Here is a 72,089-nt window from a genome sequence, read left to right on the forward strand (position 1 = left end):
TCTATATCCACTACCTATACACTAAAAAATTTCATTTATTTTTTATAAATTGACAAAGACTCTTACAACTCAATACAATTGTATTTAGACAAAATAATTCTAACTATCTCATTGTGTTTTTGATATAATAGCTACTAAATTCTACATTGACTCATTCAATTAATTCTAAAATTTATATGAATTCACCAAATCACTAGCCAAACGTGTCTCTTGTTTATTTTAAATAAGTCCTGGATATTATTGATTGCAAATCATTGTTCTTTTGTCCATTTTTATAAATCTATTAAACTACAAATATAGGTATCATAGATTGTAAATTATGTTTTTGACTTTACTTGAGTGTAATTACTTTTATTGATGCATTTAATGTGTTTTTTTTTTGTTATTGATGAAAATGATTATTGTACTTAGTCAAATGTTTAATGATTAAATAATCAATCATAATTTTATATATCATTTAACTTAAAATTGATAAATAATTATTCTTTTATATAACCAAAAGTTACTAACTAATAAATTATTTAATATTTTAAAATAATAAAGAACACTATTTAACTAATAAATTTATCTAAAAAATAAATACCAATGTGTATTTATTTTCAATTAATTACAATAATCTTATGTTACAAACCTCTACATACCTGTTATAACTTAAAGTATAATTGCAAATAATAATGCATTTCAATCTAAATTCCTTTCATTTAGGGTTTGAGTGATGAATTCTACTTTAAATATGTAGATTAGAATAGAAGGCTATAAATGATAATGAAATAGTATATTTTGTTGTATTTTGCTTTGCAAATTTTCTATTCAATTTGATAATGAAATGATGTTGATGTTAAATTATTTATGTATATTTATATACTTGATCTAGATATTTTTATATGTCTTGAAATTTCAACTAAAGATATTTTGATTTCTACTATGTAGAGTAGAATAGAAGGCTCTAGATGATAACAAAATAGTATATTTTGTTGTATTTTGCTTTGCAGATCTTCTATTCAATTTGATAATGAAATGATGTTGATTAAAGATAATCTGATTTCCATTATGTAGAGTAGAATAGAAGGCTCTAGATGATAACAAAATAGTATATTTTGTTGTATTTTGCTTTGCAGATCTTCTATTCAATTTGATAATGAAATGTTGTTGATTAAAGATATTTTGATTTCCACTATGTGGAGTAGAATAGAAGGCTGTAGATGATAACGAAATAGTATATTTTGTTGTATTTTGCTTTGCAGATCTTCTATTCTGAATTCTATTTTAAATATGTAGAGTAGAATAGAAGGTTGTAGATGATAACGAAATAGTATATTTTGTTGTATTTTGCTTTGCAGATCTTCTATTCAATTTGATTATGAAATGATGTTGATGTTAAATTATTTATGTATATTTATATACTTGATCTAGATATTTTTATGTGTCTTGAAATTTCAACTAAAGATATTCTGATTTCCACTATAAATAGACTATTCAAAAGACATATACCTCTCTTTTGAGGCTTACTACTTTTATTATGTCTTCCTTATTTGAACCAAAGCGAGATCACTCGAGTGATCAACAATTGATAGTCTTTGAGAAGCATGCAAGACAATTGAAACCTTGCTCACCATTCAATTTTGCCACCAATTTTTTCTTCAAATTGTTTTCTTCTTATGTTGGTCGGACGTGTCTTGCTAAATCAATTGTATTTGTCTTTTTCCTAAAGATGTTGGCAATAGATAGATTTTGAATACTCGTCTCTCTCTTTATCTCTTCATCTCCTTTTCTTTATATCCCTTTCCATCCCATCTCTACTTCTATCTTCCTCTTCATCTCTATCTTCTTATCCATCTGTGTGTGCTCTTCCACACCTCTTCAACATACCCATTAGACACCAAAATGTGATTGCTAGTAAATATATACCTATTCTTGAGCGATGAAGCCATACTAACTTTTATAGATATATTAAAAAAATAGTTGATCCCTAATAGCGAGCAGACCAGTCTAAGACAGTGTGTGAAACGTGATGGGAAAGGAATCTGCGCATAGCGTTCAAGAAATCAGTGGTTTGACCACTAGTGTAGAATTAATTTAAAAATAATGAAGCACACAATTTTAAAAAACATTCTTCTACAGTTTAGACTGACTAAAATGGCTTTTGAAGAGCAAAAGAGTCATATTCAAAGACTGAATTCAATGGATTAGAAGAGCGTGTGTTGCACCAACTAGATTGATATTGACCAATGGCCAATAGCCACGTGTCATGAAGATTTGGGATAAAATAAGGAGCGACCTTCCACTGAAGCGAAGAAATCCAGAGAGAGAAGGCATTGCTGCAGCACCAACACAAGAAAAGAGAAGGGATGGCTTCTGCATTCGCATCACATTCCTTCATTGCTCCTCTCCACTCACACAAGACTGCCTCCACTGCCCATTCTCACAAATTTCCTACCTCCATAAGCTTTTGCAACAAGGTATGTAATCTCAAACACCAATTTTCATGAAACAAACCCAGCTCTATCCATTAGTTTCTGTTCAGTATCTTCTTAAGTTATTGGGTAAGCTTTTAGGCTGCTTCAGGTAAGCTTGGAACACAATTTTAAGGTATGTAAGCATAAGTAATGCTTGAATTGTGCCACTTAATCCTCATTTTAAAATTCTGAGCTGTGGAATTTAGTCAATGCACGGTAGAGACATTCCACTATTGCCCATGTCTATTATTTTTTCAGACACTCCCACTCTACTCAATGGGTTCTAATGAGATTGAAGCAAACATGATTATGCTAGATGCCATTTCTTAAGTTTTCTTGGATATCTCATATTCTATTTAACTCAAATAAAGTGCAACCAGAAAATTCATCAACGCCTATGTTTTTTTACTTTTTCAAACACACCATAATCCTTACACTACAACACTGCAACGAAAGTACAGTAGAGATCATTTTACCAATGCCCATGTTAAATGTTTTCCTAAAATCCCACATTTCTTATACCACATACATACCCAGTGAAATTGAATCAAACGACAGTAGATAATTTTATCAATGCAATTGTTTTTTTTTTCAAGTACCGCAACTCCACTCGGTGAATTTTAAATGGAAGTGCAGTAGAGATAATTTTACCAATGCTTATGTTTTTTCTTCAGATAATTAGAGGCAGGGGCAGGGGCAGCGGCAGGGGCACAAATAGGGGGGGTTCTTTTTTCACTGTTTGTTTGGCATCAGATCCACAGCAGCTGAAACAGGCAGGCCAAGACATCCGCAATCTCATAAAATCTACTCGCTGTAATCCAATTCTTGTAAGTATGAATCTTATTTCTCTCTATCTCTATATTCAATGATCTTGGAATCTAAACATCAGGATGATTATTTTTCTAGTAGAAAATAAAAGCTTCAATTGAGCATTATTCAGATTCAGGATTTACTCAGCAAACCAAATGTCTAGATAGAATTCAATTAGTCTGAATTTAATTGGAAGAAACTTGGAATTTTTTTCTTTTTTATGTAATCTATGCTAGGGCAAAACAATTTTTACTTTTTGTTCTTCAAAACTAGAGTGGGGTCTAGGAGCAGCAGCCCCGAGAAGGGTCGAGGGGCAGCCCCTTAAGAAGGTGTGGGGGCAGCTGGCGCGTTACCTTCACACCAAATCCAAGTGAAAGCCTTTGAGACCATAGTGATCTTTATGCTGCATACCATTTTCTATAATTTTATTGATTTCAAACAAGCTCCAAATTCTTCAATAAGTGCACTTTTAGGGTTGGTTAGTTTTTCAAATTTCAATATTTACTAAATGGTACCTTTTTTTTTGGAGCTCTTGAGTTAACCTAGGATCTGGGTGCAATTGGCACGTTACCCTCACACCAAACCCAAACTAAAGCCATTGAGGCCATAGCAACCTTCATGTTGCATACCATTTTTTATAAGTTTTAAACTAATAAACAGAATCAATAATTATATTTATACTTATTTTATTTTAAACTTAATTAAATATTCCCTATTTCCATTTTAATAGCATGCAGCAGAAATGGTAAAAATGGATGGAATGTCATGAAAAACAGTACAAAGATGACTATTATAGAATAGGAAAAAGGCTATGTTCCACGGCGTTTTGGGGACGGGGATAAAGGGATGGCAATGGATGTGTTTCAGTGATGACAATTCAAGGGCCATTTTTTTGGGATGGTGGGAGGATGGCAATATATATGAATTTTCCAATATATATAGTAAGAGAGAGATACTCAAATTTCTACAATTATAACAACCTTAGGTTTATAGTAGTATAACGTAATAACAACAATGACAACATTATAACAATAGAGATAGAGGGGAGATACTCAAATTTAATAATGACAACAATATACCAGTAGTATCTCAGCAGTATAATAATAGTTTAGTGATTAGTCATGACAATAGTATAAGGGCATTATAATAGTGGTATATTATATAACAACAATATTTGATTGTTTAAAAAATTAAATGTTAAAGTTTAGAAATTAAATTAAAATTTAAAGTTTAAGATCAAGTCTCAAACATCAAAATACAACTACTCGTCATTTGGGCTATCAATATCAAGAGACTTAGGGTTTGTGTCACTCTCTCACTGAAGTAGTGGTTCGTTCAATGGAATCTTGACCAATCCTGATTGCACCTCCTCCTCGTCAATCTGCTTAACATCATTAGGATCAACATCCCAATGTGCTGTTGGAGTCTATTGATACCCAATAGTTTGTTAATCTTGGGTTCTCAAGTAACTATGAATTGCAACTAGCTTTTCTACCCATTTAGAGTTAAGTATGTTCCTCTTGATTGAGTGGATAAAGCCATAGGTGGACTAATTTGTCGCCGCAGCAGAGGAACCAGTTAACAAGATGTTTCAACTTTGACATGTCCTTCCCATGAAATTTCCACCATCTAATGGGTTTTTATTGTGCAATGGTGGCTCTATCCTTTGGTTCGCTGAATGTAGGAACTTGAAGATCAAAAAATTGAAGCCACTGCTCTCAAAGTATGGTTGCCTCCTCACTACTATACATATAACAAAGAGCCTTCATAAAATCCTCCATTACCTCATTATTTTCAGAAAGAAAAGTTTGGCTAGCTCTAGGTGCATACCACTTGGGATTAAGAACATAGGAAATGATATGAAGAGGGGTGTTTACCTTTTTGTGACAGTAGCGTTAATATGCACCTCATAGAATTACAATCTAAGATCCTTGTCATGAATTGCTTGTTTCATTTGATCAAGCATGCTATCAAAAGTCTCATAAATCTCTCCAAGGCTAAGAGAGCATACATTTGCATACTTAATTACCCCCAAAACAAAAAATATGATAGAGAAAATATATTTACAAGCAATATTTAAATATTATGACATTAACATTATTAATAAATAAATTAAGATTTGAAAAAAAAAAAAAGTACAAAGTTAAACATATTAATTTAAATTATTAAATAAAAATTTCTTATCTGATATTGGATCACCAAGTGTCATTAAGCACCCTTTCTCTTGCCTTCTTCCCTTCTTTTGTCTTTGATTGAAACCACTTTTTCCTCTCCACAAACCACCACGGATTGTAGAGCATCCTGCACCTCCAACATCCTCTTCAACAAAATAAAATAACTAAAATAGCTAGCATATCTAGTCTCAATTGGTTTGAAGAATTTTCTTTGAATAAACTGGAAGTGTAAGTGAAGTTTGATGGTTACATACAAACATTTATATTTCTCTAGCTTTGACCATTGCTATTTCACCTAATCTATTTTACAATGTCTTTCAAAGCATGCACAACAAATAGAGATAAAAAAAATATGTTTGTAATCACTCTCAACCAACAAATTAACTAACTTGCAAACAAAAGTTGAATTTGGCACAACTTGCACAACAGTAGAAGACCCAACTTCCTCTATGGCCTTTTTCAGTATGGAAAACTGGTAATTAGTATCATTACGTTTCCTAGAGCAATCAATATCTTTAAGAAAGTATGAACCAACATGGCATGTAACAATAGTATTAATGAGTGGCCAATGTCAAATATTAGTTCACCCATCCATGACAACCGAACAACCAGTCCTCATTCATGTATGTCTCACCCCTCCATCAATATTTTCACCTTTGAATATTGTTTGTTGAGGAAGGAGGTATGCAATCTATGTTCTCTAGGGGAAACATACGAGGGTCCAATTTCCATTGTATCTCTCAACATACCTTTGAAATAAGGAGACATTGTCAAATGAAATGGGATGGCATAGGCATAAAAAAATTTGGCCACCAAATCATCGACTTGCTCAAGTTTTTGCAAATTCATTTACCCTACCATTGTATTTTTCTCATTTGTAATAGAAGTGGCCTTCCTCTTCCCTCTATCACAACTCTCTTAACTAATGCATTAGAATAATCATCAATAGATTGCAATATTTTGGATGAACGTTTCTTACTCTTAGTAGTTGTTGTAATCTTTTCCTCACTTTCTCCAATCAAGCTTGCAATTTCAACTTGGTGTTCTAATGTTATATCTTTACAGACTTCATCCCCATGTCCACTCTCACCCAACAAATGGTGTGTGACCCTACTATAGCTCCCATGATAACCAATTTTGCAAATATGACAACCAATTCTTCTTGTCCCTTGTATTTATACTCTTATTAATGGTTAAATTGGCGGCAAATTGAAGCAAGGGTTTTCTGGGGTTGAAAGGGCATTTTGCAAAAAAAATCAGAGAGGGTGAAGGGGAGGCAAAATGGTCTTGTGGAGTCTAATAGAACTGGTTTGGATTTTCCAGAATGAGAAGAAAAGTCTATTCTATTTACTTCAACTTCTTCATTGCCCTCATTCACATTGTTATCACTGCTGCCAGTGCTTTTTTTTTGGTGCTTTTGTGTGACAACAAATTGAAAGTCTGAAACCAAAATATTTTAAAACTAATTACAAACCCTTTCGAACAAGCTAGAAAATAAAAAAACATACCTTGATGCAATGGTTGTAGCTGCACCAATGAATATCTTCTTTGAATATTTTAGCTGTAAGTCTCTAACTTGTTTATAGTCACTAATAAATTATCTTGAGTCTTCCAAGGCGATTTCTGTATATATACTTTCTTGATTGTTTCAAGTTTCAATCTATGAGAGCGTCGCAAATGAGGCCCTATGTAAATTGTTAAACCTGTGTTTATAATATATATTAGGAATTTAGGAGGCATTCCCACCCCTCAAACCCTTGTCTTTGTAGGTGTAAACACTGAATGGTGATATCAGATTCTGTAATGGTCTCTACTAGCAATGGCGCAACCTCCAACACAGTCAATAAAATTATAAAACATAATGTTTCTTTTGCATATTAGGGCAATTCATGGGCATGAGAGGGTTTGTGGGACCACGTAACCCTTTAAAACTGTAATGTCCCCACTCTGAAATAGAATTTAATGGTAAATATTAATAATAAAATTAAAATTTAAAAGAATACAAATGAAAATCAAATGAAAATATAAAAGAATATAATAAATAAAATAAAAAATTTAATTAAGTTAATGAATGGACAAAAGGTATGAAATGATAAGTTGTGACTCTCCCAAATATGAGGTATAAAAGGGAGAAGAGAGTCTCATTTGAGAGGGGGTAATTTGTGAATCAGAAATGCAGATCTGATTTAAATAAGAAGTGCAGTTCTAATCTTGAGAGGTTGTGTCCCTTTCAGAGGGCAGATATAATGAAGAGTTGCACTCTTTCAAAGGCTGCTAATTGTGAAAGGTTGTGTCTCTTTCAAAGGACATAAATTATGAAGGGTTGTACTATTTCAAAGGGTGGTAATTGTGAAAGGTTGTGTCTTTTGCAAAAAGACATACATGATGAAGAGGTGTGACCTCTCCCTCATATTGGAGATATAAAAGGGAAGAGGGATCAAATGGCAAGAGGGAAAGGAAGTGGAATTGGAGGAGATCTAGAGCAGATTCAGAGCATAAACATACAGAGGAAAATTCTAAAGACTGCCAGCAAGGATAGGAAAGAGAAAGAAGCTCAGTGACAGGTACTATATAAAGGATTTCTGATTTAATAATTGAATATAACAGCCAGTATTCTATATATTAAAATCTTTAATCATATATGATTTTAATTAAATTAGTGGCATTGATATGATATTACGTTGAGAAGCAAATAATATATAATTATTCAAACAACATTGAAATGATTATACATAACGACACTGTTAGACATTTTATATATATGTATATATATCAATGGATCCAGAAGGAATAAGGCAATCAAATTCAGTTTGTGTAATTTGTTGTAGTACTGTACAGTGCTAATAATATAAGATGCAGCAATGACAAATAATGAACAGTTCTGATATAAAGTAGTACTAACAGAAAGCACTGATGACAATCTGATATAAGACACTAAGGCAATATAATGTAATGGAAGTATAATAACTATGTCAAGTATAATTGATTATCATAATTATTTGAATTGAAATAACAAATATAACTTCTTAGAATATCACAATTGGTTCATTGAATATGAGGGACTCTCTCTTAAGTACACCACTCCATAGTGGATGCCTAACACCTGCCACATGGATCCAAGAGGGGTGTAGCATCTGCTCTTAGGCTTAAGAGGGAAGGTGGTTGTGATGAGGGGGAATGGCGATAGGACACCTCATTGGGTACGCCACTCCATGATGGATGCTTAACACCTGCCACATGGAGCCAAGAGGGATGTAGCATCTGCTCTTAGACCTAGGGTGGAGGGTCTCTTGGACACCCTATCCAACCAGCCTACCCTAGTTCACTAAGAAATTGGATAATAAAGAGTGGCAACTAACCTACAGTCTGATTTTATCTAACAAATATAATACTAATGGTAATTAATACATTAAAAATTTATATCACTCAATCTAATTCATTAGCATATGTTTCAGTTTATAAGTATTACTTCATATATGTTCTCTAATTTTGTATTGCAAGAAAGCAATATACAAAGGTACTCCCATAAACTTAATTACCTATTTTAGATTTGGGCAAATTTAGGTTAAATTAAAGTATAACTAATTAGGGGACATTACAAAAGCCCAATAAAAATTCACCTTATTTCTTCCTTGAAAAAAATGTTGAAATATTTGTTCTTTTTGTAGAGGACGCTTGGATGTCCTTGGGATGGTTGGGGGACGTTTGAGACATCCTCGGTTGCCTCGGGGTTGACCAAGCACCCACTATAAGTTTCCTCTTGTCTTTGACTTCAGGGAGTCATTTTGAGACATTTCCTATGTTTTTAACTTGTGTAGGGATGGCTAGGGGATGTTCCCTAACATCTTGCTGTCCCCAAAATGCCTTAGGGGATGGGGACGAATGTTTGAGGGGTGAAGACACACCCCTGCGTAACACAAGAAAAGGTTATAAGTATGGAAGAAATGTATACATATTCTACTTTCATCACTTGCTTCATGGAAACATATATAGTCCGATATGCTATGATGGAATGATCCTTATGCCAATGGAGGTGATGGCATAATGGAAATGGCCCTTCTACTAACATAATAGTTGATTGGTTGCAAATAAGCGTGTTTTCTTGCGTGGCCTCTCCTCTTTTGTGGTTGAAAATTTTAGCAAAAAAGTTCCCAATCCAAATCCTTGTATCTCGGCTTCTCTTCTCTTCTATGGCTGAAAAATCCAAAAAATCCCCCTTCCCACTAGCTTAAAAAATACTCTTTGGAATTAAAAAATACTCTTTGGAATTGCTTCGACAACTAAAATATCATCCTCATATCTTGGCTTCTCCTATCCTCATTTGTGGCTGAAAAAAACTTAAAATGTCCTTTTCCACAAGCCTAACAAATCTCTTCTCAAGTTGGATATGCCTAAAATTGTGCATCATGGAATTGCTAATATATCATGGTGGTTGCAAAAATTAATCCCAAATTGATTGGAAGCCTTTGTGCGTGACAACATATATAGTCCAATAAACCATGATGGTTGATTGGTTGCTGATGAGTATATTTACTTGTTTCGTCTCCTACCAAAAAAATCCTCTTCATAGAAACTTCGAAGACTAAAAATCTCATATATCATTGTCATAGTTTATGATAACTGATGTGGTCATATTTCTCCTACACAAAGAACAAAGTGTGCAAATGCTGTCACATACACATGTAAATAAACAAACCATAATAAAATTAAATCTCAACAGTTACTCAAATCAACATTTGCAATGATCATACATGCTACAATGTCATAATATTAAAGATGTGATGAATTATAAGATCAGCGAGATGAATTATTGAAGTACAAGTTACCCGTACATTTTTATAGGTGTGCTATACAATGACACTGGGATTTCTTACAGATAAGATTGGGATGGCATGATTCTGGCACATATGACAAGAGCATTCAAGAATGGCCCAAGTGTGGTGGGGCCAATGGAAGCTTGCGATTTGAGATAGAACTAAACTACACAGCAAATGCTGGTAAATTCTTACCTTTGTAAATTTTTAATTCTCTCCAATCTTAAACTTAATATTTTGAACAATTCTGATGCCTTTTAATGTAATTACAGGTCTCATAAATGCTTTAAAGCTCTTGCAGCCCATCAAGGACAAATATACAAATATTACATATGCAGATTTGTTCCAGTTAGCGAGTGCCACAGCCATTGAGGTCTTTCTCTCTCTCAGGCATGCAAATGTCTTTTGCATTAGTTCTGCAAGAACCATGCACTATTTAGTCAATCAATTTTTATGCTTTTTATTCCATAACCTCTGACTGAAAGTTGAAACATATTCGAATTTCAGGATGCTGGAGGCCCTGAAATTCCTATGAAATATGGGCGAGTAGATGCACCACGACCTGAAGATTGTCCACCAGAAGGGAAACTTCCAGGTATACTATGTTCCAACATTTTATTTATGATGTAGTTTACCTAGGGTTTAGGGTTTAGGGTTTAGGGTTTAGGGTTTAGGGTTAGTTTCCAGGTAAACTATATGTATCATACAAATGTCCTCCTATTGTACTTTTTAGCTCAATGTCATAACTGAATTTCTTGTTTATAGCAGTATAATGCAAGGTATTGTATTTTCTAGTCGATGCCCTTTTTTTGAACAGCTAACTTGGCAAATGTAGAGAAATGTTCCAGCCTCTGGACATCTTGACGCTTGGAACGTTTTTGAATTAATTGAAGTTATTGCCTAAGGGAAGATTGTTGAGGGTTGCTTTGTCTTCTTTCAGTTCATAGCTTAGATACTCTTCAGAAGAATTATTTTAAATTTGTTTTGAGAATTCATTCTTTCCTTTGAGTTTTACAAAGATTCACCTTGCTTACAAGAAGCTGTAGTAAGGTTCTTTTGCATTTTGAATTCATTGTGTTATTGCTCATTTTAGCCCGAGTTTTATTTATTTTACAGCCCAGTCCAAGGTGCCAGCAAAGAATTTCTGTTCTAATCCAACTGTCTAAAGCTCCATGCTAGTGAGGACATTTGACAATTAACATTTTTTTTTTCCAACAACATATAGTTCTAACTTTTAACTAAAACAAACCTTCCTAATTTCTCAACTAGACTAACACTACAGGAGTGAGACACTGAGTTAATCACTGATTCAGTGATGCATCATTTGCCCTATGTCTTTAAAATTCTGAACCTTATGCTGAACCTTTTGGTTCAGAGTTGATTTTACCGAAAATGCTCCATGGAAACCAAAAAAATGTCAATAAACCTCAAGAACCAGATTGCCAAGATATTTTTTCTTTTTGGGGATGCAGAATTGTTTTTACCCCAGGATGCTACTGCATCAAATGTCTAGGGAAGAATTTGTGAGCATAATATTCATAAATCTAGGCTTGATGGTAGAACCATCCTTTTGACCTGAAGAATCAGGCCATGACATTCCCTTCCATGTTAGGTACTTAGTAGCTTTTTACCAATTCCTTCCTCTGTTTCCAACCACCCATTGAATATCTCATCAATTTCTTCCTCTGTTTCCAACCACCTATTGAATTAGAAGCCATCCTTCTCTGCCTAGTTTTCCCACTTCTTGCAGGTGTAGACCTACCTCTGCTTGTCCTCCTCCAGTGGAAGCTATTCTGGCTTATCTCATTTCTTGTCTAACTTTAGTTAGACTTCTAGATCAGCCACTTAAGCTAAATTGTAGTGCCTTTCCTCTCCTTTCATCAAATGCAGGATTTTAAAGACATCGATCTAGCTTATCCTTGTCTGTTGTGTCCCCAAATGTCAATATGAATTCATCTTCTCCCTCATTAAATTTAGGGCCTCCAAGGATCTCCATCTTTGCTTTGAAAATTATGTGGGCTTTCCTCAATTCTTTGTTTTGCAAGATATTGTCTTACTGAAAGAATCAATCACAGCATGTAGGAGAAGAATATATAAGAACATACAACAAACGATATCCTTTAATAAGCCAAATAGAAGCCTCATTGAATTCCTTCTTATTTTATAAAACAAATGAGCAGTTACATATCTTAGTTCCCCTCTAATTCAGAAATAAGAATTCATATATATCCTAACTCTAATATTAGTTCTAACAAATGTGCTCCTATTTACAGCTCAGTCCGCGGTGCCAACAAAGAATTCCTATTCTAGTTGAACTGTCTAAAGCTCCATGCTAGCAAGCACATATGTTTCCTTTATGCCAGCCACCCCCTCCTTACCCAAACAGGCAGCTCTAATTTAAACAAGGCCCCTCTAATTTTTCAATCAAACTAACACTATGGGAATGAGGTGTTCAGTTAGTACCTTATTCAGTGGTGCATCCATTAACCAAGGAGATCATTGCCAACAATGTAGGTTGAAGCCAAGATACCAAAGAGCGCAAGAGAAAGATAAGACACCACAAAGTGTAACAGCAAGGCAATGCAACAAATAGTGCAAGAGCAAGTCAGTATATAGAAAATTACTTGTAGTGTTCATGGACTCTAAAACATTCTGATTTTGCAGATTAATTGGCTGGAATGAGAGAAGATCAGTCACTTTAAAAAGAAATAAGAAAGAAATGTATCTTGTTTGAGAAGTTTGCAAGTAAATCTTCATCTTTTATTTAAAGGCTTTTGGAAATCAAATCCTTCATATAAGGAAGATGTATATTGAATTGGATTTTGGAAAAAGATTATAATTCAGTTGATTGAGACAATCAGCTTTACTTTTTACATCATGTGATTAATGAAGTGCTTTAAGACATGTTACATTCACCCTAGGAAGCAAAATAAAGTGCAGAAACAAGACAAAGGCAAAGAGAAATTGTATGATGACTTAGGGATCATACATACATTTTGATGCCCACATGAATTCAAGAAACTGTCATAAGCAACGAGTTTGGCTTAAAACCAATCAGCATGGCAGGTTTGGCTTGGCATGAACCTATACAACATGGTTCAAGTTTCCTTAGACGAGTTTAACTTTAGCCAAACTAGTTATATATGAGACACAATTGTAGAACCATGTGACCAAATAATTACTCTTCCATCTATTTTTGTGAGAGGCATTAATAATCCTCTACTATTCATTTGCTCACTTGTAAGCATAAATATATCCCTTGGAAACATGTATGGGGTCTTTTGTTAAATTCTAGAAGTAGAAGATGATTGAATAGTTGGTGCAACCAGTTCAAACATGTTGAATAGGCAAGTGAAGCACAAGGAAAGCTAGTCAAGCATTGCAGAATTTCCAAAGGAAGCGCACAATGTTCCATGAGCATTGTAGAAATTCTAGAGAAGACCTTCAATGCATTTGAGGGATCAAATTGAGCAATTGGCTTGTAAATGTTGCAATATGAAAGTGGAGATGAGAAGATATAACCATACTCTTTTGAAGTTTTCCCACATTGTGTATTTCATATGTGCTTGATTTATTAGTTGCTTAATTTCATTCTACTCAACTACTTCACATACTGAAGCACTTAAGAAAGCATATAATTGACATGCTTAGCTGATTAAAAGCACATTGTTTGCTCACAAGGGAAAATACAAGTAGATTTTGATCATTTAAAATCCAGAAAAATCAACCTACTTCTCTACTCCACTATTGACTTGTGGTTTGGAAGGTTCACAGGCTGGTAACAACACCAAAGGGTGTGAAATCTGATGTATAAGCATTGTGAAACATGCGTATAGGTATACTCAATCACATATTGAATATAAGGTGTTGATGACAGCTATAATTCTTTCAATTTTCAAATTGCAGCCTTATGTGTGTTGATTTCAATAGCATATGGCATTAGACTAGCACATATGTAGAAGTAAATATATGTTGGTGAATCATTATTGGAATGTTCAAGTTGTTTATGGATCAAAGGTGATCTGAGCATAGTATTGTGCATTGCTCACTATATTGAAGTTTATGCATCATTCTCTTGCACAATTGTACATCTAGCAATTTTGTGCAATTGCACAAATCAATGAAACTCCATGGTGCACTTCACAATTGCATCATGCAATCTCATAGCTGCATGCACTTCATAGTCATGTCATGCCATCCTAGGAGCTCTTTGCACCCAAGGTTTATCAGCTTTCCCCTCAAGCATCATGCTTCTCATATACTTTATACTTATTCGCATTGTGCACTATTGCACATGCTATCCCTTTGTGACTTTGCATTGGACCATACATATGCGACACATGGAATGACATCGTCCACATGTTATGCATGTGACACTTGCTAGGCCCTGCACCATAGGAACTAGCCCTATACTAGTCTTGACAATTGGCTCTACATGTTTATGGCACTTGCCATAATTCCCATCGTATGTTCATGTATAAATACCTGTATTATACATTTTGTAAATAGATAGAAATTGTTAGAAGAACATGACAGTCCCTCTAGAGTCTTCTGGCAAAGCAAATGGATCAGGCAGAGAACATGTTTGCCATAGTTGATGTCAGATCAGGCAGAGAACACACTTAACAAAAGTACATTGAGTCTTCAATGATGGTCAGCACAAGTGCCAAAGAAACATAATCAGGAATACATTCACAAGATCACCGTGTGTGGGAGTAACTGTTTAAGACCAGAAGGCAAATGCCATTATAAAATTGCAGGCAAGGTATACAAAAAACAAAGCAATCCCAAGAGAAACTCTATCTTTGTGTGCAAAATGGCTTATCAAGCCTAGATTATTCTTTTGCAGTGTGTATTTAGACTTCCCCAGCATATATCTCTTTTTTAAATTATCTTGTGTCATAATGCCTAAATATTTATGGGTGGAGAAGCTTTACGTCATTTGGTATGGCATTGGCCAGGATTTTGTTTATAACACTGAACAGGCTGTGATACGTCCTGTTAATTCAATGTGATTTCAAAATTGTCTTCTACTAGATTTTCGAAGAATTTAACCAAAAAATGCGCTTTTGGATAGCAACAAACTAAAATGCTTTTCTGTTGTGATTCTAGATGCTGGTCCTCCATCACCTGCAGATCATCTGCGAGATGTCTTCTACAGAATGGGATTAACAGATAAGGTTGAATACAAAAAAAGAATCATCTATATGAAGAACAATTCTTGTGAGGTTTGTAAGCTCTCTTGTAACATGTTTGTGGAAAATGATTATTGATTTTTTGCAGGAAATTGTTGCATTGTCTGGTGCACACACCCTTGGAAGGTCTAGGCCAGAACGTAGTGGCTGGGGCAAGCCTGAAACCAAATACACAGTAAGTATGTGTAACTGTTAACCTAGAATTATTTAATGCAGTTACATTAGAGAGAGAGAGCTCTTCAAGATTCATATATGGCATTAATAGCTTTTGACACTCCAACCTGCAGAGAAAACTTGAGGAAAGAGGAAGCCTAATAAATCTAGAGAATTTTACTTTCAGACTCAATCCTGGTATTGGAAATTGATGATGAAGTTCCTGGCTAAATATTCCTGGGCGATTATCATCTATTACAAAGCATGGTCACCAGGAAACTTGAGTTCTGCCCCTGTACCTCTACTTACAACTCTGGGGTCTTATATTTAAATGGGATATAACCTGTACTGTTATTTATATATTCCTGTATCCTATTAAAAAAATGAAACCCCTGTCCCCATATGCCATATTTCCATATGACTGGCTATAATGTTTGCATAAATAACCAAACTGTAATGCGGTACTGATAAAACCAATGGCCAAACATATTGTCAAACTCAGACAAATAGAGAAATGGCTCTCACTAATACAATTCAATAATAGGATAGCCACAGTCCTTAGAAACCAAGTAATTATGGCCACATGTTATTGCCTTGGAAGGCAAATACAGACCAAGAAATTTATAGATTCTCTGATAGACTGATACCACTTGGTATGCTCCTAGGGCAGTTTGATATAACCTGAGTAGCTAAATATAAATAAATATAGTACTTTGGGTGTAGGTTGATTTATGCAGTCTGTGTACTTCTACACTTGTTGAAAAGGTTGACATTTGGGTATAAAATTTCAACATATATGGTGAATATAAACACAATGGCACTTGACTTTTAATTATAGGGTTACATAATAAGAAAATTAATGACTGTTGAAACTTCCTGAAGTGTTGCAGTCTTGAATAGTGTAAATTTGAATAACTATGTGATTGATTATCTTTGGTGCAGAAAGATGGTCCTGGGGCACCAGGAGGTCAATCGTGGACAGTAGAGTGGCTTAAATTTGATAATTCTTATTTCAAGGTACGGAGTTTATATGAATTGCTATCATGTACAAGATTTTACCTTGATCATGAATGAGAATTTTTTTTTTTTACTTGATTTTGTGAAGGACATAAAAGAGAGGAGGGATCTCGATCTTCTAGTATTGCCAACTGATGCTGTTCTTTTTGAAGATCCTGGTTTCAAGGTGATTCTTAAACTGGTTGTACTTTAGAGTCCCCATGGACCTACTCTGGTCATTTATGGTCGTTAATACAATTTCCTTCTTTCTTTCTGGTTCTTCAAGCTCTAAAGAGTATTTCATTTTAACCTGCCCTTATTTTTGCAAAGCTGAACTTTTTAAAATTCATCTTGAACTCCAACAAAGCTAATGTCAACCTATGCAAGTTCAAAAAAGCTGAAGAATACTGATGAAATTGTCAAAAGAATCAATCTTTCCATTGGTAGAACATACTAATAATGCTAAATAGGTATCTTAAGTCTTGTAGGAAATCTTTTTCTCCTTTTTGACAAATTTGAGAAATATTTAATTAGATATTTCAACTTAGTGAAGGATATATGCATCTGAAATAAAGTTATAGAGGGCCAATAGTTGATTTCCTTTCAATAATAAGGAAAGTGCTGACTGAAATTTTAAAATTTTACAGGTATATGCTGAGAAATATGCAGTTGATCAGGATGCATTTTTCAAGGACTATGCAGAGGCTCATGCAAAACTTAGTAACCTTGGTGCCAAGTTTGATCCTCCTGATGTAAAGTTGCTCAACTTCTGAACACTCTCTGCCTGTTATATTCATTTTTCATTTTTGTGTTTCATGATGCTAATGTGATCAACTGGATGGTAAGATCAATTTTATGCAAACATTTATTTGGGGATCAGAAATGATAAATTCAGATATCATGGTATTAGTTAAGGTTTGAAAATATTATTTCAAAAGCTGTCTTTTCTCTTATGCATGATGCTGAAAGAAAAGGAACCTCCAAAACAATCAGGAAAATATAGTTCTGTTATGAATTTTTGATATTTATACATCATGATTCACATAAGCTTTACATGTTTTGATAAACTGCCGGTTTATGGTCATTTTGTTAGTTGACATCTTGAACATTGCGATTTTGCCACCAAGTCAACACTTAAGGTGCTTTGGGTGTAGGCGGATTAGTAAAGCTGGGTTTACTATGCATATATGTCAATGTGTGCATTTATGCTTATATATACATAGGGATTGGAGATAACTCTAAGCTCATGGAGGCTATTATTGACAGATTGCTTTTTTGTCCCTAAATAACAAGGGTTCACAGTTTTGTACTATGTTTATGCAATGTTGTAAATATGCATGAGCAACGTGTCAGATGCAATGGCCTTTAGGTTACTCTCACCTAACTATACTAGGATATAATCAAAGAGAGCACCAAAATAAGCATTAGCTACACATTGCTATTGATTTGATGGGTATACAAATAGTTTCTTTTCAATTAACAACTCAAATACAAGTATTGAATGAGAAGCTGTATATTTATATAGATACATGATGCTAGGACTGTTCCATTCTCAAATTGAGGAAGAGCATCAGTCAATAGGGACCCTGAAAGCATCAAATTGCATGCCAATTTTTAAACAAGGGAGACGGTGTAGGGAAGAAAATAACGAAGCTGAGCTAAAGGCTGAGCATGAGGTGGAAAAATTAGGCAACATGTTCAAGGAGGCACAAGATGAGGAGGGAGATAGGGATATTATGGATCTAAAAGAAATGAAATCTACCAATCAGGATGAGGTGGCAAGATGATGTATTTGGATAGGAGATGATATAAGCTATCTAATCAAAGACATCTTTGATAGTTATGGAGCCGAAGAAGGAGGTTAAGGGATGAGAAGTAGGTCACTTTGTAAAACATGTATGTTCATAGGCTTCTAAATGTTATTCCTTGGTTTTGGAGTTTACCATCCCCACCTATTCTTGTGACCTCTTTTACACTTATGCCTCTTTTTTTTTCTTAAGTTCCCCAAAAGAGAGCCATTTTTTTTCACAACATTGTTTGACTTTATTTCTAGTCCTTTACTTGTTTCATCATCAACTACAAGCTGACTCTGAGAAGTGTAGGATAATATCTAGAGATCATCAACAACTAACTAAGCTAACATATACAATTCCTTCATTGTTCCATCTTTAGCATTAACAAGTAAACCTAGTTTCCCATGATCCTATGTCCTAATCGATAATAATAAGTTTTCATTACATTAGTTTCTGAGTACATAAATGCCCCAAGACAGTTTACAAGATACGAAGATAATCCATCGAGGCACTATACCTAGATACAATTCTTGTATCATAATCTCATATTTCACTCTGCCTGGAGCTTGAAGCTGGCATGCTGGGACCATCTTGAGTCACAAAGATCGAAGAAGTTGGCTGACTGTTATCCGGATTATCGTACACTGATCACTCCATCCAGAGTGAGAGAATTCAGGAGTGCATGCCATGACAATATATAGCATTTACAACTTTACACAACTCATTAATATAATATGATGTCCACACGCTTATATAGATTACACAAATGCAACTCTAATTACAATAAACAAAAGTCACATCAGATAGCCAAGTACATAGGCATATTTAGAAATTTATTTTTTTACGATAGGAAAGTGAATGCCGTATATCTGTATGGTATACACACATGAGGAACATTAGTTGCAGAGTCCAACAAACATATGAAATCATGGCCATTGGCCCACTGAATCAATCCCATTACATATAAATATATATATTATAAAGATTCTAGCAAGTAGACGATCATGAATGTCAGTTGCTGGCCATGAATCCACTGAACTTTCAAATAAGCTGACAAGTTTCCCAAATTGATCTTAACGGGGTATGTTAGTATGGCCTTGACTTGATTTCAGTTGATTCAGTTTCATAGTATTGGTTTTTATTTTCCTATTTTCCAAAGCCAACAATAACCTTCCAGGAATTCCATACAGCTGTTATAGTTGTGTTGTGCTTTTTGAGGAAGGTAGTGGCCTTGTTTAGGAAATGGGTAAGTTGGTGGTTCTCAAGGATTGAATATGCCTTACCCACACCTTATCACTTTCTTTTGCCCAAAGCCTAATTACATGTAGAGATCAACTTGGCTTTTGTTTAAGCCTATCAAGATTACCCATGCTTTCTTACCGACACATAGAGTGTGCATGCTTATCTATGTAAGTATTATCTACTTTTGCCTTTCTTATATCCTATAGGTGTATATGCTTGTGTGGGTGATCCAATATGGCATACGCATAGGCAACTAACTAAGGTCTATCTACTCACAACTGCTAATATAATTGTGACAGTAGCCATATAACCATGCACATAATTCACGGCATAAGGCACATGTAAACCAAAATTAAACTCTCATAATTAGTAACTCAACTTCAAATACTTTTACACACAATCCAAACACATGTTAAAAACATAGATCCATTTATGCAAGTCTTCACTCACTCACACACACATGCCTACAAAGACACCATGCTATTGCAAAAATTTGATAGAACACAATATTTTAATATTCTATTAATTAATAGAATAACAATTACAAAGAGGCTTATCTCCTTATTTAGAGATTGGAGGATGAAATCATGCAAATAGATAAACATGACATGACTCACCTAACATAAAAAATAACAAATTTAAAAAATAGAAAAAGACATTTGCCAATAAGGTGACTTTATTACAATTGTAAGCCTTATCTTCTATTAATTATTTAATATTATTCTAATACCCCCTTCAAGGCTTACTTCACTGAAAGAAAAACATATTAAACTAAAAACAATTTGTACCATGAATTTGCCATACCAAACTAAAAACAATTTGAACCATGAATTTGCCATATCAAACTAAAAACAACTTGAACCATGAATTTGCCATTCTTCAGAATATTTTTTTTGAAAACAGACCATACACCAGGTAGAACTCCATCAAGCTGCTCGAACCTTCGTAAAGGTGTAGCTCCTGAGCTGAATTTTCAAGTTCCCAGATTACCACTTGCTCGGAATCCTGAACTATAGAACTCCCGAACCATTGGACAACAATCTATGCTGAGCTACCTCATAGAGCTCCACCAAGTTGTCTCATAACCCTTGAAAGGGTATGATTTCCAAGATCATATACTCCCAAGCTAACTAGGCAACCATCCATTCTAGGTTTTGTCTATACTGGCTTTCAATTTGTCTTTAAATTGAAGGCTTCTTTGAAATACACAAAAAGAAAATTCTCCTTCACCATTGTCAACATCCATAGGATCTTCAACAATGGCTACATTAGCTCCTTTGAGCTTTCCTTTGAGAGCATCATCTGCTCGAACTCTATAGTTCCAAGTGGTGTGGCCCATTTTCTTCCAATAGTAGCATTCTATCCCTTTTTTATCCTTATCAGATTTTCTGCTATTTGAGTATAATGCTAACTAATTTGAGGATCATTTGTTTAATCTCCTATAGTAGCTCTCTTTTCTTCAGTTAAGAAAGCTGGAATTATATCTTCCAAACTTTTAGAATAAAGTTGACCAGGACTAAAGATGACATTGCTGAATTTTGAAGATAATTAGTTTAGTAAATTGGCTTTAGCATCCTCATCATCTACTACAGCATTGACGTTTGTTAGTTGTTGAAGAAGAGACCTCAAATTGTTCACGTGGCTTGACATAGTGACTCCATCAGTCATCTTGAACTTGAAAACTTGAAGTTTTAAAGAAGATTTTGCATTAAACGTTGCTGCTACAAATAGTGTATTTAGCAAGTATTAGTTTTGGTTTGGAAATAATATTTCAGAAGTCATCTTCAACAGTTTCCTATGCACAAAGGAAATTGAACCTCCAAAACAATCAGAAAAACATAGTTCTTAAAAGGATATACAAAAAACCATTTGAGAAGTGATGTTAAATAGGCTGTGTAATCTAAATAATTGCAATGGATTTAAATCAATGGCATGCGCAGTGAACATAGGATATATCTTGGGATTTTTTTTGGGAAAAACCTATCAAAGCACAACACCACTCAATAAATTATCAATGAGAACGATTATAATATAAAGGGATTTCTTTGAGCTGATTTGATGTCTTGTATCCTCAATCCTGCGATCAATCTAACAGCATGTACCTGCTTTGGAAAGCTGCTGCAAAACTGTGTCCAAAGACAATACCATGTTACCAAGCACCTGATTCATAAGTACAGGGTAAACTAAGAAACAAAATTTCTTTTCAAAACCATGGGCTCGAAACCAAGAGCTCAAACCTTGGTTAAAGACCTCCAATCAAACAATACACCGATGCATCTTGTGATTGAATCCAATGTTCCATAAGTTTTCTTTGACCCCTACAATTGTGTATTGAGCTGGCTAAACCAAGTGCTCTAATTGGGCCATTTGATTGCTCTTACATGCTATTAATTTTAGTCAGTTAGAGATGCCTTTTTTGATGTCCCCATCTAATTTAAACAAGTGAACAGTATGGTGAGGGAAATCTCCTATTATCTTTATAAATGATAATAGCTTTCAAGACAATACCACAAGGGAACCCAATCTGATTGCTTAGTGGAATTAGAAACTGTTGATAAATTGTCATTGATGATTTGCAATAGCAAAGACTATGGTGCCCTAGACAAAAGTCATGAAAGCCGATCTTGTTTGGAAACATTAATATATAATATTTGCCTTGTTAAGGGAGGCGGTGTCTAATGAGGAGAGCAGCGACTTAAATATAAGATGCAGCAATTAAAAAAACAATAAGCAGCGACTTGAGTATTAGAGACATCGTTCATGATGGACAGCTCTGTTGATGAATACGCAAAGACAGTGATCATCTCCAAAGAAGAAAGTCAGTAATAAAAACATATGAACAATATATGCAGCAATAGATATAATTAGACAACAATATAAGAAGGAAACGGCTATGAATAATTAGTATGTACAAACTCATACTTAGGTGGCGTGATCCTTTAAAGATATGTTGACCAAAGACAAAGCAAGGAGAAGAGATTTCAATTTCTTCTAAAAGAAAATATTATTAGTATAAAAACGCAAAAGGTGCGATTAAGGGAAGGGGTGGCATACTGAAAGGCTATGTCCATTCAAAGGGATGCCTTTCTACATGGAGACATTAAGGTATAAAAGGCACTTGTACCACTAAGAGGGGGATATGTGGAAGATTTAATATTTTATTATTACCTTAAATCTGGGATATGTGGATTGTTTAAGCAAGATAATGAGAATCTTGGTACCTTTAACTCCCTATGACGATGATACGATGAATGGGGTAGTACACCTAATTGTAGATAGCTTCAAAGATCTTGATGACAGTAGAAGTACACATTATTCAAGAAGGGTGACCATGCTGAAAACCTTTGCAGAAATCAGGACAAGTATCCATGACATGTTCCATCATCTCTTTGCCACGATCAAGGACACCCATGATGAAGATATCTTTGCAGCCATGAAAGATATACGAATTCTAACTATCAATGAGAGATGGTATTTCCCAAACTATAACATGTATGCTATGGACAGCTTGGAAACAAGAATGGACTCTATCATCATCTGCATATGCGTTACTCCATGAAGTGTTCAAGCAATATGAGGTCAAACTCAAACCTCATTTGAATAAAGAAGAATAAAGAAGAACAAGGAAGAAATTGGTTAGAAAATGAAGGTTCCTCAAATCTTTCTTTAGTTGTACATATAGAAGATAAATGCAAGGACATGGAATTGGTTCATAAGGAGGAAGATGAATCTTCATATATTCCTTCTATCGCAAATGAAATAGTTACTTGGATTCATGAGGGTCATGAGGCATTAGACCTATACATGCAAAGAGAAGCTAAATGGATATATGATCAACAAGCATTACAAGAAGAAGAGCCTATGAAGCAAAACACATGTGCATTCTGTTTCGAAGCCAAGATTGCTCTTACTCTATTTCAAGAATCCTGCATTGTGAACAACATAGAAGGGATTGAATCTAGCAATCACAAAACTTGGGACCCCGATGCATTTCCTATTAGTTGTGGAAACTAGCTTGGAGTGGTGAGGCAAAAGCTAGTGATACTATCAACAATTGCTCTCCAATCAAATTGCAAGAGATTGCAGTTCATGTCAAGTCACTGAAGAGGATTCACTCTTTTGACCAACAATCAAATGTTGGATGCTTAAGTTTGGTGGAAAGAAGTGACACTTAAATGGTAGCTATGTCCATAAATTCTACACAAAGTTGTTATTGTCGCCATTATTCTCCCACGATGATGACATTTGTTTGCAATCAAGTGGATTTTAAACCATTGGTAGACTGTAGGTAGCCAATAGTGAGAGGTTCTCCAAGTGCAATCCAGACTCTCATTTCCACATTGAATGGCAATTTCTATCAACATTCTAGAGCATTCATGATTGCCATAAGTTGGAGTATTTTTCCCTTTGACACCTTGAGGGAATGTGTCGGAATTTTGATTCTATGGTTGAACAAAGTTTTAATTATCATTAACTAAGAATGAGACTAACAATGATATCTATTTCGGTTTGGAGTTAGACAACAAACATTCCTTGGATTTCCATGAGAAGAGGATGCACTGTGGACATAGAATCAGACTGTGGAAATCAGAGTGGCTCAACATCAATGTGTTGTTTTGTTTCCAAGACTAATAGCTGTTGGAAATGAATTAACTTATGATGATTTTCTGAAGCCTAATCCTATGATAATAAGGTTGGAGTTTTTCCAAGGACCATCTTCTATGGAGTTAGTGCAACATTGGATTATGTATCTTATTGGTGGTCATCCAAAGATCACTGTTACAGGTCTTCAACCTAATTATATTTTGAGTAGATGGTGCTACAAATCTTGGGACCTAGGAGTTTACATGATGAGTAAATTGCATGAATTTTTTCATAGAATGATAGAGTTTGACAAAACTGATGAGTTCATTGGCATCCGCATGAAGCAAGGAATATGTGTTAAGGCATTCTAGTGACTTAATTGGGACCTTGGTATCAACATGAAGGACTAAGATTGCTTGTGGGAAAGCAATTTCAAGGAGGGGAGACTATGATGTTCCCACCTAATCCAAACAAGTGAACAGTGTGTTGAGGGAAAGCTCCTTGTATTATCTTTATAAATGATAATAGCTTTCAAGACAGTAGCACAAGGGAACCCAATCTGACTGCTTAGTGTGTTGTGACGTATTCACACATCACCCCATTGCAAATGGGGACCCCTACTTTTTTTGCTTTCTGGGGTTTTCTTTCTAGGTGTTTAGGGTTTGTCTATTAGCCTTTGCATTTTGAGTGTTGCCAGGGGATCAATAGGATGGTAGGCTTTGCTTGAGCGAGGGGAGTCAATAGGTGCTCCAGGTTAGGGTTTCTTTGAGAGTCTTCCTTAGGGCCTATTTTTGCTCTTGTTGCTAATTGTGTCTTGCTTTGTGAGTGGGTATCATTCTTGAAGGTTTGAGCTAGGTCAAGTTGGTGAGTGATGAAGTCTGGAATGTCATCCTGATCTTCAAATGCCTTGAAATTTGGCTAAGTCTGGAATGTCCTGATCCTAAAATTTGGCTAAGTCTGGAATGTCCTGATCCTGAAATTTGACAAAGTCTGGAAAACTGAAGAATCCTCCAAAAACTAGATTTTGCAATATAACTCCTGGAGGTCCGAAACCACTCTCAAACATCCTGGAAGTATATATGGAATATAACTTAAAGTATAAGTGGCATTTCCTTCTTATACTTAAATGTTATATTCCATAAAATAATCTTGACGGAGAGTCCAAAATGTCAAATATCGCTCCTGACCCTTCCAAAGGGTCCAAAGCGAATTTCACTCCTGACCCTTCCAAAAGGTCCAGAGCGAAATTCTCCATAAGACATTCTACTTTGACCAAAACCTAGAACTAACGCATTCCCAGGCTTCAATGAAGGTAAAAACGCTTGTTTGAATGAAGAAATGTGAAAATGAAGTCAGGATCTTGGCTAAGAATAGGGATTTCGCTCCTGACCCTTCCAAAGGGTCTAGAGCGAAAATCCTTGAAGACCTCAAATTCTCAAATTCTCACTTATCAAGGCCAAATTTCTAGTTCCTAAGGCATGTGTGGAGGTGTTTGTGAATGTTCTAACCTCAGGAGGTGAGTAAAGGTGGATGAGGTGAAGATTTTAGCCAAGAATGAGAATTTCGCTCCTGACCCTTCCAAAGGGTCCAGAGCGAAATTCTTGAAAACACTCATTTTTCCTTTAGACAAAGTCAGGACCAAGGTGGAGATGCATGAGGAAGGATCTTTGTTTGCCTCCCAAAGAGGGTGAGAGTTGGAAAAGTCAGGGATCAAGCCCAAAAACATGATTTTCGCTCTTGACCCTTCCAAAGGGTCCAAAGCGAAAATCTTTGTAGCTCATATTTCCTTCCAAATTTTGGCTAAGTGTTGCTTTCTAAGGCATGTTTGAGGATGAATTGATATGTTTTTGCCTGGAGATGGAGTTGATTGATTTTGAAGAACAAGATTTTGGCCTAAAGGAGAATTTCGCTCCTGACCCTTCCAAAGGGTCCAGAGCGAAATTCATCATAAACTTCATTTGCCACCTTGTTTGAGCTTGAAACCTTGTCCCTTAGGTGGAAAATGATCTAAGTTTGCTTCTTGAGATGGTTTGAAGTTGGAAAAGTGAGCAATCTAGCCTGGAATGAGATTTTCGCTCCTGACCCTTCCAAAGGGTCCAGAGCGAAAATCTTCTTAAAGCTCATTTCCTCCTAAGTTTGACTAAATTTTGATTTGCAGGGTATCTTGGAAGGAAGGTTGGGCATTCTTGTTGCCTTTGAAATGTTTGAAAGCATTGAAAAATGAAGGATTTTGGACCAAAAAGGAAATTTCGCTCCTGACCCTTCCAAAGGGTCCAGAGCGAAATTCCTAAAAACTCTTATTTTTGCATTGAAGAAGGTCAAGTTCTTGGTCTTTTATGAATTGAATGGAAGGGAGATAGCTTGTCTTTGCCTCTTGAAGATGCTTTGAATTGAAAAAATGAAGAATCTAGCCCAAGTCAAGATTTTCGCTCCTGACCCTTTGGAAGGGTCAGGAGTGAAAATCTCTCTAAGAGGCATTTCTTTCCTTGTTTGGCAAAATCTTGATGACCAAGGCATGTTGAAGGAGAGAATTGACATTTTGGAATCCTTGGGGATGCTTGGAAGTTATGAAAATGAAGGATTTTAGCCAGGAAAGGAAATTTCGCTCTTGACCCTTCCAAAGGGTCCAGAGCGGAATTCCTTACAAGCCTACCTTTTGACCTTTCTTGGGCTTAAAACCTTGTTCCTAGGGCGATGAAGGATGAAATTCTACCTTGCAAAGAAGTTTCAAGTTGAAAGAATGATGATTTTTGGTCAAGAATGAGATTTTTGCTCCTAACCCTTCCAAAGGGTCCAGAGCGAATTTTCTCAAAACCTCTCTTTGCTATCAATTTTTTGCTAGATCAAGTGTGGGATAAGGTAAAATCAAGGAGAAGTTTCCCCTGAGAGTGACTTTAAGTTGCTAGAAACCATGAAAGATGAAGGAATTGAGCCTAAAAGTGATTTTCGCTCTTGACCCTTCCAAAGGGTCCAGAGCGAAAATCCTAAAAACCATCTTTTCTTCCAAAATTTGAGCAAAGTTAAACTTGGACAAGGGTGCGAGAAGTCATTTATATTGCTTGGACAAGGGTGCGAGAAGTCATTTATATTGCCTTAGAGTGGATTTTGGTCGCCAAGAATGCAAATTTTGAAGCCAAATGAGAATTTCGCTCCTGACCCTTCCAAAGTGTCCAGAGCGAAATTCCTAGGATCACCCTTTTTTCCTTGCAAATCAAGTCAATTTTTTGGTTTTTATTCCCTGGAGAGGAGTGAGGCATGGTGTTCATGGTCTTGGAGGTGATTTGAAGTTGAAAGGATGAGGAAATAACCCTAAAACAAGATTTTCGCTCCTGACCCTTCCAAAGGGTACAGAGCGAAAATCCTAAAATTTACATATTCCTTTCAAATTTATGCTAAACCATGCCTAGGCCAAGGTGAAAGATGCCCTTGAGATTGCCCTTGAGTTGGTTGTTGTCTCCAGAAATGATGATTTTGGGCTAAAGGAAGAAATTCGCTCCTGACCCTTCCAAAGGGTCCAGAGCGAAAATCTTAAAATCACCTTTTCTCCTTGCAAAATCAAGTCAAACTTGGGTTGGATGAGAGAAGAGAGGTGTTTCCTTGCCTTGTGAGGTGAATTCAAGATGAAATGATGGAGGAACATGCTAGAAAACTTGAAAATTGCTCCTGACCCTTGCAAAGGGTCCAGAGCGAATTTTCTCAAAACCTATCTTTTCCCTCAAATTTATGCCAAGTCTAGTGTGGGTCAAGATTAGAGGTGTCTTTAGGCATGTCCTTGAATGGTCAATAATTATCAAGTTTGAAGGAATTGAGCCAAATGATGAAAATCGCTCCTGACCCTTCCAAAGGGTCCAGGGCGAAAATTCTTCAAACACCTATTTTCCCTTGCAAAATCAAGTCAAACTTGGGATGGACGTGAGAGGAGAAGTGTTTTCTAGCCTTTTGAGGTGAATGCAACTTGAAATGATAGAGGAATAAGCCTAAAAGGTGATTTTCGCTCCTGACCCTTCCAAAGGGTCCAGAGCGAAAAACCCTAAAACCATCTTATCCTCCAAGTTTTGTGCTAAGTCAGGCCTGGACAAGGGTGAGAGAAGCTATTTGGAATGCCTTGGAAAGATGTTTGACCTTCAAAAGTGTGAATTTTGAGCTAAAAGGTGAATTTCGCTCCTGACCCTTCCAGAGGGTCTAGAGCGAAATTCTTCATCTGCCTATTTGCTCCTTGTGTCAAGTCAAGACTAGGAGTCCTAAGGCGTAGTTGAGGTTGAAATGATGTTACTTTGCCCTGCAAGATGAATTGAAGTGAAGGAGATGAGGAATTGAGACCTAAAGCTTGGATTTCGCTCCTGACCCTTCCAAAGGGTCCAGAGCGAAATTCCCAATATCACCTAAATTGCTCACAATGACGATCAAGAAATGGATTGCCAAGCCTAGGTGGAGAAAAGACTAGTGTATGCTTGCCTTGGAAGGTATTTTGGAATAGAGACATGATGGAATTTGTCCAAAAGTGCAAAATTCGCTCCTGACCCTTCCAGAGGGTCCAGGGCGAAATTCTTATAGGGCCTGTCCCTGGAAAGACTCTTGAACAAACTTAATTTTGATGTCTTCTTGTTGATGATTTAAGGTATAAAATGCTATGTTGAGATGAATTTATTATGTGTCCTTAATCATCTTTTTGTTTGTCTTGCAGTTAAAAGGCGACCTTCTCCAGTCTGGCATCAACAAGGAGGACCTTCTCTAGCCCAGCATCATCAAGGATGGCCTTCTCCGGTCCAGCATCATCAGGGACAACCTCTTCTAGTCCAGCATTCGAAGGAAAGGTACACCATCCATCCTGCACATCGAAGACAAAGGAAGTTAAAGCAAGGGTTCGTTGAAGAAGCAGACAGTTTCAAAAGAGTTAATTAAAGCTAGCTTCTCAGCAACATCAAATTGAATATCTACCAAGTTACAAGTGTCAGAAAAGGTGGCATCCCAGTCATCACTCCTCCAGTCGGATTGGTCCACCTTAGCGTGTCCAGATTCAATGTACCTGACTCATGGGAGATGGCACAAACTTTGATGTACCTACCCCGGTTCTCTATTGGTCGAATATTCCAGAGAAGACATGTGTCCAAATAATACAATTATTTCATTGACCAGAATTGAGTTTGTTGTAACAAACCCTAATTAGGGTTTTCATTGTAAAATCTCGGCCATTGATCTCAAATTGATCTAAGCCATTAAATTGTATTGAGGGCGCTATATAAGCCCTGGCTCCTCATTTGTAAAGGCTGATAGTTAGTCAATAGTCAGCTAATAGTTAATAGTTAGTAAATAGAGGCCAGAATAGTAGAATAGCAATTAGAGTAGATTAAGAAGAGAAGGCAAGACATTGTTGCCTTAATTGTAAAGACTTATTTTCATTGAAGATATGGTGGAATATGTTGTTTCTTTGCAATGTGCATGGTCTCTTGTTGAATCTTCATTTTTGATGATAGATGATTAGATTGAGTGAAGAAAATTGTTGAATCCACTTGTGTGGAATCTGTCTAGTCCATACCACTAGCCTCTTACTGATTGTAAGTGCGCCTTGCGTGGTCAACTGGCATAAAATGAGCTTAATCTTAAGTCGTTACATGTCTATTGTTCATGCATTATCTTGAATGGTGATTATTGTCGGATGGTGTACGATTTGAACATATTGGAAGCATCCCCAAAAGATCGCACTGAGTTGGTGTTGAATTGTTCAACTTGATGGTGAGACCTAGCCCAGTAGGACTCCACCTAGTCATTCATCCATCTTCTCGCATTCTAGATAGTAGAGTAGACTTCCTGAACCCTACATCTTTTGCCATTTGTTTGTCTTCCAGTTAGTTAATAGGACTTGTGATTCCAGCAAATCAGACGTTCAGGTCATTGAGTGTAAGTCCCCTTGTGATTCCAGCAAATCACATCATACCACATAGAGCTTATCCACATGTAGAGATCCTACATAACAGAACCTTGGATTTACTCCGACTGATCCTTCAGCAAGATCTTCAGCAGTCGGGAACTTTGTTCAAGAGAGGATAAGATACTTCGGTATTTTATTCTGTGTTCGCATGTGCATAAAAAACACATCAACAGGAACCCAATCTGACTGCTTAGTGGAATTAGAAACTGTTGATAAATTGTCATTGATGATTTGCTATAGCAAAGACTATGGTACCCAAGACAAAATTCATGAAGGCCAATCCTGTTTGGAAACATTAATATATATAATATTTGCCATGTTAAGGGAGCGGTGTCTAATGAGGAGAGCATGGACTTAAATATAGGATGCAGCAATTAAAAAACAATAAGCAGCAACTTGAGTGTTAGAGGCATCGCTCATAATGGACAGCTCTATTGATAAATAAGCAAAGACAGTGATCATCTCCAAAGAAGCAAGTCAGCGATCAAAACATATGAACAATATATGCAGCGATAGATATGATTAGACAACAATTTAAGAAGGAAACGGCTATAAACAATTAGTATGTACGAACTCATACTTAGGTGGTGTGGTCCTTTAAAGATATGTTGACCGGAGACAAAGCAAGGAGAAGAGAGTTCGATTTCTTCTAAAAGAAAAGATTATTAGTAAAGCATAATAATCATTAAAGGGTGAGATTAATGATGAAGACATAAATAAAAATGCAAAAGGTGCGACTAAGGGGTGGCATACTGAAAGGCTATGTCCATTCAAAGGGATGCCTTTCTACATGGAGACATGAAGGTATAAAAGGCACTTGTAAACCACTGAGAGGGGGATATGTGGAAGATTTTATATTTTATTATTACCTTAAATCTGAAAGGCTCAATTGAGCAGCAAAGATTGATGACATGGAAGCATATATTTTTAATATATAAATCAGGAAGAGCTTTATGACCGACCACATACATATAGAATTTTCAATCAGGCAAAGCAGACAAGTTCAAAGCCTATAGAAGGCAGACTTATATAAAGTTAGTGCATGATCTTAAAGACATATATCAGAAATGGTAATATTGTTCTAAACTTGATCAATATATTATATCGACAATATTCATCTCTTTATCTTGTTCGATATTTAGTTCAATACAAGTTTCATAACATCTGCAAGTATTAAACAAGCTTTCTAATCACATTCAGATTGTATAAGACATATCTCATTCAGACCGATCTTGTTCCTAAGAAATTGGGATATAAAGTTGATTATTGAAGATCAAAGACAATCTCCATTGTTTTACAATTGCATATTAGTTTCATTAACATCGTGGTAGCAAGACATTTGCAGATATATATATTGTTCTACATAGTTGATATTGTTGATCAAAGTTAATTCCTATTTTATGGCAAGTATTCTAGCAGTGAATTAAGAGTTTATCAGAATTATTGGTGATGTCATTCTTACATAACATCAAGATAAGTCCACATTTGCATTGATACAACTTTCCCTTAAGAATATTGTCACTATACCATACACTCATTTGTGGCAACTAAAGAATTGAGTATAAGTTATAGATTGATATAAGTCTCTTGCAATTGGAATTCTAGGAAATTAGTCAAATCCCTAAGAGTTTGCATAATGGGACCACCTTTTCCCAATGTCTTTGTAACCTTCAACATAAGTTCTCTTACAATGTAACTTCCATGTTATAGATGCTCTTAACACAACGTGACTCCCACGTTATAGATGACATTCCAAGCAGCATGATCAATTTTAGGAGGGGAATCTCAAGGTTCCTATTTAATGTGGTCTGCCATTCCATGAAGGTCCAATATTACAATAATGACAAAATATTATTATGCAAGGTGTACAACACACCTTCTTAACAGTTCTAAGGTTTCTTGATATTTTAATGTTCTTTGATAAAAAATCTATTGCAAGTTATTTAATAGAGATCTTTTAACATTGTACTTTTGCAAATTAACCAAATTCTTAAGGTACTAATGAGAAGATTGGCTAAGTTGAGTTTAATATGTTTGCCTGTAGGAATCTATATTTATTGGTAGGTATCTACATGGTTAACCACACCACTTCTATGTATCCATCCATTTGGTGATGTCCAGAAATTAATATAAGCAGATTAAAAAGTTCTATTCAAAAGTTGAACACATCTTACTTTCTTTGCATGACAATTAGAAGTTATGTTGCTGCTATGGATCGTCTAAATTTTTGAGGATGTACAATGCAGGGGATTTCTATTGCAGATGGTCGTGAAACACCAGTTGGGGAAAAGTTTGTAGCTGCCAAATACTCCACTGGGGGAAGTGAAAGCAGTGTAAGTACAATTTTTTTACTATTTGCTCCTATATTTTCTATTGTGATTGCCATCACAAAAGTCAGAGATCAAAGGGAATATTCCTTCCTTTGTGGGTATGCAATCTCATACAAGTTCCCATCTTATTTCCTTTGAATATATGGTTCTGTATTAAAATGTTTCATGGTATGCAGGCTTAGACCATCATCCTATGTGAATTTTTATTCCACAAGATTTCCAAGGAACTAATAATAGGTAAAGTTAATAAGGAGATACAAGTATAGGGGAATGACCCCTCATATTTGAGTGCAGAAGGAGATATCTGATTCAATGAAGGCGAAAATGCGTGCTGAATATCTAGCTGTTGGAGGGAGCCCAGATAAGCCTCTTCAATCTAATTATTTTCTCAATATAATTATTTTCATAGGGGTTCTGGCAGTTTTGTCATACCTGTACGGTAATTGAATGGCAGTGTATTTCTCCCAGTCAAAGTGAGGAAGTGCCTTTTTGGAAGTTGCAATGTTATTATTACAGTCTAAAGAACAACGTCATTAAGTGCATGTTTTATGGACATGATATTTGTGGTTATTACTATGCATTTGCATGTGGAAGATTCACTCTCTTTGCATCATGCTTTTTGAAATAATATTACATGTTTCAGGGAATGAAGCGCTAGAGTATTTCAATTTATGGTCAATGAAATCTTTATGTATTGACCACCAAATGAATTTGTTGATCCTAATCCATGGATTGGGAAATATATCAAAGTTACCTCTCTGTAATTGAAATACTTTCATATGCAAGTCATATTTTCATGTTAACCATTATCTTGATTGTACATCAACAAAGGGATTGATCCCTTACCTTTTACCTAAAGGACTTTGAAAGGAAAAATCTTACTAATAACATCATGTTAAGAGTACTTACAGCAGTAGGAACAATTTTCTGACTTGTTTTCTGTTCACAGTCACACAGAGTGTTAGGAAGAAAATGCCAAGCAAGATGTTGCTAGCTAATGGTAGTATTTCAAGCCTGCCCACCATGCAATATTGATACCCATTGGCAAAAGCTCAGACATGTAATAATTTTTTATTATTATAACTCAAATAATTTTTGTTGATTATGATAGAAATGGCCAATCATTTCTGGAACACTTGGCAAAGAGGGCTTTTGATTAAATGAAATGACATGTTTGAAACAAGTTCAAAATAATAAGGAAATAATTAATAACAAGATTACAGATGATTTTTTGTTTTTGTTTTTACCAAAATTAAAAAATATTATTAAATTAAATGGGTATAAATGTCACTATCACAAAGAAGCATAGGAAAAGAAATACAGTCAATCAACACCCTGAAAACTAAGACAAGTGCCTATCAATTTCGTTATCCCATTCAAGATCCATTGATGGATGTATGTTTTGGAGCCTCACACACAATACAGAGACAAGAACCCAAAGACTCACAAGTATCTTCTATCTCGTCTACACGAGTATTAGTGGTGTTTAGGTTATGCTGTTGATCTTCAAGTAACCTTCTACAACACTGCATGTTAAATTTGAAAGAGGTGATTGTTATTGTTGTCCAAAAGATCATAAATAGAAATGCTAATGCTTTGGCCAAGCATCCTGCCTCTGTCTAAATTGAATGGTCAATACCATAGCAGCAAAAATCGTTTGGGGAAAAAATCGGCAAACCAAAAGTATAAGATTTTGTGAAAAAAATGGGAACAATCAGGGAAAAATTGGATTTAAAACAAAATTGTAAGAAATTGTAGAAAAACAGACAAAAACTATTTTTTACTTAAGGACATTATATAGATATAGAGAGCAAGAAAATAGACTTTTGTTGTTTATATTCATATTGCTGATTACATAGGCAAATATTCTCTTAACTTTTTAAAAGGGCTGTCACCAAATACACCAAATGGTTGTTTAAGTTTGAGATCAAATATTAGCTAAGTCTATGAAGTAATTGAGATCAAAATTTATTAGACAGCGATCCAACTACTGTTAGGAATTTAGTGAAAGTGAAAGTCATTTTGAAGTGATAGCATTTAATGAAAGTGAAAACCATTTTGAAGTGGTCCAAGACTTTCATTGTGTTTGAGGCAAGGAGTTTTCTAGGGGTAGTTCAATATTTGAAAAAGCTTATCAAATCAAATTCCACAATTGCAATGGTTTATGTTCCCTAATGGCAATTGGTAATGAGGCAAGGAGTTTTCTAGGGGTAGTTCAATATTTGAGAAAGCTTATCAAATCAAATTCCACGATGGCAATGCTTTATGTTCCCTATGTTAAAATTATGTTATATGTTGTCATTGATGTCAAATCCTGTGGTCCGGATGTGGTAAAGGTTGTGGTATGTTGAGCAGTAGTGCATGTATGAGATGATATTGAGCGTTTGGAGGTTTCTTGAATTTTTTGGATGTTTTGGCTTTTCGGAAGATGTGTTGCTCAGTGCTATTCTTGGGTCCGGATTGGTCCGGAAGTCGAGGTTTTTGGTTAGGACGTTGAAGATGTGTAACGACAGTTGTATAGCGTGCAAATAATATTTTGGGTTCGGATTTGGCGATGTTCGTAGCATGTTGATATGGTTGTTGAGGAACGCTGTAATGAGGTCTACTTCTCTTTCCTTACCACCGTCGAAATGTTTAGTAGAGACCTATTTTAGATCTCTGTCTTGGCCGACATTGATGATTATGTTTTTCCGGAGACAACATATAGATTGTTTGATCTGGATGAGTTTGAGTGTGGATTTTTTGTGTTGAAGATATATGAGATTGAAAGAATCCAGTTGTCTACCTTGTTAGGAATTAGGTGTTGAACACTATGCATAATATTTATGTTTATTTATTTATTATTATGTGTGGTGCACCTAGGAGGACCTAGATGGGTCTGCATCACTAGGATTTAACATTCTTGGGACCACTTTATATGTTGTATGTAACATCGGAAAATATATTTAATGTGCATGTCACTGGAAAATATATTTAATGTGGGTCTCATATTGGGATAATGCATTTAATTTAATATTGAAAAAATAATAATAAATGTGTTCAAACTTAGTGCATTGAGGAGGTTTAATGATTTAGATGTATTCATGGATACTCTAAAGTTATATTGTAATATTTATTGCATAATAATAAACGAGTCATGGATGTTTTTGGAGGTTGGGTTTTTCCTGCTTGAGGGTTTTCCCATAGTATATCTTGTGTCATCTCTTGATGGGTATGTTATCGTTTCTCTTGCATATGGATTGTAAGTACTTGTTTGCACACATTTCTCTTTTGGGTTATGTAGAAATTGTCATTATGTGACTGCAAGTTTCATTTAATTTGGTATTAGAGCCATGGTTGTGGTTGGATAATCCTAGGTTGAAAAAATCTTGTTTAAGTTTGAGTCTATGGCCTTTCATGAGGGAATGAAAGACATGGCAAGATATGAGGGTTTTGCAAGTTGTCCATTACAAATGTGATGGTTTTGGGTTTTCTATTATGATGGGTTGTTTGCAGATTTGGGCTTTTGAAAAATGTTGGATCAAAAGGGTTTTTGATGTGAATTCATTTGAGGGTTTTGGTGGGGGAAGAGGGGGAAGGTTTCACAAAAAAAACTTACCTCACCATTGGATCCAAGTCGATCAACAAAAGTTTTGACATAAAATTTAACCGTTTTTTAGAGAAGCTGAAACAAATGCAAGTAAATTTTAACCCCTAGACCTTGGGTGCAAGAGTAATGTGTAATGACACCCATTTTTTATTTTAGTAGGAGGTTTGCTTGGGGATTTCATCACCTCAGGGTTTGACCTCAAGCACACAATCTCCAACGGGCTATATAAAGGGACAAAAGTGAAAGCTCGAGTTAAAATTGGTGATGCCTTAACAACCATTTCCTTTGTGTTTCATGGTGATGCATGCCACATTGGATGAGGGTTTAGGTCTAACTGCATAAAGATTGATTGACATATACTAAACCTCAATGTGCTATTGTCCCAAACATTGATGGTCTTGGAGCCCTTACTATGAACCATTTTGTGTTTAGATCCTAGCCTATGACATCACTTGATTGGTGGAAGGGATGCAAATCATACCCTAGAGACATTCCACATGTACCTTCCATTTTAAGATATAAATTCCTCATGCTATAAGGTTTCTTATAAATCTTTCGAGGTAAGAGGAAAGGTGAGCTAGTTGTCAACTGGGCTTATGTTATTGGGCCCATGCCACCAGACCTCTAGCTATTGACTTTGGATAGGCATTTTATCATTGGGGCCTAGTCAAGTGACATCCTTTTGACCTTAGGGTGTGCATGCTTATGATTGTCTTTATATGGTGAAGCCTATTTATCAAATTTGCCTTGGGCCCCATTCTACGACTCTCCTTCTAACATCACCCATTTTGGAGTTTAGAGAGTCTCAAAATAGCTAAAGGCAAGTGTATTCTCTTGCTTGATGTGTTTTCTTGCCATATTGATCATAAAACATTCAAATATGGTCACTTTTTTGACAAACTTAGATAAAATTTCACTAGATTTGTGTTTCTCAGAGATCCTCCATGTCTATTAGGTTTTGTTGTTTATTTGTTAGGTGATATTGTGTATCTATTAGATCCTACTGCATATTTGTCAAGTTCTGTTGCATATCTATCACTGTATTGCTGCATATCTATCAGATCATTTTGCATATCTATAAGATATTTATGTATATCTGTTAGATCTTTCTATGCATTTGCTAGAGGGATACTGCATTTTTTTCAAATAATCCTGCATTTTTGTGGGCTTATCCTTGCATTTTTTGGGTTCTTGCTACGTTTTTTTACTGGAAATTTAGACATTAAGTCAGACCTGTAACTTGTTAGTTTCAGCGTTAAATTTGACATCACTTAGGTCCATTACAATGCTACTATCATTGGTTTTAGACTCATTAGATCAATACAAACTTGTGATACCAAATTGGCACCTTGGCAATCATATTTGTATCTTGGTCATCCTTCTAATTAGAGTTCTTTGTTTTTTCAGACTTTAGAGGTCCTGGATTCATCAGTTAGCTGCCTAGATCTAGTTTTCTAAGGTAATGGACCAACAATTTGGATAAATTAATACCACTCATGATGAATAAATTGGAGAAGCACCTTGGATTTATCCAAGGATAAAGACTAGGTCAATCCATGACATTCCATTTATCTACATTGCCAAAATCCTATTTAACTAGATAGTAAGCCATCATATTCCATTCTCTAGGGATATGAATAAAAGAAACAGAGTCAAAATTAGAAACTAGACATAGAATCTACTCGACAATGGAAGCCAACTGCCAAGAAATGTTATTAGTATTTGATTAAGAATGTTATTTCACAAAAGTAGAAAATAAGAAATGAATCAAGCCTCCACTCCACTAATTTTTATAGCCTCTAAGTTACCTCTGGAGGATCCATCAAAATTAATTTTCAAAGAACCTAGAGAAAGAAACCATCTACCAAACCCATTCAATTATCTAGAGCTATTGAATTGATCAACATAAAAAATAAGATAATTTGTAGAAGAAGATATACCTAGAATACAAGAAATTTCAGAGTCAAAAGGTAAATTGACTTCTTGAAAGGAACATTTGGGGATAACATATTCCTGAATCGAAAGATTTAAATCTTTTGTCAAAATTAAACGAGAAGGGTTTGATGATCTTGAAAAATCCTATGATTTCTCTATAGCCAATTATGTTAGAGAATAAAAATAGGACTTAGATCCTAAACAACAACCAAAGAAAACACTTGTGTAGGTGTAATGCCTTATATGAGATTCTTATTTTTCTAATGCTCTATTCTTATTTTTCATTGGAGAATATATGTACAAAAAATAACGAAAAAAATTGTTGTCTTTTATTTTGATGATTTTGATTTGAGTTAATCTCTCTATATAGTTTACTTTTATACTTAATTATGTTGTTCTAAATTTAATTATGTCTATTATAATTTTAATTGGAGTAATAGTATGAGTGTGCTAACAAAAATTATTTCAAATTTGACATACCAAAATACTAAAAAATTAAAACACAATCAAGATATACTTGTAAAAAATAAACTATAAAACAAATCATAAATAAATAAACCAACTACTAATATTCATATTTTTAAAAAGTAATATTAATTTAATTAATAAAAGTATTAAAACTAGCCTACCTATCATAAGAAAATTTATCTAAAATAAACTAAGAGGTAGAGAGAAGCCTATTGAATTATATATTTATAAATGTAAAGAATTAAATATATAAATAGAGTTACAAGATTTGAAAAAAGTTAAGTTTAACTGGAATTGAGGAGTGAATTTTTGGGTTGCGAATTTTCACCATGTAGGAAGAGGTCTCGAAGTTTGGTTGGGGAGATGAGCGGCAACTGATCTGCATCCTCTCGAGGATCCATTTGGCACCAATATGGACCATCTGCCTCAATGGGTTTTTCGGAGCAGGCAATGGGTGGCTATGGATGTCCGACAAAATGTTTCCTCTGGTCTTCCTCACCATGTTTCTTGCGTGGGTAATGAAGGTTTTCCTTGGGTTAAAAATGTCAGGTGAGATTTCCGTTCTTTCCCATCTTCTGGTTATTTTCAGGGGTTTTTTCGAAAGAGTGAGGGACGAAGCTAAAACATGGGGTCAAAGGCTCTTGGTGTTCGATGACATGGCTCAGGGGCTAGAAATATTAGGGATTCCCAAGCTGTTAATAAGGCACGACATGGGACAGCAAATGCAGAACCTAGGGTTGCTTCTGCAAAGCAGACGTCAAGTGTTTTACATTCTTCTTCGCTGAAGGAAATTTCGGGGGAATTTGTTCGCCCTTTGTCGAATTTTGAGATGTCTTTGAATTCGTACTTTGTATGGCTTCTGGTACCCTCGATTGATGTCTCTGATGCTACTTTGGGAAAGAAGGCTCGTGATCTTTAGGCACTGGCGATCATTATCTAGGTTTGGGGTGACACCATTCCTCTTTCAAAGCTACAGTGTAAGATCCATCCACACCGGTATGGTACCTTGTACTTTCAAGTCTTATTTGCAAGTTCTTTCATCATTGTGTTTGATACTTCTGAAGCTAGGGATAAGGCTTTAGAGGTCTCGTTTTTTGGTTGGGTAAAAATTTGGTTTTTATAGAAATTTGGAAGCCCTTCTTCGAGCCCTCTTGGGTTCCTTCCAAACAGGTTCCTTCCTGGTTTAAACACCATCAGTTGCCTTCTAAATTTGTTGAGTCTAATATTTTAAGGAAAATTGGGGATTCTTTTGACAAGTTTTTGTCGCATTATGCTTTTGAGGATGGCTACTTTTTGGTTAAAATTTGTGTTCTAGTTGTTGTGAATGTTTCCCCTGCTCGAACTTGTAACATCCGGTTCCCTGCTGGTATTTGGCGTCAAAATCTTGTTAAGAATACAATGGAGTTTGCTTTTACTTCAGTTGTTATGGACTCGGCTTTGTTTTTTGATATGAAAAAGATTAAATTTGTTTCTAGAACTCTTGATTCTTCTGTTGATAGAAATCTTGAATTTTTTTCTTGGAATAATGTGCAAACTGCTTTAAAGGATTTTCATATTTCATCTGTTATTCCTCCTTTGGATAAAAATGTTTCAACTGGAATTAATCCAGATTTAACTAATTGCTCCGTTCCTTCACAAGTCTTGGGTTTTGATAAGGACACCTGTGTGGATAATGTTAATCTCTTGTCTAAAGTTGTTGGCAATTTGTCCTCAAAATGTGTGGGTCTGGAAAAAGATAAGTCGACTGTTAAGGGCTATCCTTTCCTTGTTAGTCCTACTAGGTTGGTTAAGATGACTAATGAGTTCCCTCAAGATATTGACAGTCCTCTTATCGCTCCGGATGATCATCTTATTGCTCAAGTGCAAAATATTGTTAGTAGTAATAACATTGTTTTAAATTCTGAACTGGCTGACAAAATAATAACCTCGATTACAACTGATTTAGGTAGGTTGGATAATGATTTATCTGCTTTCCCTATTAATAACCCTTTTTAATTGCTCAATCCGGAAAGGGCTTTGGTTCCTTCTGTTCTTGGGGTTCCTTTGAATTCTATTGGGGATGAGGTCTTGGATCAAGGCAAGGATAAGGCCCTTGTTGGAACTACTCCTCTAGGTTCCAATGGTTTACCTTTGATTCAGTCCCCACTCTCCCCTGCTTCTCCTTTTTGTACTCCTACAAAGAGGGGCCGTAAGCCTAAACATGTTAAGACTCAATTGGAGATTGATGCGGGTATCCAATCACCTCTTCTTTCTTCTTTGGATTATTCCAAAAGGAAGAGGTCCAAAAATCCTTTTAGTCCGCCGGTTACAAGAGCCTTGGCTTTTAAAAGGAGCCTTCAAAAGGAGTTTGTTGAGGGAAAGGTCTCTCAGACTTCTACTTGTGAAAAGAGGGGAGCCAATGCCTCTGCTCTGGGCCAATGAAGATTATATCTTGGAATGTTAGGGGCTTAAATGCCCCTAAGAAAAGACACTTGATTAAGTCCCAATTGGACTTAATGAAGTGTGATATTGTGATGGTGCAAGAAACTAAATTAAATTTAACTTCTGTAGATTTGTTATTTTCTTCTTGGAGATCTTGGAAATTTTGCGCCTCTCCCTCTTTAGGGGCTTCAGGAGGGCTTGCTTTTCTTTGGAAAGGTTCTACTGTGGATCTCTCCTTGGTTGCCTCTTCATCCAATTGGATGCTTGGATTAGTTAAGAGTAGGCTATCGGGTACTAAATTCTGGCTTTTTAATGTTTATGGTCCTGTTGGGGTGGTGGAAAAAAGGAAACTTTGGGAGAATTTAGCCTTGATTGCTTATCCTTTGTTGGATGCCTTCTTGATTTTTGGGGGTGATTTCAATGCAATTTCTTGTCTGGAAGAGAAAGCTGGGGGGCTCATTCCTAATAAGCACATTATTACTGATTTTTGCCTCTTTATCAGTAATTTGAATTTAATTGACTGTAAACCTCAAAATGGTCCTTTCACCCAGACTAATATGCGAAAAGATTTTTGTCAAATTGCTGAAAGATTGGACCGGTTCTTGGTATTTGGCAATTGGTTATAAATTCTGGTCAGGACTTTTTTCCTCAGTTTTACCTTTTACTGGGTCAGATCATTTTCCTATATTGTTTTCTATTCTTGAGGATAGGGCTCCTAGGAAGCTTCCTTTCAAATTCAAACCTATGTGGTTTAGGGACCAATATTTTTTGCCTTTATTAAAACAATGGTGAGTGTCTGCTCCACATGTTAATGGATCAAGGATGTTTCAGATAGTTAAGAAATTGGCTTTTTTGAAAAGTAAGATTAGAAGTTGGAATTCATTACATTTTAAGAATATTTTTGGGGAAAAGGCTAGGATTTAGGAGGAAATAGAATAGATTAATAAGATTAATTTGAGCTCGGGTATGACTCCATTGCCCTTTGATAGGCTTAAATTTTTGAAAGCCCAATTGGAGGAAGTCCTGGCAAGGGAAGAATCTTTTTGGAGGCAGAAATATAGGGATCTTTGGTTATCAGAGGGGGATAGGAATACCAATTTTTTTCACTCTTCAACTAAGCTTAGGAGACAACTCAATATAATATCCTATATTATTGATTCTAATGGCAAGAGTTTATCAGATGAGGATGATATTGCTTCTGAAGCAGTAAATTTCTTTAAGTCTCTGCTCTCGACTGAGCCCTTTTCCTTAGATAATACCTTTGTTAATTCGGTCCCCCCTCTAGTTAATCAGGAGGATAATAGGGTGCTTATGTCTCCTTTCTCTTTGGATGAATTAAGGGGTGTGGTCTTTTCCATGCATCCGGAAAAGGCCCCAAGTTCGGATGGGTTTACGACTCTATTTTTTCAAAAGTGTTGGGACTTTGTGGGGAATGATGTCTTATTAGCCTTGGAAGAGTCTAGCGGAATAAAACTATTTTGAAGGAACTTAACACTACTCTTATTTCCATTATTCCTAAAGTGGATAATCCTAGCTCCTTTTTTGATTTTTGCCCTATTGCTCTTTGTAATACTTTATATAAGATTGTTACCAAGGCAATTTCGGTTAGGTTGGCTAGGCTCCTTCCCAAGATTGTTTCCATTGATCAAGGTGGCTTTGTGCCTGATAGGGAAACATCGGAGGGTGAGATTGTAGCCCATGAGATTCTGCATTCCATTTCGCGACAAAAGACTTTGGCTATGATTCTTAAACTTGACATGCTTAAAGCTTATGAGCGGGTTAACTGTCAGTCTCTTGTTGTTGTTTTGACTCTCTTTGGGTTTGCTCATAGTTGGATTAAATGAGTCTTTTCTTGCATCTCTTCTGCTCGTTTTTTAGTTTTCATTAATGGCTCCCCTTCTGGGTTTTTTTCTTCCTCTCGAGGGGATAGGCAAGGGGATCCTCTTTCCTCTTTCCCCTTTTTTGTTCATACTTTTGGCAGAGGCTTTAAGTAGGGCCATTTCTGATGCTAGAGCATCTGGTCAGTGGAGTGGTATTAAAATAGATGATTACCCTTCTTCTCAATCCCATTGTCTTTTCATGGATGATACTCTTCTGTTTGGTTTTGCCTCTTTGACAGAGGCCAGAGTTATCAAGAAGATTATTATTGATTACTCTTCTTTTTCCAGTCAGCAAGTTAATGTTTTGAAATCTAAGGTTTTCTTTTTAAATATACCCCCCTTGGTCAAGAATAGGCTCACTCAATTTTGGGGCTTTCAAGTGGGTGGCTTCCCTTGCAAGTACTTAGGCATTCCTTTTTTTGTTGGTTCGGCTAAGGCTATATTTTGGGATAAAGTGGTCCATGCGATATCTTCTAGAATTTCTTCCTGGGATCATAAATGACTCACATAGGTTGGTAAGCTTCTTTTAATTAAGTCAGTTTTCAATGCCATTCCTACTCACTTGATGTCTATTTTGAAAACCTCCCCCCAAAGTTATCCAAGACCTCAAGGTGTCTTTAAGATCCTTTCTTTGGAATGATAACATTGGGGGCAAAAAGAAGCTTCCCCTTCTGGCTTGGGATAAAGTTTGCCTTCCTAAAGAGCTGGGAGGTGCAGGTATCTGAGATTTAGTGTCCCAGAATAAAGCATTGGGGGCTAAACTTGTTTGGAAATTATACATGAATCCATTGAGTAAATGGGCATCCATTATGTTTGCTAAGTATCTAAGGGGAACTCCTAGAGAAAGGATTTTCACAGCCTCATCTCTTCCAAAAGGATAAGCTTTTTGGAATTTTCTGGTTAGTTGTAAATCAGTTATCCTTCTGAACCTTTCTTGGGTTTTCCATAATGGGAAGAAGGCCTGCTTTTGGGATGAAGTCTGGAATGATCATCCTACATTATCTTCCATTCGGAATTGGTCTCCTCTGTCTGATATTCTTTCTGGTCTTTGGGGGGTTTTTGTTGCTGATTATATTTACATTGATTCCTCGGGTCCTTATCTAGTATCTCGATAGAAGTCTATTGCTTTCTTGCCCATTGATAATGATCTCAGAGTTGCTTTTGAGGTAGAGCTTCAGAATAGATCTCTTGTGTTTCAAAATAAAGATGATATTTTGGTTTGGACTAAGAGTGCTTCAGGCTCTTACTCAATAAAGGAAGGGTATAAATCCTTGTCTCAGTCCTCTTCTTCCTCCCCTTGGCCTTCTCAGACTTTTTGGCATTCGGCTTGTCTTCCTAAAGCTGGGGCTTTTGCTTGGTTGCCAGTTCAAGATAGAGTTCTCACCGGGATGAGATTGGATAGGCTTGGGATTATTGCGGTTTTCCCTTGTGTGTTTTGCGGATATTGTATGGAAACCATGGATCATGTGTTCTTGCTTTGTCCGTTTGCTATGGATTGTTGGTACTAGTTGTTTGGATTGCTTGGTTGGTCCTTTGCTATTAGTCCTAATTTATTATCGCATTTCATGGCTTGGCCTTTGCCTTATTCATCCTCTTTTTACTCCTCTATTTGGATTGTGGCACCTTCTATTGTTATTTGGAACATCTGGCTGGAGAGGAACTCTAGGATTTTTAAACATAAATCAGCTTCATTTAAGGAGGTTCTTGACAAGATTCAATCCTCCATTTCTGAGGTGGTACTTTCTTACATTTACAAAAACTTGGAACGTCTGAGGTCCTTTTCTCATTGGGATAATTGGGTAACATGGAAATGGAGTTCACTTCAAGTCATTCCTTCCCATGGAGCTTTAACAACTAGATTATCCTCACTTGCCAAACGTAGGATGGCTAAATGGATGCCTCCCCCCCAGTTCTCCTTCAAATTAAATTTTGATGGGGCTGCTAAGGGTAATCCGGGGAAGTTAGGGATTGGGGTGGTCATCTTTGATCATAATTCTAAGATTATTAAAGCTGTCGGTAAATACATTGGTACCAGCTCCAATAATGTTGCTGAATTTCAGGCTTTATCTTTTGGTCTTGATCTTGCTATTTATTTGGACATTAATGATATCATCATTGAAGGGGACTCAATGTTGGTCTTTTAGTCGGTCTCTGCTAAGAAATGTGTCTCCTGACATCTACAGTACTTGTTAGAGCACATCCTTACACAGTTGAAGTCTTTTTCTACCTTTACTATATCTCACTTTTATAGGGAGATAAATGTTATTGCAAACTACTTGGCTAATAGGGCTGTTGTTGAAGGTGCTGAGTATTTGGAGGTTCCCCCTCGGGATATCCCCGCTTCTTGCATTTGTATTCTTCTTTAAAAGTTGATTGGTCATGGTTGTAGCCTTCATCTCACTCCTTGCTGGGTGTGGTTTTTCTTTCGTGTATGACATTAGGGAGGGTGTTGTCTGACCTTATGGAAACATCTTTGTTGATGGCATACTCGGTAAGTATCTCCTCATGGAGCAAGGAGGGTGTGGAAGCTGCATTCGCTTGACCTGTATCCTTCCTGTTGAATTGGCCTTGTATTTGTTTTGGCTTATCATTACTTGTTTGGTTGTGATGAGTTTGATCTTCATAGGATTGATATCTCCTATTTCTCATGATGTTATTCTATTTTTTTGAGTGAGGTGGTAGCATGAATATTCAGGCTCGAGAAGCTCATTGCTTGGGATCATTTACTTGTGCTCATTATTTGTGTACCTGTTGTTTTGATTGGGCATACTCTTATCATTATAGCTTTCTGGGTTGGCGATTTCAAGTGGTAATTATGTTGTGGAAAGTTTATGTTGGCTGTCTCGATTATCATTGCTTTGTTGCCCTCGCAGTTTACCGTTCACTTGCAGGATTGTATAATGATGGTTGCTTTGAGTTGGCAGAGTCTTCTCTATTGATTATCTTCGATTGGGTAATCAGTGGGGGATGAGCTTCTACAGAATGGCTTTGTCTCATCATTGTTGGGTGTCTTCATTTTACTAGCTTGGTTTTTCTTTCATGCTTATGATTATGTTGATCGTGTTATGTTCACTCCTCTTGCACGTGGCTTGCTTATCATAGTATGGAGTTGGTTTCTTCTCTTTCGGTGAGGCTTCGTGTTTGGTTTTGGCTGATTTCATAATGACCCCTCTGTTGGATTGGTTTATCTGGGCTCTACGGTTGGCCTTCTCATGTCTATTCCTTCTGTGGTGTCGCTTCTCATATGGTAAGATGCTTTGTTTTATTCAGAAGGTCTTGGTAGGTTTGGAGGATGGTGGTTGTCTTTGAGAGCTTGGAACTTACAGATAGTTTGGTATACAAGATGGCTTCTCATCTTGTTGCTCTTTTCTTGGCTTCTTCTGTGGGCTATTTTGTGGCTTGGTTATATTCTGGTTCCTCGAAGTCTTCAACATCATCTCCTTCTCCTTCTTTGGGTTATATTATGTTTGCTCACGATGTTTGTCTTGGCAGGATCTCTTATAATAATTTCTCTTCTGGTTTTTGGTATCATACTAATAAGTGGATTGGAGAACTGTGCTTCATAGACAAGGGTGGCCCAACTTCAAATCTTATTGGCTGATCTTCTGGTTTTTTGGACGGATGCACTTCTTCCTGGTGTTGCATTCTCACAGTTTTCTCTTGTATGCCTCTTCTGGCAGCTTCCTTTATATCTAATGAGGCTCGTTATGTAATTGGGAAGGGTTTTTTGGATGGATTGTGCCCATGGGCTTCTTGTAATGGGCCCATTATAATTATGAAATAAAACTATAAATAGTAGATAGATGTATAAATATTATTTATTATTTAAATAATTGAATAATTAATCAAAAATATAGAAAAAATTAAATTTAATCTACTATTTCATAATTAAAATTTATGAGCTAATATATATTTTAATTTATTAGTAGCATTAATAAAATTAATCCTTTTTAAGAAAAAAATATTTAATAATTTTGTATTTCTTATAAGATTTTAAATAATAATCAAAATTTAAATATACAATTTTTTTTGGATGTGTGATTTAAAAAAATTAGAATTGGTGGCTTTTGTAAAAATAAAATAAGTGTATTACCCATAAGAAGTAAATAATGTATCTATAGAATAAAATAATTTTTCCGCGTAAATAAAATAGGTCTCAATTGCTCCAATTTATGGGCCGACTAGGATTATCCCTTCCCATGATCAAAAGTCAAAGGTAAGGTTGATCTCTCAAGAGAAGGGATGCCAATAGATAAATTTGATAGTATTGGTAGAGGCAATCTAGGTCCTTTGGGAGGTGGTTGTATTATAAGGGACCATAAAGGGATAATGGCTAGGCTAGTGGGAAAAAAATGAGAGTAGAAACGAAACATAAAGTAAAATTTCACTCATGTTTAACAGTTGGACAAATAATGCTCATCCACACCCTTAGTCACTAAATGAAAGGAATTAATATATAGGATGGGTGTTTTGGCCATATTTCATTACAATTGACATGTATACAATAATCTATCTTTATGAAGAGAAAAATATCAAATTGCTTTTAGAGGTGAATTGTCAGAGCTCAAACTAAAGGTGTTTAGGACTAGCTCATGGTAATGTATGTCATGAAGCTAGTGTTGGGATAAACTTTTCTCTCTAGTTCACATCGATATAGAGTGAATATTGATATCTCTTCTATGTTTTTAGTAGTCCTCTTGGATGCAAGGGAATTAAAGGTTGTTACATCCCAATCTTGTTTAGTATGACATTCCAATCTTGATTAGTATTTACTTTTAACTTTTATGTTAAAGAGAGATAATTCCTATGAAGTTGGATGAATCATCATTTATGAAGTATTATGATATCAGTATATTGTGAAATGTGATTTAGATTCTTACATGGAAAGATATGAAATAAAAAGTTCATTACGTGTCGAAATTGAAATGCAAACTTAATCATTGAAAGTTTTTATCATGGGTTTTGATGTTTTGAATGTAAGCAGACTAACTATGTGATTGGTTGTCCAAGTGTTATTCAGGAAGGAACTTGTCAGGTTCACCCTACCGAAAGAGGAGGGAGAGTATCATCTAGGAGATGAGTATAGACAAAGGAAAAATATGTCGACGACATTTTAAAACCCACACACACACACACACACACACACACACACACACGTGTTGCATTTTCCATGAGTAAGTGCCACAATCAATTTGTGATAAGTCAATTCCATTTTTTACCTTGTCATCGTTAAACCTTAGCATTTGACCTTGTGTCAACCTTTTGCTTTGCATAAAATATTTCCTTCATTATTACATATATCTATAAGGACTCTATCTCGTTTTGTGTTTGTGTGTGTGTGTGTGTGTGTGTGTGTGTGCGCTCACGCGTGTGTTTAAACCTTAGCATTTGACCTTGTGTCAACCTTTTGCTTTGCATAAAATATTTCCTTCATTATTACATATATCTATAGGGACTCTATAGCGTTGTGTGTGTGTGTGTGTGTGTGTGTGTGTGTGTGCACGTGCATGTGAATAAATATTATGAGCGAGAATACATACATATATATTTGTGTGTGCGTGTGTGTACACTATACACAATATGGGAATACATATACTATATATGTGTATGTATACATACACACACTTATGCATTCCCATATATATATGGGAATACATAAGTATATGTATGTATGCATGCATGTGTGTACGTTGTTTCAGATTACTCCAATCAAAACCTCAAGTACACTATTTGGAGTTTCTATTTCTATTCTGATTGATACTGGTGCAGTTGGAACTTTTTATAGCACCTAGAGTAATAAGTAATTTTTTAATAAGAGCCAATCTTATGAAAAAATCTTAGACTATTGAATATGCCAACCAATCAATAGCTAAGGTATAACAATGTTTGTTTGAATCCAAGGTTAATCTTCAAGTTTTTCTACCAAGGTGAATTTATATGTAGCTCCCTTAGGTTCCTATGATGTTGGACCCTAGGTATGAATTAGTTGTGGAGAAATAGAGCTAAGGTGGATTGCTACTCTAAAATAGTTAAATGTCTAGATGACGTAGGAAACAGACTTTTTCTTCAAGGCATTCAAAGGGAAGCAAATTTGAGACAAATATCAACCATGCAACATAAAAGGGCCAAGTGAAGAGGGTGTCAACTCTTTCCAGTTAAAATGAAGAAGGTAGAGGAATTCTCTGAGACATATGTCCTAGATGACCTAATACGTCACAACTCTCCTCTACTTTGGGGAATGAAAAGAGAATATCTTGAAGACCAAAGGGAATTGAATTTAGAAGACTACCCTTTTATTCAAGACTATAAGGATTTTTTTTCCAGAAGAACTTCTTAGATTTCCCCCAAAGAGGATCTTTGATTTCTTTATTGAGCTTGTGCTAGGAATAAAACTAATTTCCAAAGCTCCATACCAGATGACTACTATGAAGTTGATGGAATTGATGACTCGGTTGTAAGAATTTTTGAGTAAAGGTTCAAGATTAGACCCAATGTCTCTCCTTGGGGAGCCCTAGTAATCTTCATTAAAAATAAGGATGAAATTTTACCTTTGTGTATAGATTATCATATGCTTAACAATGAAATGATGTATCAATTATCTATTCAATTAGATGCGTGGGGCATCAATTTTCTCCAAGATTGATCTAATATCAAATACCATCGACTAAGACTTAGAGAGGAAGACGTCCATAACACAACTTTTAGAACAAGGTATAGATACTATGAGTTCACAATCTTACCTTTTGGACTAACGAATGTCCCTGCAATATTCATGATCTTGATGAATAATGTGTTTAGAGATTGTTTAGGCAAGTTTGTTTTGGTGTTTTTGGATGGCATTCTTATATATTCTAAGAATGAAGATCATTTTTGACATCTTCAATTCGTTCTTCAATTTCTAAGAGAACACAAATTGTATGCTAGGCTCTCAAAATGCACATTCTTTCATAAGTAAGTTCAATATCTAGGGCATATTATTTCAGCTAAAAGAATTGTAGCGGCCCTAGTAAAGATCAAAGCAACTGTGGAATGGCCTACTCTAAAGAATGTACATGAAATATGTAGTTTCATGGGTTTAGCAGGGTATTATAGTAAATTTGTGCTAAAATTTTCTAAGATTGCTTATCCCATTACTTCTTTGCAAAGAAAAGGTAAAAATTTTGACTAGTCAAAAAAATGCTAAGAAGCATTTGATCTTCTAAAGGAGAAGTTGACTTCGACGTCAGTATTGAAAGTTCCTAATCTCGAAGGCCACTTTGTTGTTATTACTAATGCCTAATGAGAGAGATTAGGAGGAGTGCTTATGCAACAAGAGCAAGTTATCACCTATAAGTCTAAAAAATTAATGACTTATGGTAGAATTAAGCTTTGCATGATCTTGAGCTACCAGTAGTTTTGCATGTGTTGCAAATGTGGTGACATTATTTTCTAGGAAAAACCTTTGAGTTGAAAATAGACCATCAAGGTCTTAAATATTTGTTTACTCAATCGCATCTAAATTCTCATCAGAGGATATGATTGGAGTTGATATCCGATTATGATTTTGAGATAAAATATATCATAGGTAAGGAGCACTGAGTGACAAATGTCGTAAGTTGAAGGCGAAATATTTCATGACTATCTCTATTCATTTATATTTCAAGAATTAAGCACTACACAAATAAATAGGAAATGAGTACTAGAAGCAAGTCAAACAGGCTCTCTTAGACAACCCTCGGTATCTAAGGTATGATAGGTTCAAAATTAAGCCAGATAGTTTGTTAAGGATTAAAGGAAGAATGTACGTTCTGATCTCTGAGGAGTTGAGGAATACCGTGTGGAAGAAAGTTCATTCTACACTGTATTTAGGACACCTTGGGGTGAAAAATCTTCTCGTAGATTTAAAATTGTTGTAGTTTTGAAAAGGAATGAAAAGGGATGTTAGAAGGTTTGAATGAGGATGTTTGGAATGCCAAAGGGCAAAATAAAAAAATCAACACTTGATAGAACTTTTGTTCTCTAATGAGATTCTAAAGTGGAAGTGGCAAATCATCATCATGTATATCTTCATGTAGGAACTTACATTCAATTAGATCTTATGTGAAATACAAAGAAGTGTTAAACTATTCTTTATGTAAGTTTATATTGTATGGTAGTATATGAAATTTATAAATATTTTTGAATTAGTAAATAGAATAGTCATTTTATATGATAACCGAGTTATAGGTAATAAACCTCATGGTTTTATTTGGAGATACAAGTAAAATTTGTCTTGAGTTAGTTTTGAAAAAGTTTGTTTGTGTATCATCGTAAATTGTCACTGAGCCAATTTACACCTCATGTTTGTGCACCTACTTTAGCGCGTCTCCCCCTGATCTCCTATCTGTGTCTATTCAGTGCCTTAACTCCAAATTTTATGCCTAATACACCTACCAAGTGATTCCCCAGAGAGGTGTCCTCCTCTCTTGGCCCAAAATCTGATCTCTAATTGAGGAGGACCAGACGCTAGTTCCCTAGTCCTTGACCAGAGCGCCCAATGCCTCGATCCTCCTCTTTGGGGCCCAATTTTCAAGGAGGGGGTGAGACCTACTTCCCCGATGGGAAAATAAATTGGTGGCTTAATATGACCTTTGGAGGTCAACCTAATTGGTAAATTGACCTAGATCCTCATATATAAATATATTTGATCGAATTAATTTCATCTTAAGCAATTCTAAGCATCATAAATATACAATCTAAAGCATTCAAGCATTGAAGTGTTCATCATCAAGCATTTCCAAAGGTCTTCAAGGCTATATATTCTTCATTCAATCATTGTGGAGCACGTTAAAACATTCATATGCAAGCATGTGTGTGTGATTAGGGTTTTTTCATGTTCATGCCATTTCATATAACATATGTAATTACATTCAAGAAACAAAGCATCATTATTAGTCATTGTTGATTTGAGGTATACTCTTCCATTATTTATTTCAATATTTGTAATATTTAATTCAAGGTTAATTCCTAAATCGGGGTTTAACTTAGGAAAACCCATATTTCCAACCCATTTTCCCTTTGTTCTGTGTGTAGGCAACATGTACAAAGTTGTGATATTCAAGATAAGCTTTATTTATAGAGACAAATCAAATCCCCATTGGAGTGCGAAAAGTGCGGTAGACTAGAGTGATCGTCACACCGGTCTTGAAAATTAGGAGCTCCTTCTAGGAACATATCTGAATGTTCTTACAATCCTCAGATCCAGGTTCATGGCTCAATACAACGACTATAGCTCACTGTTTATGCATTTTTACATCAATTTTCAACACATTTACCCTAATTTCATAATCTTCAACAAATCAATTCAACTCAAGGGAAAGAAGAGGCTCATCCAAGATCCCTGGAATGTGATCAACATCTAGATCTATTAGGTTTAGATCTATCAAATTCCTATCTTTCCCTAATGTGATTGGTCCCCAACCAAAATTAGTGGGTTTCATACATCTAATGGTGGAAACCCTAATTTTCACCACTTTACATTTTGGTGAACTCGATTCCTTACACCTTTAATTCTCATTTATGTTCTTAGATATGAGTGTTTATGCAATTTAAAATTCAAATTTACTTTACAAATTTAATTTCCAATTGAATTTAAAAATTTCAGAGGTTAATTTTACAAAAACCCTAAGTTTTAAATCTTAAATTGAGCTCATGGGTTGTTTAATTTGGATTAATTGTTTTAGATACAATTAAGAAACATTTTTAAATTTTAAATTCAAATTCATAGATCTCATTTTAATCAAATTATATAAATTTAGAAGTTTATTCATCAAAACCCTAATTTATTTTGGTTAATTGGATTTGTGGGTTGCATAATTCATTACTTTAATTTTCAGATCTAATTTTTAAAATTAATAATGACACTTAATAGATCTGATTTATTTTCTATTTCGTATATAATTAATTTTCTTTTCACCTATATTTATTATAATCATGCATTGGATAATGGCCTCTTTCATTTCACATTGCTTCTTTTCATTTATAGCACTTTGGCATATTGCATTTTTAGAATGTCCAAATTTCTTCTTTTCAATCAATTAGATCTCAAAGATATCATTTATAGTGCATGTTGTTTTATTATGATTGTTTTTTAGGAAAATGCATTGCATAGATAGATCACATTAAAGTTTTTGTAGATCTCAATCTTAGACCTAATACTTGTACCTCTCCTAGGGTATCTAATGCGAAAGAAGAAAAAAATAATACTCCTATCAATGATCTCTCTAATGGAGAGAAAGAATTGGAGAGTAACATGGCATCATCTTCTTTTCATACACATACACTAGTGCAAGGAGGGCAAGAACAAAATATTGGTGTTTCTGTCTCTCTATATCCTCCTTAATCTCCTAGAGCTTATATTAGTCATCAAAACATTTGTAGAGAAGATGATGTTATTCATTTTATTCATGATTTATCTCCCAACATAAAATTAAGAAAATATTAGGCCTTAGATGATAAGGATCTTCCTTCCCAATCTACCAAAGAGGAAATGCATGATGATAGAAAGGAAAATCCTCATTCACAAGATATTCCTTCTTCATATACTTGTCCCTTTGTTCCTTCTAAACATACTTACACTACAAAATTCAAAGAAATTCATTATAATGTTCCTCCTCCTTCCCAATTAAGAGATTCTTATAGGAGTGGCTTTAACATAATATCAAAACAAGGTTTTAAAGGAAGAGGACTTGGAAAATTTGAACAAGGAATTAGAGTCCCTATAAACCCTCATACACAAGCTAGCACATAAGTCCTAGGACATGATCATAAATATTCTATGTTCAAGATTTCAAAGATCATCTTGCAAGACAGCAAACCTATTGTTCAACTAAAAGTGCTTCTTCTTCAAAATCTCCCTTTTTCTCATATCACCAAACTAATGATCACACTATCAATGATTGTCTTGATTTCCAAAATGGAATACAAGGACTCATTAATAGAGGTATAGTTAAAATCATAGATGACAATCCTTCTTCTTCTAACAATCCTTGTTCAATACAAATATGATAGGGCTCACATATCTCACACAACTGACCTTGCTCTCTTTCTAGGTGATAAAGTAATAACTTAGCACTCTTCTCACCCTTCATGTTGCTCCTCACCCTATGACACAAGTACTTAACTTAATTGGGGGCTCTTTTCTATATAATAGGTGATTCATTTTCAATATCAAACATCTTGGGGCAGCAACATGGTTCATTCTTGCCTCCCATCCTATCTCTTCTCTCTAAAGTGTCACTATTCCCTTTAAGGATTGCATTTTTTATATTTTCATATCCTTTCTTGTGGTATGTCCTTTATGATTAATCTATTTCTTTAGTGGAATATGTGATCTTTCATATAAATTTTATTTATATTCGCTCTCTTTTCCTTTGAAAATTATCTCTTCTTTAGAGTTGCATTTAACATATATTAATGTCTTTTCTTACATTTGATATTTATTCATGTGAGTACATTGCACATTTTCTTATGTCTAATATCTCATTAGAGGCTGTATAATTCTTCTCATTGTTCTTACACTTGGGAGACAATCATTTCTCTTTCTCTTCTCTAAGGATCTAGTTTTTCTTTGTTGATCAATGTTTATTTATGATTTGATGTCATTCCTTGTGTGAAGTTGTTTTTTGCTTAAGGATTATCTCTTATGCGAGAGGTGTGTATCGTTGACTATAACCTCTTTTTTTTAACTTAGAAATGTGTATCTATTATAAACTTACCCCTCACATTGGGTCAAAAAGTGTGCCATCCTTCATCAAGAATCTCTTTCACCTAGCAATAGGGGGGAGGTATGTATTCTTGTTCTCCTTCTTTTGATAGAAGATGTTATGTTTTTTCAGGAACTCCTCTTGGAGGTATATGTCTTTTGAGAAAATATTTCTTCTCCTCCAAGGATCCTCATTACACTTGCTGCAAGATATCCCTTTTTCACCTATCTTATCCTTGCTTATAAGAGTATTCCCTCTTTAGCTTGGATTTATGGCATTGTTTCCTAAAGGATATCTCCTTGGTGTTGAAGGTAGGTATCATTGTTCTTATCTTCCTTATGACATCAACATAGGGCTATGTTGATATCTTAAGAAGGGGGGGGGGGGGGGGCAGTGTCCATATTGCCCTCTTTGTACTATATTGTACCATATTTTTGCATATCATTTTTTAATGTCTTAAACGAGGTTTTCAGGCTTGGAACTAGAGAAAACAAACTCTTATATGAGATGCTTCATGCCCAAAACTAGACACAACATTTGATATATGTCTAATTAGATGGGGTGCACATTCCTAAAAATAGAGAAAACAAAATCTTACATAGGATGTCCTCAAAACCAAACATGTATCTGTCTTGTACAGGTTACACATTCTTGAAACCAGAGAAAACAAACTCTTAAATGAGATGTTCCCGAAACTAGATCCTCCCCTTGGCATATGCATTTGCATTATATGTCTTAAACAGGTTGAAGTACGCTTGAAACCAGTTAAAATAAACTCTTATATGGGGTGATATACACTTGAAACCAACCTTCACTTGTACAAACACGAAGATGAGTGGAACTAGCAAAACACAACTATACTGTTTCTACTCTCCTCCCCAATATGGGACACCTCGAAAAACACATCTAGAGTGTGTATCCATGTTCTCTCTCATTCTTCTCATGGATCACCCAAAAAAACACATCTAGCATGTATTCTTGCACCTTTCTTTTCTTCTCATGAGCTCATAGCTTTTCTATTTGTGGTTCATAGATGATGTGTGCTTTTCTCTTTTATGTTATCACTCATGTTCTTGAGATGGCATTTTAAAAGAAGGATATTAGTTGTTGAGACATTTTTATATCGAGGTCTCTTTGGCTAGTTGACTTGAGGTCTTGGTTTTTGGTTTTTAGCTTTTGTGTTATGTCTTTTGTCTTTGTTTTCCTTTTGTTTGTCTTTTTGCCTTTTTGTCTTGTTTTGTGTGTCCTTGCATATGTTTTAGTGTGTTAAGATCCTCATATTGGGAGCTTAGTTCCTTGAAATTAGTGATGTCTTATTGTTGGACATTGTTGCTACTAGGATATGTTGTTGTCATTGATGTCAACATATTCCTACTCTGATGATTGCATATTGGTTTATTGGGATCATAGTTTGTTTTATGGAGTATTTCTAGTATCATTATATTCTTTTGTATTGGTTTTGGTGATTCAGAAAGCTTAATTGATCATATCATATGTCTGGTTTTGCAGTTTACTTTTCTGATCAGTGCTTTGCATTGCCTAGTATTTCCTCCGGTATATTCCAACGTGATTAGATCTTGAGTTGATATTTTGGGAGATTGTTTGGGATCTTGGTCTTGTGTATCTTCATTTCAGATGGTTCATGATTTGGTGCTCCACAAGTTATCTTTCTTCGTGATAGTTGTTGTTTCTTGTTTTCGATGTTGATCAATGAAGGTTTGATAAGTGGTGTTAGTACAACTATTACTGATGATTCTAACATGTTTGCTGGTGTTTCCTAAGTATAACCTATTTGTTTTGATGATCCGCATTGATCGTTGTGCGTGTTCTTGGTGATTTTGCTGAATAGGTGATGTTCTTTGTGTTATGTAGTTTGCTTGGTGGTGTAGCGTGTTGCGGTTGATCTTGGCGAGATTTCTAGTGGTGTTGCATATTTGGAGATTTGATTTAGGTCCATGTTATGTTATGTACATCATTATATTGGTCTGGTGGTCGATCTTTGTATCGTGTGATGCAATTTTGTAATTATGAGTTGAGGGTTTAGTTGACCTTGTTCCCAAGGTTGATGAATTGTAAAAATAGGTGATATAGTCATATAATTTGGGTATTGAGGTTGTGTCTGCATTATTAGAGAGTGGTGTATATGCAAAAAAGTGATTCATCCTTCAACATTGTGATTGAGAAGATATTGGTGTTGTAGAGCAAACAATTGTGCTTAACCGAAACTTTCATTAAGCATATGAAGATTCTATTCTTTCAGTTCATTCCTTCCAGATTCTAATCCAAATCTTGTTGTAAGTCAGTGAGACTTCCGTGAGGGTCGTAGCCTTCTAATTTATTATATTTGAGTAGTGAGCTCTAGGTAGTGTGCTTGAATGCCGGTGCATTCCCCATTGTAATATTTTCACATACTACTATAGAATATCATCTTATTGTGGGTAGGTTCCCACCATTGTTTTTCCCTTAACTGGGTTTTCCACGTCAAAATATTGGTGTTGTGTGTTGTGCTATCAATTTTCTTATCTTTGTTGTTGTTGCAGTTTATCAGATTTGTATTTGTGGTTGAGTTTGTAGCTTCAGTAGAAAATTGATTCACCTCCTCTCAGTTTTCTCTCATTGTTGTTGCCAACATTTGGTATCAAGGCTAGATCCTCCGAAAGAAGCTTAACCACTTGAGGAGATCCGTAATGGTAACTGGAGGTGTTATCTTTAAGAAGGAGAGTCCGAGATTTGATGGAAGTAACTATGCTATATGGAAGAACTAGATGGAGGTACACTTGAGATGTCCTGGAGAAGATTACTGGAAGATTACAAAGAATACCTTATCTATTCCTCTGAATGGACTGGTTATTGTAGATGAGATTAAGGAAGTTGAAAATAACATTAGAGCAAAGGAAGCATTGTTGAGTGCCTTGACTGATTCAGAGATGACAAATGTAATGAGACTTCAGACTACACATGAGATCTGGGAGAAGCTTGAAACCTTGTGTGAAGGAGATAAACAAGTCAAAGTTGCTAAGCTATAGAGTTTGAAAGGGAAGTGTGAGATGCTGAAGATGGGAGATGATGAGAACATAAATTCCTTCATGGCTAAGGTGAATGAACTTGTCCTAGGTATCAGATGTTTTGGTGGAACCCTTGAAGAAGATGGAATTGTTGCTAAGGTGCTGAGATCATTGCCTCCTGCTTAAAAACATAAGGTAGTTGCTATTGATGAGATCCAAAGTGTGACTACTATGACAATAGATATGCTAGTTGGAAAGGCAACATTTGAACTAAGCTAATTTGGTGAGTCAAATGGAAAGTACGACACAACATTTAGAGCATCTATATCCGGAAAGAAAAAGTATGATCCTGAAGAATGCAAAATATCCAGATATGAAAGAGAGAGAAGAGAGATGGAAGAGCAAGAAAGAGAATTGGAGGAGCATGAAGCATTGATTGCCCAGAGATTTCCTAAGGGAGCTAGTAAGTATGATGGAAAATTTCCCTTAAAATGTTTCTCTTGCAATAAGGTAGGAAATTTTGCTTCTAGATGCCCAAAGAGAATGTCTAAGTATGATAGGTGTGAAAAATTTGATAAGCATGATAGGAATAATAGATATGAGGCATGAGAAGTATGACAAGCCTTACAAGCCTAAACAAAAGTATAAGCATCAGAAGAACTATTATTATGCTGTCCATGAAGGTGTTATAGATGAAGAATCAAAAGGAGATGAAGTTGTGTTTATTGCTATCAAAGAAGATGGACCGGTGCTTGTTGATTCCACAAGCTGCATTATTGAGGAGAAAGCTTTAGCTGCTAAAGTTGAAGAGAAATATGAATGGGTGATTGACAATGGTTGTTCACATCATATGACTGGTGATAATTTTTTTTTGTGAATATGGAAAGATATGATGGTGGAATAGTAAGATTTGGAGATGACAAAGCCTATGTGATCCGTGGTAAAGATTCTATTTCCTTTGATGGTAAGCATAACACTGTTGATGTCTTGTATGTTGAAGGTTTGAAGCATAATCTTTAAGTGTTGGACAGATGGTTGACAAAGGTTATGATTTACAATTCAAGAATGGAAAATGCAAGATCCTAAATGCCTCCAGTATAGAAATTGCATCTAGAACTAAGACCGAAGGTAATATTTTTCATTTGAATACTGATGAGAAAAGTTGTTTGATTGCTTAGATTGATGAAAGTTGGTTGTGGCATAGGATAATGTGTCATGCTAATTTTGATTCAATGATCAAGATCACTTCTACTCAAGCTGTTATAGATTTGCCTAAAAATGTTAAGCCTGCTTATCCGGTATGTAAAGAATGTCAAATGGGCAAGCAAACAAAAGTTTCTTTCAAGAGCAAGCAATATACATCTAATGGATTTCTAGATCTTATGCATATTGACCTATATGGACCTACAAACATTAGAAGTGTGCAGGGTGACAGATATTTTATGCTACTAATTGATGATTATTCTAAGATGATATGTGTTGTCTATTTGAAGGAGAAATTAGAAGCATTCGACAAATTCAAGATATTCAAAATAAAGGTTGAGACTGAGACATGATTGAAGGTGAAATGTTTGAGATCTAATAAAGGAGGATAATTTTGTTCCGTTGAGTTTGATTCATTCTATGAGAAGAATTGGATTAGAAGACAATTATCTGCTCCTAGAACCCCACAACAGAATGGAGTTGTTGAAAGGAAGAACAAGACTATTTTGGATGCTGCAAGAACTATGCTGATTGAAGGGAATGTTCCGAAGATCTACTAGAGAAAAGCTATTAGCACTGTTGTTCCCACATTCAACCGAGTTCATATAAAAGGTGATACCAGTAAGACTTCTTATGAGCTATGGTTTGGTCATGTTCCTACTGTGAGATATTTTAGAATTTTTGGTAGCAAGTGTTATATCAAGAGAGATGAGGATATAGGAAAGTTTGATATGAGAAGTGATGAAGGAATTTTCTTGGGATATTCAACAAAGAACAAAGCCTATTGGTGCTACAATAAGAGAATGAGGAAGATAATAGAAAGTGCAAATGTGAAGGTTGATGAAAACTATGAAAAATAAATCAAAGCATGCAGATATGATGATGGTCAACATATTGTTCTAACACCTATTCAGACCGAAAAATTAAAGTAGAATGATCCGGTAGAGACAGTTAACCTGGATATTACTGTTGTTGGTGGTGAGATGTAGGAACCTGAAAATCAGAATAATTAGAAGACTCCGAGGTATGTAAGATTGAATTACTTTGAAAATCAGATTATTGGAGATAAAAATAAAGGTGTGATGACTAGAAGAAGGCTAGCTATTGAAGAGGTATGTTTGATTTCTAAAATTGAACCTAAGGATGTTGTTGAAGCTTGCAGAGATGAAAATTGGATAAGGGCTATGGAAGAACAATTGAATTGGATTGAAAAGAATAACACATGGGAACTTCTGCCTATACCTAAAGATAAGAATGTGATTGGTACTAAATGGGTATTCGGGAACAAATTGAATGAAGCTGGTGAAGTTGTCAGAAATAAATCAAGACTAGTATGCAAAGGTTATTCACATAAAGAAGGAATTGATTATGAGGATACTTTTGCTCCGGTAGCTAGACTTGAAGTTGTTAGACTATTGCTTGCATATGTTGCCTATAAGGATTTCAAGGTATATCAGATGGATGTCAAGTCAACTTTTCTGAATGGTGATCTTGAGGAAGAAGTCTATATTGAGAAACTTGATGGATTTTCATTATCAGATGATGGTGACATGATATGCAAATTGAAGAAAGCTCTTTATGGATTGAAACAAGCCCCTAGAGCCTGGTATGCTAGATTGGATAAGTATTTGCTGAAATTGGGATTTACTAAAGGTACTGTTGATAGTAATCTATATTTTAAGATTGAGAATGATAACATCTTGATTGTTGAAGTCTTTTTTGATGATATTATGTTTGGAGGAGATAATAACTTGAGCATGAAGTTTTGCCGGTGATATGCATAAATAATTTGAGATGTTTATGATAGGAGAGATGAAATTTTTCTTAGGATTGCAGATTTCACAGACTAGAAAAGGTATTTTTATATCTCAAACTAAATATGTGAAGGAATTATTGAAGAAGTTTGGGTTGGATGACTCCAAACCAGTTTGAAATCCTAAGGTGATTGCTTGTAAATTATCTAAAAATGATAAATCTCTAAAAGCTAATAAATATTTGTATAGATCTATGGTTGGTGGATTGCTATATCTTACTTAGACTAGACCAGGCATTATGCATGCTGTGTGTATGGCTTCTATATATCAAGCTGATCTGAAAGAGAGTCATGTCACTACGGTAAAGAGAATATTCAAATACTTGAAAGGAACTATGGATTATGGTTTGTGGTATCCGAGGAATGATGATTTCATGTTATGTGCTTACACTGATGCTGATTGGGCTGGTGATGTTGATGACCAAAAGAATACTTCCGATGGTGCTTTCTTTTTGGGGATGAAATTGGTTTCATGGGCTAGTAAGAAACAAGATTCAGTGTCCTTTGAAGTTGAGTACATTGCTGCTGCTAGTAACTGCACTCAGGTAGTTTGGATAAAGAAAATGTTGAAGGATATAAGAGTTATCTATGATGAGCCTACTATCATATATTGTGATAATTCCAATGCTATTAATATGTCAAAGAATCTAGTGCAATAGTCAAAGACTAAACATGTACCATTTCTTGAGAGAAAAACTCAGTGAAGAAGAAGTAAAGTTGGAATATGTATCTACAAAGGAACATATTACTGATATTTTCACTAAGCCTTTGCCTGTAGATACATTTGTCTATTTGAGAGACAAGTTAGGGGTATTTACTATTGCTGATGAGAACTAGATGCATTAAGTTGCATCAATCCGATGGAATCTACAGTCTTATCCTTTTGTCCAGATTGATGAGTTGGTGCCGCTCCTCTGGTGGAGTAGTCTATTGGTTTGGTTTTCTGTTTTGAGAATCTTTGGCATTGCTTTCAAAGGGGGAGAGAAGCATGTGAAAAACTATTTTATCTGCTTGATCTTAGGGGGAGTTTGTTGGAGATGTTTTCTTTGCATTGATTATTTTTCACATTCATATGTTGCCATCGATGCCAAAGGGGGGGATTGTTGGACATTGCTGATGCTAGGATATGTTGTTGTCATTGATGTCAACATATTATTACTTTGGCGATTGCAGATTGGTTTATTGGGATCATGGTTTGTTGTATGGAGTATTTCTAGTATCATTATATCCTTCTATATTGGTTTTGGTGATCCGAAAAGCTTAATTGATCATATCAAACGATCCAGTTTTGTAGTTTGTTTTTCTGATTAGTGCTTTGCTTGCAGAGTTTAGTATTTCCTCTGGTATATTTTGGTGTGATCGGATCTTGAGCTAATATTTTGGGAGATTATTTGGGATGGTCTTGTGTATCTTCATTTCAGATGGTTTGTGATTTGGTGCTCCGCAAGTTATTTTTCTTTGTGACAGTTGTTGTTGCTTGTTTTTGATTTTGATCGATGAAGATTTGATAAGTGGTGTTGGTACAACTGTTACTGATGATTCTAACGTGCTTGTGATGAATAATAAGAGTGGGGGGTGAATTAGTATGCCAAAAAGCACTGTACTTAAACACTTTGCTAGAATAACAGTAAACTGGTAAAACAGTTTAGCAGACAAATCGATTAGCACACATGCAAACCAAATAGAAAATAATGCATTCACCCACAGAAGCACAAATACCATAACACAAGAGATTTTGACGTGGAAACCCAAATGGGAAAAACCACGGTGAGATGGAACTCACAAGTAACTATCTGCAGAATAGGAACCAGACCGGTTAAGGTCATACAATGTTCTTTACCAGAACGGATCTTGTTAGGAATCTCAATCTCTGTTAGGAGATAAGTCCGATTAAAGACTACTTTGCTAGAGAATTTTAGATCCACAGATGTGAACCACCTTGTTAGAGGATTTACAAAAGGCTTTTGGGCGTACCCGATTAAGGGCTTCAGACTTGTCAAAGATGTGAGTAATCAACGAGTGATCTAGCTAATAGTACATATTGCTTGGTTAGATCCTTGATAACTCATTCCTAATGCATTCCAGCATTACTTCAGTCTTCTACACATTCACACTCTCTCTAACTCATCAACCACCTTGAACCCTATCAACAACCTAAAACCCTAGACATGATGTCCTTATAAAGGAATCTGATTTCATGTAGGTCCAATAGGATTACATTTCAATTTCCTAGGTTCAATGCACCTAGACGTATTTTGTAACATGACACAAAAAGCACCGTTGAAGTGCCGGCACTGTCAAACAATCGGTGGATGGTAACTCATCACAAAATGCCGGTTGGTAACTCATCACAGAGTATTACCGATTGCTGGTTTGACAAAAATGAAGACTGGGAAATATGTGTTCTGCCGCTTTGATCCTTCGTATCGCTTGAGATCCTCGAACCGTTTGGGGTCAACATACTGCTTCAGATCGATAAACACTTTCTGCAAAACACCAATAGTCTAAGGACTATAATGCATCATACCGGTTGGGGACAATTGCCGATAGAGCATAACTCATACATATAAAAGTGATCTCAATGCAAGTGTGAGTCCATCAATAATAATCACAACATAATCATAAAAAATGCCAACAATCTCCCCCTTTGGAATTGATGGCAACACTTAGGAAATTTTGACATCGAAGTGTTTTACAACAAAAATATGCCACAATCAAAATTACTCCCCCTAAACATATACACTATCTCTTTTGCAGAAAATACAATGTATACTGTTTCTTAATAGAAATAACATGAAAATATACATCAAAAAATTCAAAATTTATACTTCTCCCCCTTTGCCAACAATGACAACAAAATATTACAGACCAATCCCTGTTTCATTAGTATTAAAAGAATAAGAGTTTATGACAATAAAGAATAAAACTTGTCAAAAACTGATTTGAAAACCTGCAAAAATTGTTTCATAGATAAGGACGAGGACTCAAGTAGGGAGGTAGCCACTTCTTTCTCTATCTACATTTGGGAGACCTGCTCTTCCATGGCGTCAATTGTGCTCATCTCTTGAGTCACCGTTAAGGCATCTCAATTGAGATAACATTTTTGAAGTATTTGCAGGCGTGGAGTAGAACTAGTTGGAGTTCCTGCAAATCTCGAGTCCGGTTGCTGATTTCCAACTCTATTTTGGTAGATTGGATATGAAACTAGTGAATGGTTTGCCCATAAGTTGTAAAAGAGTCATATGGCGGCTTGAAGGTGCTCATGTATAACTACAAGTTAATTTGTAGCTTTTTCTTTTGTACAAGCACATCATCACAGAAGAGATGGGGTTGGCAAATCTTACTCAGTAGTATATTCCCCTCATCCAGAGTATTCCTTATGTCTTTTTGTGCTTTTTGTAGATCGGACCAGAGCTCATTTAGCTTCTTCACCAGGGCAATGTTGAGAGCCTTTTGATGCTCTTTCTTGTCCACCGTAGCTTGGATCACATCTTGCTCCTTCTTCCTCCTTAACACTTCAAGGTGTTCTTGAGCAACCTTAATGCTCTGTAGTAGCTCCATTTCATTTGCAGACTGGAGGTCAATAGGACTGGTGAGGTCAGCCTGTTTGGCTTGACTACCGGTTGCCTTTGGAGTCTCCATATGAGTGCTTTTTGCTGCTTCTTCTTTCTCTATAGCTCTTAACTTTTCCTCTTCTGTCTTTTTCTTTTCCTCTTCTTCTGTTTTCCTTTTCTCTTCTTTCCTCTGCTTCTCTTCTTCTTCATCCTTTTTCTTCTGCTCTTATTCCTACTGCTTCTTCTCCTCTTCCTTTTTCTTTTCTTCATCTTTCCGCTTCTTTTCTTCTTCATTCTTCTTCTTCTCCTCTTCCTTCTTCCTCTTCTCCTCTTCATCCTTCTTTTTCTTCTCCTCTTCCTTTTTCTTCTTCTCCTCTTCATCCTTCTTCTTTTTCTCCTCTTCCATTTTCCTCTTCTCCTCTTCATTTTTCCTCTTCTCCTCTTCATCCTTCTTTTTCTCCTTCTCCGCTTCCTTTATCTTCTCCTCTTCTTTATCCTCCTTTGCTTTCTTCTTCTCCGCTTGCTTCTTTGCTTCCTTCTTTTTGTCCTCTGCTTCCTTTTTCTTTTCTACCCATTTTGCCTGCTTCTCATGTCCTGTTGCTTCTGATGGTGTACCCCGAGCAACATCCTCTACATCCAGAGCATCGACATCAATAGTGTCTATAGGTTCTGTAACCGGGTTTCCTTCATTATCAAACACTTCATCCAGTTTTGTTATTGCCGGTTCTTGCTTAGCCTTCTTGTTGGCTTCAGCTACTTGATGCATCTTAAGAGCTTCTTGAGCAAGAGTATGTATATTCTTGAGCACTTCTTGACCCTTTCCTTCCAGTAACAGGAGTCTTCTTCTTCTCATGAAGAAGAGGCCTTTGTATTTATTCATAACTTCGAAAAGTTTTGAATTTGGTACATTAGGAAAGTGTTGAGCAAAAATTTTCTCTCTCATTTCCTGTTCCTTTTCTATGGCAATGCGCCATTTATTGTCTAAAGAATTATACAAAGAATTCGGTGTCTCAGATCTAATTTCTGAAGGCGACCGATCATTAACACATAAATACTTAATGATTTCTTGTTCAACTGCTTCCTTTTTATCATCATTGAAATCATCAAAACAATCAATCAAATCATTTAGCACTTTTCTCCTAATATTTTTGATAGTTCTTTGACAATGTATCAAAAGTTTGTTGGAAGAAATGTCAATATTTACCGGTGCAGATGATGCCAGTTCATTCTTTGTCTTTTTCTTTCTTTGTCTTGTCTTCTTGGGTTTTTCTTCAGACACAGTTTCTTCTGAGTCCGGTGAGTTATTCTTTGTCTTCCTCTTCCTCTCAAAGACTTTTGTAGGTGCTGCTTCCAGTTTCTTCTTTGCAGGTGTTCGCTTGGTCACTTTGGGACTAGCTGCAGTAACCAGTGCTGATGTTGAAGGCATTGCCTTTCCTTTTCTTTTCAGGGGGTTCTACAACCGGTGCAACCCTTTCCAGATAGGTGCCGGTTCTCTTTGCCTTAGGATCAAGGGGTGAGGCGATTAAGGTAGAAGCATACCCGTCCAACATATCATACATCATCTCATAGCCCATAGGCTCTACTTCTTCCTATCTGGGCTTAACAACCTCCATTATGCATTCATCCACTTTCATGATAAAGCAAATATCCTCTTCATATTTCTTGACAATGTCACTGGATATCCTCATCCTTAGACTCATCTTGCTTCTAACTCATCAAAGTACTTGTTCAGAACATCAGGGTAACCGGTTCCAACTGCTTGCAGGCTCTCTTTGATCTGCTTGGTAACCAGTTGGTTGGTAGACCACTGAATATCTCAAACTCATGGGAAATAACTTTGGAAGTAGAAGAATAACCCTACCAGTAGTTGTCCGAACTTGAATCTTAGTGCATTGTCCTGTTTGATTGACTTAAGATTCAACATAAGTTGTCTTTACATACAGGTGCACAGATCAAATGATGCATCCTCCTTGATCATCCTGTAAGCGGCATTTACCGCTGCAGAAGACATAGAATTGATTCTGCTAGCAAAGAACGTCCAGTAGCCTATCACCATGCAAGCATACTTGACCAGTGTTGGCATTATGTGAACAAGTATGAGGACATAATGACATTGTATGTTGTCATTGATGTCAATATAATGAAGAGGTGAGAACCGACATACGAGAGAACTGGTATAACACTGTGAACTGACATTTGTGCCAAAGTGAAGTGGTGTGCTTGTTCAAGGTGAACCGGCATATGGTTATGGGAACTGGCACATGGAAGCGCTATATGACTACCAGTTGGTAGTTTCAACTATAGGGTTTCCGATTGAAGTGCTTCAAGCCTGTGTGGCTCAACCGGTGAATTTGTGTGATGAGTTAGCATGATCACAAAGAAAAGATCGTGTTGCCACATAAGCCTTGTGTGTGTGAAGGATCTTGCATGAAGAAGATTGTTCCTATCTACCTCAGTAATGTGTGAAGTCTGTAAACGGTGATAACGTGTGATGGGTTATTAGCCGCCATGAAATCGGTGGAAAACGAACGATGGTGATTAATGCAGTGTGCTCAACAATCAAGATTGAACCATTTGAATTCCTTAACCTAATAGGTTTAGGGTTTAGGGTTTATGCTACTGACCTAACTGTTTTCCTATAAGGTCGATGTTGTGACTCTTTCTAGGGTTGTTGGCAAAAGTTGTGCGTGTGTATCTAAGAGAAGGGATACGTGATTCTTGCCAGACCAAAAGGAGAGAAGTGATACCTGCAGAGTGTAAGTGCAGAAGGTGAACAGGAGCTTAAGCGGATCTGCATTGGCATTGAGTGTTGTTACCAGATCATTGTAATACCTGTTGATCTCTAACCACCTCAACAGTTGGAAAATCCTTTAACAGGGTAGCTTTAACCAGCTTGCTATAAATCCTCTAACAGGGTGACTCAAAACAATTGAGTTCTTGAAATCCTCTAACAAGGTAACCTTTAACAGGGTTTAACCCTTAACTGGGTATTCTTGCCATCCCTTAATCGGGTGATCCCTAACAGGATCGGTTCCTAACAGAACCCATTGTATCAATCTTTAACCAGACAAGGCTCCTAACAAAGTAGACTTCCAAAGAGTTCAAAAACAAGCTTGTGGGTATTCATCCCCATCGTGGTTTTTTCCAGTTGGGTTTCCACGTGAAAAATATGTGTGTCATTTGTGATGTCCTTTTAATGTGATGCTATATTTTTTTCTATCTAGTAGTGAATCATGTTAATCTAGTTGCTTATATGTATATCTTTGATGGTAGATTACCTATTCATGCTTTAGGGTGAAATGGAAATGAAGTGTTAGATTGTATGAGAAGATAAGTGTCAACCGGTTTGTGCTTGTTTCCGGTATTTTGGGTTTTGCCAGTTATACTCTGTTTAAGGACCGGTGTCACTGTTTGTTTGTCAATGCACAGTGTCTGCAGACAAACCGGTTCAAGAGTGTGTTTTTGTTTGTATTGATTCACCCCCCCTCTCAGTGTCGGTTGGGTACTATTCATTCATCATTGTGTTATCAATTGGTGTCAGAGCGTCCTCCAGGTCCTCTGTGTTATAAGCTTAACCGCTTGAGGTAAAGATCCCAATCTAATGATGAAGAGGGAAGGTCCAAAGTTTAACAAAGAAAATTTTAGTATATGGAAAGACAGAATGAAGATATTCATCAGAAGCATGGGTGCTCAACACTGGAGCTATGTTGATAATGCCTATGTTGCCCCTACTGGTACTCTCACCAATGATCAGAAGAGAGAGATGCACGAGAATGGGCAAGTCATGGAAGCCCTAATTAGTAGTTTATCTAACATTGAGTTTATTGATGTCCAAGATAAGGTAAATCCCAAAGAGGTATGGGATACTCTTGAAAATATCTATGGCGGTGATGAGCATGTAAAACAAGCTAAGGAAGAAAGCCTTAGAGGGAAGTTTGAAGACATGCAGATGGTTGAAGGTGAGACCATTCAACAGTATGGAATAAGAATCAAAACCATTGTTGGAGAGATCAAGAGTGTAGGTGGTAAAATGAAAGATTCCACTGTGGTAAGCAAAGTCCTGAGATCCCTATTGCTGGTCTATGCAATAAGGGTTGCTGCTATTTAGGAGCTGAGATCAATAGCCAAGACTAAGGTGTCCCTAGACTCCATCATTGCAAAGTTGACAGCCTATAAGCTAAATATCTTTGATGGAAGTGTTCAAAAGACTAAATCAACTTTTAAAGCTTTTGCTGTACCATCCAGGAAAGGAAAAGAAGCTAGCACTAGCGGTGAAGCAAGATAGAGCAGAGAAATGGATGATGAGGAGATTCTGATGGCATTTGAAGCTCTCCTTGCTAGGAAACTGCTTAAAGGAACCGACAAATACAGAGGTAAGCTTCCTTTGAAATGCTTTTCTTGTAACCAGATAAGACATATTGCTGTAAATTGTCCTAATGGCGACAACAAGGACAAACCGGAAAAGTTCAAGAAGTTCAAAGGAGGAAACCGAAGAAACTGTTTTGTGGCAGTTGATGAAGGTGTCACAGATGAGGAATCAAAGGATGAAGAAAATGAAGATATTGTGTTTGTTGTTGTCAAGGAAGATGTGTCAGACAAGAAGGCTCTTGTCTCCTAGTTTGATAATTCCAATGAGTGGATCATTGACAGTGGATGTTCTCATCATATGACAGGTGACCGGAGCAAGTTTCTATCCTTGAAAGAATATGATGGTGGTGTGGTTCTCTTTGGTAATGATGCACCATGCATGGTCAAAGGCAGAGGGTCCATCTCTCTGAATGGAAAGAGTAGTGTTGACATTGTGTACTGGGTTGATGGTCTCAGACACAACGTTTTGAGTGTTGCCCAGCTGAATGACAGTGGTCTCACTCTAGAATTCAAGAATGGAGTGTGCAAAATCAAAGGAAAGGATGGTGAAATGGTGGCCACCAGCATGCAGACCAAAGGTAATCTATTTCAGCTGAATGCAAATATAAGTACATGTCTTATGGCTAAATTTGATGATAGCTGGATATGGCATAGGAGACTCTGCCATGTAAAATTTGATAACATTGTGAAGGCTAGTAAGACCAAGGCAGTTAAAGGATTGCTAGTGCTAATCAAACTGGATAATACCTTGTGCAGAGAATGTCAATTGGGGAAAATGTCTTCCTCAACCTTTAAAGGTAAGTCTCTCACTGCTGACAATCTGTTTGATCTTGTGCATACTGATTTGTGTGGTCCTATGAAAACTAGGAGTGTGCAGGGTGATAGGTACTTCATGATTCTCACTGATGACTGCTCAAGAATGATGTGGGTCACATTCTCGAAAGACAAGTCTGAAGCTTTTGTAAAGTTCAAAGCTTTTAGAGCATTAGTGGAGAAGGAAAGCGGTAAAAGGATCAAGTGCCTAAGAACTGATCAAGGAGGGGAATTCACTTCCGGTGAATTCAACAAGTACGGTGAAGAACATGGCATCAAGAGGCAACTATCTGCCCCCCGGACTCCATGGCAGAATGACCTAGTAGAGAGGAACAACTAGACTACGGTTGAAGCAGCTAGAACTATGTTGATTCAAGCAAAGGTAGCTCACACCTTTTGGAGAGAAGCAGTGAGCATTGCAGTCTATACAATGAACCGGGTACTCATCAAGAAAGGTAATGATAAAACCCCTTATGAGTATTGGACCGGTAAGACACCTATGGTTAGCTACTTTAGAGTGTTTGGTAGCAAATGTTACATCAAGAGGAGTGAACACAAGAGAAAATTTGATGCTAAATGTGATGAGGGAATATTCCTAGGGTATTCCACCAAGAGCAAAGTGCTCAAGTGTTTCAATAATAGGACTTAGAGAATCATGGAAGGCATCAATGCAAGAGTTGATGAAACCTTTGAGAAAACTGAGGAAACCAACAATAGCAAGTGGTAAATGAACCAGTTGCAACCTTCTGGGAACCGGTTGTTAGTCAACCGAGTACCAGTAACAATGTTCCTACACCGATAGATGTAGGTGCTGATGCTGATAGAGATGAGGATGAAGAAGAAAAACAAGAGGAATCCATCAAGACCATTCCTCAGTATGTTAAGCTGAATCATGATCCTAACCAGATCATAGGAGATAAGGATGCAGGAATCCTTACAAGAAGAAAGGTCAGAGAAAACTCATGTATGATCTCTGAATTTGAGCCTAAAACATTCAAAGAGGCACATAAAGATGAAGACTGGATCAAGGCAATGGAAGAGGAACTTGACTAGATAGAGAAAAATGGTACATGGTCTTTGGTACCTAGACCAGAGCATAAAAATGTCATTGGTACCAAATGGGTCTTCAGAAATAAGCTGAATAAGGATGGCACAGTGATTAGGAACAAAGCTAGATTGGTGTGCAAAGGATATGCTCAAGAAGAAGAAGAAGATTATGGAGAAACCTTTGCTCCTATAGCTAGATTGGAAGGAGTTCATATGCTTCTTGCATATGCAGCTTTTCAAGGCTTCAAGGTATATCAAATGGATGTAAAATTTGCATTCCTAAATGGTGTATTTGAAGAGGAGGTGTACATAGAGCAACTAGATGGGTTTTCCCTATCTGAAGATAGTGACATGGTATGTAGGCTACATAAAGCCTTATATGGCCTAAAGCAGGCACCTAGAGCATGGTATGAACGTCTACATTCCCATCTTGTGAAGATTGGATTTGAGAGAACAAGTGAAGATAGCAATATCCACTTTAAGTCTGAAAGAGATTAGATCCTGATCTGTGAGGTATTTTTTGATGACATTATCTTTGGTGGAGATGACAAGATGAGTCATGAGTTTGCAGATGAGATGAAGAATGAGTTTGAGATGTCACTCATAGGGGAGATTAAGTTCTTCATTGGACTATAGATCCAACAGATGAAAGATGGAATCTTTATCACTCAGTCCAAGTATGTCAAAGAGGTGTTGAATACATTTGGCATGGAAGATAGCAAACCGGTTGGTACACCGATGGTGACTAGTTGTAAACTATCCAAAGAGGATGACTTAGCATTAGTTGATGAGAAGGAATATCGGTCAATAATTGGTAAGTTGCATTATGTAGTACATAGCAGACCAGATATTGCACATGTAGTAGGCATTACTGCAAGGTTCCAGAAAAGCCCAAGAGAATCCCACTTGGTTGCAGTCAAGTGGATTCTTAGGTATCCGAAGGGAACTGTTGATTTTGGATTGTGGTAGCCATATAGCAAGGATTTCAACTTAAAAGTATACACAGATGCTGATTGGGTAGGTAATGTAAATGACCGGAAAAGCACAACCGGTGGTGCATTCTTTCTTGGTGGTAGACTAGTCTCATGGATGAGTAAGAAGCAGAGTTGTATCTCTCAGTCTACATCAGAAGCAAAGTATGTTGTAGCTTTCATGAACCGCACTCAGACAATTTGGATGAAGCATGTATTAAATGGCTTCAAAGTTCCTGTATCTGAACCGGTAAGTATATTTTGTGACAATACTAGTGCAATTAATATCTCCAAGAATCTGGTTTTACATTCTAGAACCAAGCACTTTGAGCCTAAGTATCATTTTTTAAGGGAAAAGGTTCAGAACAAAGACATTGCACTGGAACATGTTTCCAGTAAGGAACAGTTAGTAGACATATTCACCAAGCCTCTCCCAAAGACTATATTTATGTACTTAAGAAGTGAATTAGGGGTGTTTCCCCTTCAGGAGGTAAACTAAAATCATATGCTCCACATCAGTTAGGTATTGCATAGTCAAATTTATTTTGGATTGATGTGTTGAAGGATGCTACTCCTCAGGGGGGGCAACATAATGGAACAGGGAAGCTTGTGCCTCCGCTTTGGCATTGTTGTCAAAGGAGGAGAAGATGTGAAGCCAAGAAGATATTTGCAAAAATTGGGGAAGAAGATGTGAAGCGGAGAGATATCTTTGTATATTGCCATCAATGCCAAAGGGGGAGATTGTTGGCATTATGTGAACCAGTATAAGGACATAATGACATTTTATGTTGTCATTGATGTCAATATGCTGAAGAGGTGAGAA

General features: G+C 36.1%; 1 protein-coding gene across 2 annotated transcripts; it reads left to right on the plus strand.

Annotated features, from left to right (window-relative positions):
- Positions 1–1,734: 1,734 nt before the first annotated feature.
- On the plus strand, positions 1,735–33,285 carry LOC131043071 (probable L-ascorbate peroxidase 6, chloroplastic/mitochondrial). Of its 2 annotated transcripts, none has more exons than XM_057976418.2 (12): positions 1,735–2,459; positions 3,131–3,283; positions 10,317–10,437; positions 10,527–10,627; positions 10,762–10,849; positions 15,367–15,434; positions 15,538–15,624; positions 16,545–16,619; positions 16,708–16,785; positions 17,246–17,350; positions 32,393–32,479; positions 32,771–33,285. In XM_057976418.2, exons 1-12 carry the CDS (start codon positions 2,349–2,351, stop codon positions 32,921–32,923), a joined length of 1,227 nt encoding a protein of 408 aa, XP_057832401.2. In that variant the 5' UTR covers positions 1,735–2,348; the 3' UTR covers positions 32,924–33,285. The 2 variants fall into 2 exon arrangements, with proteins under 2 accessions (XP_057832401.2, XP_057832402.2); XM_057976419.2 differs by having other exon boundaries at positions 1,765–2,459; positions 32,653–33,285.
- Positions 33,286–72,089: the final 38,804 nt, after the last annotated feature.

This window comes from Cryptomeria japonica, chromosome 5 (genome assembly GCF_030272615.1).
Source record: "Cryptomeria japonica chromosome 5, Sugi_1.0, whole genome shotgun sequence".
NCBI lineage: Eukaryota > Viridiplantae > Streptophyta > Pinopsida > Cupressales > Cupressaceae > Cryptomeria > Cryptomeria japonica.

Coding starts and splice junctions, on each gene's coding strand:
- LOC131043071 (XM_057976418.2), top strand. CDS start 2,349: ATGGCTTCTGCATTCGCATCACATTCCTTCATTGCTCCTCTCCACTCA. Junction 10,628..10,761: donor CGAGTGCCACAGCCATTGAG/GTCTTTCTCTCT, acceptor TTCGAATTTCAG/GATGCTGGAGGCCCTGAAAT. Junction 17,351..32,392: donor CCAAGTTTGATCCTCCTGAT/GTAAAGTTGCTC, acceptor TGTACAATGCAG/GGGATTTCTATTGCAGATGG.